Source organism: Triticum urartu, chromosome 3A, assembly GCF_056163025.1.
Source record: "Triticum urartu cultivar PI428250 chromosome 3A, HENAU_Tu73, whole genome shotgun sequence".
NCBI classification, from domain to species: Eukaryota; Viridiplantae; Streptophyta; class Magnoliopsida; order Poales; family Poaceae; genus Triticum; species Triticum urartu.
Genome location: NC_141875.1, coordinates 727,725,119 through 727,796,709, shown reverse-complemented (window position 1 = coordinate 727,796,709; position 71,591 = coordinate 727,725,119). Strand labels below are relative to the sequence as shown.

The following is a 71,591-nucleotide window of genomic DNA, read 5'->3' as shown; positions in this document are numbered from 1 at the left end:
TGGTTGAGTTTTTGGATAGTTACTATAAATCTATTAACCTAGTGGGCAAGTTTCCAACGAAGGATATTATCAAAGGGAAAATGCCTTCGGTGCCCCATGTGGCGTTGCGCCAAAAGGCTGTTGTGCCCCTGTTGCCCTGGCCGGCACCGGCGCAGGGTACGGTGGCCCTGTCCGTTGATGGTTCGTTCCACCCAGAGGATGACTCCGCGGCGGCCGGGATGGTTCTAAGGAATAGTGAGGGTGTGATCTTATTTGCGGCATATAGATATATTTTCCATTGCAATGAGCCACTTGAGGCAGAACTACACGCGATGATGCAAGGTATGGCCCTGGCCATCTAACACTCAGACTCCCCGGTGATGTTGCAATTGGATTCCTCGGAAGCATTATCTTGCCTGTCAACGGATGCCCTGCGGCGGTCAGCTTATGGTCAGTTAGTCTTGGAGATTAAACATTTAGCTGGTATTAGGGAGTTTGTTCCTCAGAAACTTAGTCGTTCTCAGAATAGAGTTGTCGATCGTTTGGCTAACTACAGCCGAACGGAGTGAGCCACTGGTGTCTGGCTTCGTTCTGTTCCACCTTGTATCGAGGACTTGTGGCCTCTCGACAGTAACTCTATGACTTTGCAATAAAACTCCCTTTACCCTCGCAAAAAAAACTTGAAGCAATTAAGATCCCCAAATCTTTGAAAAAAGCTTCAAGCGTCATTTGTGGGATCCAAAACTCCTCTGGATGGACTCCGATTTGCTTTCCAACTTCTTCTTTTTTGAACATGCTAAAATTGCATATGCCACATATATGCACAAATACTCGCCCCTATGAATGCAAGCACGCATGCCTTACCTGCATGAGTACCTCCGAGATACTGAGCCGGCATCACATCTTGAGATTGCGAAGTCACCATAGACGTCTCGTAATTGATGGAAATGGCTCATCCACTGAACGAACCTAACCATCTGACTTTGGCATGAAAATTAACAAAAACTGACAGAAATATGATATAGTGGAAGAATTTACAGTTCTTAAGTGCTAAACATGATTTAAGTGTGTTATCTAATATTTACAATGGAATCCAAGCCTGTGGAGGGGCATATGAGGGCATTTTTCATTGAGAATATGCAATAAAATGATGCCGTATTTTCAAGGCATCAGAGGAAAGCCGGTTGTTTAATCAAGACAAATCAAGACCCCTCACAAAAAAAAGACAAATCAAGACAACTGCAATTTAGGAGGGTCCTGACAAAGAAAGTTATTTTTACACCAGCGTGATAGCAGTTTCTAGGTTTTGTTTTTAGATTGTGATGTCCCACGGTGCAACGTTTGCCATAGAGGGGCGACGTGTCCCTCCCATTAACGGAAGGGCAGGTTCTCCCCTAAGAAACAGAAAAAACAAAAGGGCAGGTTGCTTGTATTTATTTATTTATTGACATGTGCTGCTTAATTTGTATTTATCCTGAGCAAGATGCATGGAGCCCTCAGCTTCTAGGGTCGTCATGGACCAAGGTGTATTTTAATTCAGTACATTATCCTATGGATAAATTATCATCAATAATGTTGATTTTTCTGGAGCACTCAGCTTCTACAGTTGTCAGATTTGGATCATATGACAGTTGAACAGTCGAACCCACGTCAGGAGGCGCGGTGCATCTCAGCCCTTGCCGTCGCGAGGCTCCGTTTCTGATGTATTTTTAGTTTTATTAGAGTTTGTGTCCCATTCAGAGATGTGAGGTGGAGGCGGCTCTCTGTAGATGGAATAAGGTCCTCCCCGCCTAGCCCCCATTCCGGTGGTGTTGCTAACATCGTCCGAGGGCGCGTGGAGGTTTGTCTCCGGGGGATCTCATAGGATTCGGTCGGTGCTTGTCTTCGGTGGATCCACATGGATCCGGTCTTCCTTCGTGTGTCTACATGTCGGATCCTTTTGATCTACATTTCTCTTCATTGGCGGCAGTTGTTGTTCTGGTACGCTAGTCGTATGGTGTCTTAGCACGACGATTTTCTGATTGTCTACTACAACATGGTTTGCCCATCTCCGATGAGGTAGGGGCAATGACGGCGGCGCGCCTTTGACCCGCTTCAGTGCATGTAGTCGTCGCTAGGTGGTCTATGAGTTTGGATGTATTTTTTTACTTCTGGTGTTTTTTGTACTACCTTGACAGTTTATGAATAAATCGGAAGTTTTCCTAAAAAACGTCTACACTCGTCATGGATCAAGATGTGATTTGTTGGTATAATATAGCACGCCACATCCTACCTGCCCTGCGCGCGCGCACACACACACATGTGGTTGGATGGTTAGAGAGACTGTGGTATCTCAAGCTCACCATGGTTCAAATTCTGATGCTCACATTTATTTCTTGATTTATTTCAGGATTTTCGGCGATGCGCATTCAGTGGAAGGGGACGTTCCCGCGACGACGAGGTGCCTACGTGACTTTGTAAATTTCAAGATGATATGTCGGCTCAGTCTTTCTGAGGTGCTCATAGGGATAGGGTGTGTGTGCATTTATAAGGATGAGTGTATGCGCGTATATATGAGCGCTTTTTTCTGTACTGTGTTAAAAAAATTTGCATTTGTTTTTTAATGACGGGTTCTCTACCTATTCAAACCATTTGCAGTATTCCCGGAAAAAAAAACCCATTCGCAGTATAAACACGAAAATGTTCTGAGGCAAATGTGTTGTTTTCAGGTTTGCTATCTAAATGTTTAAAATTTTTTACTCCCTCCATACTAAAGCGACGTCATATTAATATGGGTCGGAGGGACTATCTGTTGGTTGAATTATTGATGTTGATTTGTCTCGTAGCTTGATGATTGCCTGGAGTCCCGAAATATGAGTGATTAAATTATCTGCGACACTATTAGCTAGCGCTACACTACAGCCGACCATCTTTGTTTCCCGATTAAATTATCTGTGATTTCTGGGTATAAATGCCAGGCCGCATCCTACCTGCCGATGCACACAAATTAGACACTATATGTGGAAGATCAGTGGCACTTAAACTTCCCTGGGTTGTCTAAGTGCATCAGTGACACAATGAACACCTTCTTCGTTTTCGTCATCACTCTCCTGCTCCTCCTATTCACACTGGTAGTACAAGCCCTAAGGCGCAGGACTAACCAAAGCCAGCCGCAGCCGCCAGGGCCTCCCGCTCTCCCCATCATCGGCCACCTCTACCTCTTCAAGGGCCCCCTCCATCGCCGCCTCACACGCCTCGCCACCCGCTATGGCGCCGTCTTCCGCCTGCGGTTCGGCACCAAGAACGTCGTCGTCGTGTCCTCCGCCCAAGCCGCTGAGGAGTGTCTCGGCGTGCACGACATCGTGTTTGCCAACCGGCCGCAGCTGCCGACGGGCAAGATCCTCTCCTACGACTGGAGCACCATGGGCACCGCCAGCTACGGGGACTACTGGCGCCACATCCGCCGCATCGGCGTCACTGAGCTCCTATCGGCGCACCGGGTGCAGCAGTACGCCGACGTCCACACACGGATGGCGCGGTCCATGGCGCGGCGCCTCTACCGCTCGGCTGCCGGTGGTCGCGCGCGGGTTGAGCTCAAGTCACGGCTCTTCGAGATGCTCATGAACGTAATGACGAGCATGATTTGCGCGAGGACATTCTATGGGACGTACGTAAGATCACTCAATTTACATCACTACCAGAATAACTGGCTATGCCGGCGGATAATTCTATGTCGACAGATTTTTATCGGGGCCGTTGGCATAGATGGATGTATGCCGACGGCCTAGAAAAACCATCGGCAAAGAAAAGCCGTTGGCACACCATTATATATGCCGATGGCAACCGTAGGCATAGAAAGGCCGTCCGCACACCGTCATGGATGCATATACTCCACTATCTCCGAACCATGCATAGCATACAAAATAATGTGATGCACTGCTCACTACTATAAAATCTCAACAGAAATTGTTCGTAAAAACGGTTATACAATCTTTTCTAGTGTACCATCTTATATTTACTAAACGAAATCTAGTTTTGTAGTCCTCACGTTGATCCTGGTGAGATGCACTAAGAAAAAAGATAGATCACTTTTATTTAAAAAAAGATAGATTGCTACTGAAAAAGTGTCGATACCGAGTGCTTTATTCGACGCCGAGTTCCAGAGTACAGGATCTCAGTGACAAAAATTTATGTTGGGTTCTATTCTGCACCTTGGGTGACGAATAACATTAAGGAGTCTATATACTAATGTTCGTAACTTCACCCTCGAGGGTCCAAACACTATGGTTCTTTTTGCCTTAGAAACTAGACTAATTAATCAAACCATTTGCAGTAGGAACACAAAAACAATTCAGCATGGTACAAATTTAGCTCCAAATAAGATGATTTTGAATCACCACTCCTGTTATGTTCATGTTGTTGTCTAGACAGTAATAAAGTATTTAGGTAAATGTGCCCATGTTGTTTTCATGTTTACCATCAAAATACTTAAAAATTATGGACAGTAACTACACACTACATTTGGTTACAATAATTTTATATAAAGCGACTTGATTTTGTAACTGAATGGAGTTTTGTGTAGCGATGGCGAGGAGATATTGGAGGTGACAGAAGAGGTCCAGTGGTTTCGGACGATGGTGGAGGAGACGATGACACTAATTGGTGCATCGACGGTGTGGGACTACATACCAACACTGGTGCGGTGGCTGGACATCGGCGGGTTCGGGAGACGGTTGTGGCGGCTACGAGAGAGTAGAACAAAGTTCGTGCAGGGACTTATCCAGGATGAGAGAAATAAGATGGAGGAGGGCACGACAACAGGGAGGACGATGATTGGGGCACTGTTGGCCCTACAACTCAAGGACCCAGAGGATTGCCCAGACCAGCTTATCCGAGCTTTGTGCATCGTGAGTATTCACTTATAATTTGAGAAATATTTCAGTGGCATATTTGGACGAGGGTACTGCAAAGGGATCCATATAATTTAATTATGGCCTTAAGGTCTGGATCAAGTCCCCCTTAGGTGTCTAGTACTAGACATGACAAGTAGTAGGTATTTAACAGTGAAGGATGCAATTACAATGCCCGTTATGTGAGATCAGAACTTAGTTTCAATTGTTATTAGTACATGTTCCATGTGTAACTGTAAAATTCCCCGTAGGTGATAGTGCACAAAACCTCACGGGTTCAAGTAGAAGTTACAGTCATATTATATGGAAGAAAGTCTAAGCCTAGGCAGGTTTTATTACAAACCGCTATCTAAATTGAAACCAGTAAAAAGGTATTCGACCACCAGTTTACCCACAAAACGAGGTGTTTCTTGCAGAATCCCTGTAAACCTAGAAACGTACATAATTGACACCAACTTGTTTGGAATATTCCTGCCACTGATTGGAGTGGTGTAATAACCTCACAATTTGGTAGCCGGCTCCAGTATCGAAAACTAGGCATATTTTGCTTGTGTGCATAAATAGTAAAATCCAGAGAGCCACTTTTTGCTAAAAGATGATCTAAAATCTTAGATTTTTTTCTAGATACTGTGCCGCATAAAAACATTTGCAATGATGAAGGTATGTTTTGTTGTTGGATCTACATATGCTATACCAATGCATGTGGGGCTCACTTTCCATTTGCATCTTCTTACTCCCACTCCCCTTTTCTATATGTTGTTGTTCCTTTCCTAGCTCGTTGCCTATCTTGTGGATCCACACATCTCATTGTAAATCACATTCCAATAGTTGTTTTCCCCTGTTACAATGCGCGCATCTGGGGCATGGTTTTCATGTGGCTGGTGCTCTAAACCATATAGCGGAGGGTTGGGTACCTTCGATCAAGCAATGAAGCTTAATTATCAAGGGGACATTGGTCACAGCCTTATCAGTATCAGAAACAATTATCTTCATAGCAAACAATGGACTTGTGGCATGGGTTTTGTATATAAATATCGCAACCCGAATTTATTAGTCACATTCATGTTCTCTCAACAGAAATAGCAAACCTGATGGTGGATTTCCTTTCTCCCTAGTTAATCCAATGTATGGCGTAGCCATGTTTATTTTACTAGATTTTGTGCTTGTCATTGAACCTCTATAAAAATTATGTTTATAAAAAATTTCATCATTGGAATAGTACTTTTTTTCTCGAGTTTGTATAATATTTTACCTATGCCATGTCATTCTTTTGTCATTGAAGAGCGCCCTCGAAGCTGGATCATCTACTTCTGCAGATACAGTTGAGTGGGCAATGTCCCTCATGCTGAATAACCCTAAGGTGATGGTCAAAGTTCGTGATGAGATTGATTCCTACATAGGGAAACCAATACGCCTAATCGAGGCAGCCGATCTCCTAAAGTTACAATACCTTCGTTGCATAATCATGGAGACGCTTCGTCTGCATCCACCAACACCACTTCTTGTTCCTCATGAATCTTCTATTGACTGCATCGTCGGTGGATTTTATATTCCCAAGGGGACAATGCTTCTTGTCAACACATCTGCAATACACAGGGATCCCAAGATATGGGATAAACCAACAAACTTTATTCCAGAAAGGTACTGAGTATGAAACCATGCATTCACTGTTTATTTGGTTACCTGGAAATGCTTATCTGAGTAGCATAGACCTTACTGATTTGTACATTATTTTCATAGGTTTGAGGGTGAAAAGTGTGAAGGTAATATGGCTATGCCATTTGGAATGGGCAGGCGACGATGCCCAGCAGAGAATTTGGGTATGCAGATGGTAGGCCTTGCTCTGGGAACTATGATCCAATGTTTTGAATGGGAAAGAGTGGGGGAGGAGCTTGTGGACATGACAGACGGCTTTGGCCTAACTGCTCCGAGGGCAGTGCCCTTGGAGGCCTTCTATAAACCCCGTCAATCTATGATTACTCTTCTTTCGGAGATATAGTATTATTGTGGAACACATGGCTGTTCTTTTGTTGCTTTGTGTTGTATGGTCATCGTCAGCAAAATATTGTGTGGGCATGTGACAATATTATCCATGTCTCGATGTGTAAAAACTATGAGCTGCAGTTGCTAGCTATTCACCACCTGTGAGTGGAGCATCGACCATGCACTCCGTTGATGGTTGGATGCCACCATATAACTTAAATCTGTGTTCCATATAAAGTTGTGCTATATGTTTCACATTTTTAATTCAGAACAGCGGTGTGTTTGATGATTTGTTTATGTATCAAGTACTTCTACTTGTTTTATTTGATAACGGGCCCTTCGGCTTGTTACCATAAGCAATTTTTTTACATAAACACGATGAGTACACACCCGACCTCTGCATAATTAGGATGCACACATCCAACACCAACACAGACACCAAAAACATGCCAATAAATAGCAAAGTCAGGTTGCTGCCAATGCATCGGTGTTTAGATGACGTGCTAAGCACATTAAATAGCTTAGCAACTATACTCCCCAATGCATAGGTGCTTAGCTTATGGTAGCTAAGCTTGCTTCATTTAATGATTTAGCAACTAAAGCTCTTCATGTATTGGTGGGTTTCTTTCATTTAAATGTTTTGCCTAGGTTCACGTGCTTAGCATTGTTTTTTCCTGGGGTCACTACACTCATCTCTCTCTTCTTAAATAACTTACCACATCAGATTTTTTGCATATGTGGAAGGCTTAGCACCTGTACAAGGTGGAGCATTGGGAGGGGCCTCATACAAGACCAAAGCTATACCCATGCGAGGAAAAAAGCGATCAAATCAGCGAAGCAACAAACTACAACAATGACCATGTTCGCATCAATTATTTCATGACACCACACGGACGACGAGATCCTTCAACAGCAACACATCCACGAAGGGAGTGACGCTTAAGCATCGCCGTCGCCGGATCCAACCATCCGGGCCAAAATCTAGATTTTTCATCCTAAAGAACCAGCCCAAGAATATACGAGCAATGCCTTCAACAAGGTAATGACATAAAACCATCATCATTGCCAGGTATAACCAACTTAGGTTAGACCTAGGCGTACACCTATATAAGTTCTCGAGTCGGTACCTAACATGCGCCTCTCTCATATGAGACAACCACCATCAAAACAGATCAGACATGCAAATTACCTCGCCTCAAGGGCCTGAACCTGGAGTAAATCCTTCGTCTCGTGAGCCGAAAAACACACCTACAATTATTTCCTCTAGGGTTACGGATTTGCTTGTACAACTGTGTGAAAGGTTATGCCAACATGTGTTTTTATTACTATTGTTAATCATGCATTCTAAGCAGCTTATGATAGGGGGCATATTCAAACACTTATAGAGGCTTAGTTGTTGTTTTTACTTTTTTTTGTTTGATATTTACGTACTAAAGCTTGATACTTGAACCATATTTAATAAATGGTTGTGTGCTATCTAGAGGCCAGGGCTAAGAGCATCTACACCTGGGCGCCTCAAACACCTCTGAAATGACCGGGCGGTTGGCCTAGTCACTGACCGGTAAAAAAACTATTCAGACGGGCGCCTCAAACCGGCCTCAAACGCCCGGGCTGACCATCAGCCGTCATATCCAGCCCAAACCTTGGGCGGATATGGGGAGTCCCGGGCGCGATCGGGCACGTCCGCCACGTCCGACCTGACAACGCAACCGCACCAAAAAGTGCACCAAATCCCCATGCCCCGATCCACACGATTATAGTTGCTGCTCTCCTCTCTTCTCCCTCCTCCGCATCAGCAGTCTCCTAGCTCCACCGCCACCCTTGCGGTCCGCTGCCAATTTGAACCTCGGCGCCACCAGCACCGGCACAACACTCCTCCCATCTGTGTTCGCCGCCGCGGACATCATTGCCGGCCCGGATACCACTGCGGTACGTCCAACAACTCTCAGACTGCACCTTGCCCTCTATGTGTTTGACACATTGCCAGACTAGGTTTTTTGTGATTTTTTCTAAGGCAAAACAATGGATTCTGATGGTTCATCGAACAAGGAGTTGTTGGGGAACGTAGCAGAAATTCAAAATTTTCCTACGTATCACCAAGATCTATCTATGGAGAAACCAGCAACGAGGGGAAGGAGAGTGCATCTACATACCCTTGTAGATCGCTAAGCGGAAGCGTTCAAGTGAACGGGGTTGATGGAGTCGTACTCGTCGTGATCCAAATCACCGGTGATCCTAGTGCCGAACGGACGGCACCTCCGCGTTCAACACACGTACAGCCCGGTGACGTCTCCCATGCCTTGATCCAGCAAGGAGAGAGGGAGAGGTTGAGGAAGACTCCATCCAGCAGCAGCACAACGGCGTGGTGGTGATGGAGGAGCGTGGCAATCCTGCAGGGCTTCGCCAAGCACCGCAGAAGAGGAGAAGAACTTGGGAGAGAGGGAGGGGCTGCACCAAAGGCAAAAGGTGTGTTTGAGAGGCCCTCCTACCCCACTATATATAGGGATCCCAAGGGGGGGGGTGCGCCAGCCCCTAGGAGATCCAATCTCCAAGGGGGCGGCGGCCAGGGGAGGAGTCCCCCCCCCCCAAGGCACCTAGGAGGTGCCTTCCCCTGCTGGGACTCTTCCTTTAGGGTTTCCCCAGGCGCATGGGCCTCTTGGGGCTGGTGCCCTTGGCCCATGTAGGCCAAGGCGCACCCCCTACAGCCCATGTGGCCCCCGGGATAGGTGGCCCCACCCGGTGGGTCCCTGGGACCCTTCCGGTGGTCCCGGTACAATACCGATGACCCCGAAACTTGTCCCGATGGCCGAAATAGGACTTCCTATATATAAATCTTTACCTCCGGACCATTCCGGAACTCCTCGTGATGTCCGGGATCTCATCCGGGACTCCGAACAACATTCGGTAACCACATACAAACTTCCTTTATAACCCTAGCGTCATCGAACCTTAAGTGTGTAGACCCTACGGGTTCGGGAGACATGCAGACATGACTGAGACGTTCTCCGGTCAATAACCAACAGAGGGATCTGGATACCCATGATGGCTCCCACATGTTCCACGATGATCTCATCGGATGAACCACGATGTCAAGGACTTAATCAATCCCGTATACAATTCCCTTTGTCTAGCGGTATTGTACTTGCCCGAGATTCGATCATCGGTATCCCTATACCTTGTTCAATCTCGTTACCGGCAAGTCTCTTTACTCGTTCCGTAACACATCATCTCGTGATCAACTCCTTGGTCACATTGCGCATATGATGATGTCCTACCGAGTGGGCCCAGAGATACCTCTCCGCTTACACGGAGTGACAAATCCCAGTCTCGATTCGTGCCAACCCAACAGACACTTTCGGAGATACCTGTAGTGCACCTTTATAATCACCCAGTTACGTTGTGACGTTTGATACACCCAAAGCATTCCTACGGTATCCGGGAGTTGCACAATCTCATGGTCTAAGGAAATGATACTTGACATTAGAAAAGCTTTAGCGAACGAACTACACGATCTTTGTGCTAGGCTTAGGATTGGGTCTTGTCCATCACATCATTCTCCTAATGATGTGATCCCGTTATCAATGACATCCAATGTCCATGGTCAGGAAACTGTAACCATCTATTGATCAACGAGCTAGTCAATTAGAGGCTTACTAGGGACATGGTGTTGTCTATGTATCCACACATGTATCTGAGTTTCCTATCAATACAATTATAGCATGGATAATAAACGATTATCATGAACAAGGAAATATAATAATAACTAATTTATTATTGCCTCTAGGGCATATTTCCAACAGTCTCCCACTTGCACTAGAGTCAATAATCTAGTTCACATCGCCATGTGATTAACACTCACAGGTCACATCGCCATGTGACCAACATCCAAAGAGTTTACTAGAGTCAATAATCTAGTTCACATCACTATGTGATTAACACTCAATGAGTTCTGGGTTTGATCATGTTGCTTGTGAGAGAGGTTTTAGTCAACGGGTCTGAACCTTTCAGATCCGTGTGTGCTTTACAAATCTCTATGTCATCTCCTAGATGTAGCTACCACGTTCTATTTGGAGCCATTTCAAATAACTGTTCTACTTGGAGTTATTCTAAATTGTTGCTCCATTATACGTATCCGGTATATCTACTCAGAGCTATCCGTATAGGTGTTAAGCTTGCATCGTCGTAACTCTTTACGCCGAACTCTTCATCACCTCCATAACCGAGAAAATTCCTTAGTCCACTAGTTACTAAGGATAACTTTGACTGCTGTACTGTGATCCATTCTTGGATCACTCTTGTACCCCTTGACTGACTCATGGCAAGGCACACTTCAGGTGCGGTACACAGCTGTTGGAAATATGCCCTAGAGGCAATAATAAATTAGTTATTATTATATTTCCTTGTTCATGATAATCGTTTATTATCCATGCTATAATTGTATTGATAGGAAACTCAGATACATGTGTGGATACATAGACAACACCATGTCCCTAGTAAGCCTCTAGTTGACTAGCTCGTTGATCAATAGATGGTTACGGTTTCCTGACCATGGACATTGGATGTCATTGATAACGGGATCACATCATTAGGAGAATGATGTGATGGACAAGACCCAATTCTAAGCCTAGCACAAAGATCGTGTAGTTCGTATGCTAAAGCTTTTCTAATGTCAAGTATCATTTCCTTAGACCATGAGATTGTGCAACTCCCGGGTACCGTAGGAATGCTTTGGGTGTATCAAACGTCACAACGTAACTGGGTGACTATAAAGGTGCATTACGGGTATCTCCGAAAGTATCTGTTGGGTTGGCACGAATCGAGACTGGGATTTGTCACTCCGTGTAAACGGAGAGGTATCTCTGGGCCCACTCGGTAGGACATCATCATATGCGCAATGTGACCAAGGAGTTGATCACGGGATGATGTGTTACGGAACGAGTAAAGAGACTTGCCGGTAACGAGATTGAACAAGGTATCGGGATACCGACGATCGAATCTCGGGCAAGTACAATACCGCTAGACAAAGGGAATTGTATACGGGATTGATTAAGTCCTTGACATCGTGGTTCATCCGATGAGATCATCGTGGAACATGTGGGAGCCAACATGGGTATCCAGATCCCGCTGTTGGTTATTGACCGGAGAACGTCTCGGTCATGTCTGCATGTCTCCCGAACCCGTAGGGTCTACACACTTAAGGTTCGGTGACGCTAGGGTTGTAGAGATATTAGTATGCGGTAACCCGAATGTTGTTCGGAGTCCCGTATGAGATCCCGGACATCACGAGGAGTTCCGGAATGGTCCGGAGGTAAAGAATTATATATAGGAAGTGCTATTTCGGCCATCGGGACAAGTTTCGGGGTCACCGGTATTGTACCGGGACCACCGGAAGGGTCCCGGGGGTCCACCGGGTGGGGCCACCTGCCCGGGGGCCACATGGGCTGTAGGGGGTGCGCCTTGGCCTACATGGGCCAAGGGCACCAGCCCCAAGAGGCCCATGCGCCAAGAGAAGAGAAAAAGGGGAGAGTCCTAAAAGGGGAAGCCACCTCCGAGGTGCCTTGGGGAGGATGGACTCCTCCCCCCCTTGGCCGCACCCTTCCTTGGAGGAAGGGGCAAGGGCTGCGCCTCCCCCCTCTCCCTTGGCCCTATATATAGTGGGGAAAAGGAGGAGCAAACCAATCTAAGGCCTGGCGCCTCCCTCTCCCTCCCGTGACACATCTCCCTCCTCCCGCAGCGCTTCGCGAAGCCCTGTTGGAATCCCGCTACTTCCACCATGCCGTCGTGCTGCTGGATCTCCATCAACCTCTCCCTCCTCCTTGCTGGATCAAGGCGTGGGAGACGTCTCCGTTCCGTACGTGTGTTGAACGCGGAGGTGCCGTCCGTTCGGCGCTAGGATCATCGGTGATTTGAATCACGACGAGTACGACTCCATCAACCCCGTTCTCTTGAACGCTTCCGCGCGCGATCTACAAGGGTATGTAGATCCAATCCTCCCTCGTTGCTAGATAACTCCATAGATTGATCTTGGTGACACGTAGGAAAATTTTGAATTTATGCTACGTTCCCCAACAGTGGCATCATGAGCTAGGTCTATTGCGTAGATTCTATGCACGAGTAGAACACAAAGTAGTTGTGGGCGTTGATTTTGTTCAATATGCTTACCGTTACTAGTCTTATCTTGATTCGGCGGCATCGTGGGTTGAAGCGGCCCGGACCAACCTTACACGTACTCTTACGTGAGATCGGTTCCACCGACTGACATGCACTAGATGCATAAGGTGGCTAGCGGGTGTCTGTCTCTCCTACTTTAGTCGGATCGGATTCGATGAACAGGGTCCTTATGAAGGGTAAATAGCAATTGGCATATCACATTGTGGTCTTTGCGTAGGTAAGAAACGTTCTTGCTAGAAACCCATAGCAGCCACGTAAAACATGCAAACAACAATTAGAGGACGTCTAACTTGTTTTTGCAGGGTATGCTATGTGATGTGATATGGCCAAAAGGATGTGATGAATGATATATGTAATGTATGAGATTGGTCATGTTCTTGTAATAGATGATCATGGAGCCCCAAGATGAAGATCAAAGGAGCTATATGATATTGGCCATATCATGTCACTATTATTTGATTGCATGTGATGTTTATCATGTTTATACATCTTGTTTGCTTAGAACGACGGTAGTAAATAAGATGATCCCTCATTAAAATTTCAAGAAGTGTTCTCCCCTAACTGTGCACCGTTGCTACAGTTCGTCGTTTCGAAGCACGCCGTGATGATCGGGTGTGATAGATCCTTACGTTCACATACAACGGGTGTTGACGAGCCTAGCATGTACAGACATGGCCTCGGAACACAGCAAAAACACTTAGGGTTAACTTGACGAGCCTAGCATGTACAGACATGGCCTCGGAACACAGAGACCGAAAGGTCGAGCATGAGTCGTATAGAAGATACGATCAACATGAAGATGTTCACCGATGATGACTAGTCCGTCTCACGTGATGATCGGACACGGCCTAGTTGACTCGGATCATGTAATCACTTAGATGACTAGAGGGATGTCTATCTAAGTGGGAGTTCATAAGATGAACTTAATTATCCTGAACATAGTCAAAAGGATTTTGCAAATTATGTCGTAGCTCACGCTATAGTTCTACTGTTTAGATATGTTCCTAGAGAAAAATTAGTTGAAAGTTGATAGTAGCAATTATGCGGACTAGGTCCATAAACTGAGGATTGTCCTCATTGCTTCTTAGAAGGCTTATGTCCTTAATGCACCGCTCAGTGTGCTAAACCTCGAACGTTGTCTGTGGATGTTGCGAACATCTGACATACACGTTTTTGATAACTACATGATAGTTCAGTTAAACGTTTTAGAGTTGAGGCACCAAAGACGTTTTTGAAACGTCACGAAACATATGAGATGTTTTGAGGGCTGAAATTGGGATTTCAGGCTCGTGCCCACGTCAAGAGGTATAAGACCTCTGACGATTTTCTTAAGCTGCAAACTAAGGAGAAAAGCTCAATTGTTGAGCTTGTGCTCGGATTGTCTGAGTACAACAATCATTTGAATCAAGTGGGAGTTGATCTTCCAGATAAGATAGTGATGTTTCTCCGAAGTCATTACCACCAAGCTGCTAGAGCTTCGTGATGAACTATAATATATCAGGGACATATATGATGATCCTTGAGATATTCGCGATGTTTGACACCACGAAAGTAGAAATCAAGCAGGAGCATCAATTGTTGATGGTTGATGAAACCACTAGTTTCAAGAAGGGCAAGGGCACGAAGGGATACTTCATAAAACGGCAATTCAGCTGCTGCTCTAGTGAAGAAACCCAAGGTTGAACCCAAACCCGAGACTAAGTGCTTCTGTAATAAAGGGAACAGCCACTGGAGCAGAATTACCCTAGATACTTGGTAGATTAGAAGGCTGGCAAGGTCGATACAAGTATATTGGATATACATTATGTTAATGTGTACTTTACTAGTACTCCTAGTAGCACCAGGGTATTAGATACCGGTTCGGTTGCTAAGTGTTAGTAACTCGAAATAAAAGCTACGGAATAAACGGAGACTAGCTAAAGGTGAGCTGACGATATGTGTTGGAAGTGTTCTCAATGTTGATAGCATCGCACGCTCCCTCTACCATCGAGATTGGTGTTTGCGTTGAGCATAGACATGATTGGATTATGTCTATCGCAATACGGTTATTCATTTAAGGAGAATAATGGTTACTCTGTTTATTTGAATAATACCTTCAATGGTCTTACACCTAAAATGAATGGTTTATTGAATCTCGATCGTAGTGATACACATGTTCATGCCAAAAGATAGTAATGATAGTACCACCTACTTGTGGCACTGCCACGTAAGTCATATCAGTATAAAACGCATGAAGAAGCTCCATGTTGATGGATCTTTGGGCTCACTCGTTTTGAAAAGTTTGGGACATGCGAACCATGTCTATTGGTATATATGCATGAAGAAACTCCATGCAAATGGACCGTTTTGTACTCGCTTGATTTTGAATCACTTGAGACATGCAAATCATACCACATGGGCAAGATGACTGAAAGCCTCGTTTTCAGTAAAATGGAACAAGAAAGCAACTTGTTGGAAGTAATACATTTTTGATGTGTGCAGTCCAATGAGTGCTGAGGCATGTAGTGGATATCGTTATGTTCTTACTTCACAGATGATTTGAGTAGATGTTGAGTATATTTACTTGATGAATCACGAGTCCGAATTATTGAAAGGTTCAAGTAATTTCAGGGTGAAGTTGAAAGATCGTCGTGACAAGAGGATAAAATATCTATGATATGATCATAGAGATGAATATCTGAATTACGAGTTTGGCACAGAATTAAGACATTGTGGAAATTGTTTCACAACTGATACAGCCTGGAACACCATAGTATGATGGTGTGTCCGAACATCATAACTGCACCCTATTGGATATGATGCATACCATGATGTCTCTTATCGAATTACCACAATAGTTTATGGGTTAGGCATTAGAGACAACCACATTCACTTTAAAAGGGGCACCACGTAATTCCGATGAGATGACACCGTATGAACTATGGTTTAAAGAAACCCAAGCTGTCATTACTTAAAAGTTTGGGGCTGCAACGCTTATGTGAAAAAGTTTCAGGCTGATAAGCTCGAACCCAAAGCGGATAAATGCATCTTCATAGGACACCCAAAACAGTTGGGTATACCTCTTGTCTCAGATCCAAAAGCAATAAGGGATTGTTTCTAGAATCGGGTCCTTTCTCGAGGAAAAGTTTCTCTCGAAAGAATTGAGTGGGAGGATGGTGGAGACTTGATGAGGTTATTGAACCGTAACTTCAACTAGTGTATAGCAGGGCACAAAGAGTTGTTCCTGTGGCACCTACACCAATTGAAGTGGAAGCTTATGATATTGATCATGAGACTTCAGATCAAGTCACTACCAAACATCGTAGGATGACAAGGATGCGTACTACTTCAGAGTGGTACATAACCCTGTCTTGGAAGTCATGTTGCTAGACAACAATGAACCTACGAGCTATGGAGAAGCGATGGTGGGCCCGGATTCCGATAAATGGCTCGAGGCCATAAAATCCGAGAGAGGATCCATGTATGAAAACAAAGTGTAGACTTTGGCAGAACGGCTCGATGGTCGTAAGGCTGTTGAGTGTAGATGGATTTTAAAAGGAAGACGGACAATGATGGTAAATGTCACCATTAAGAAAGCTCGACTTGTCGTTAAGATGTTTTCTGACAAGTTCAAGGAGTTGACTACGGTGAGATTTTTCTCACTCGTAGCGATGCGAAGAGTCATGTTGGAATTATATTAGCAGTCACTGCATTATTTATGAAATCTTGCAGATAGGATGTCAAAACATTGTTTCCTCGACGATTTTCTTGAGGAAAGGTTGTATGTGATACAATCGAAAGGTTTTGTCAATCCTGAAAAGATGCTAATAAGGATGCAAAGCTCCAGCAATCCTTCTGAGGACTGGAGTGAGCATCTCGGAGTTGGAATGTACACTTTGATGAGATGATCAAAGATTTTGGGTTTATACAAAGTTTATGAGAAACTTGTATTTCCAAAGAAGTGAGTGGGAGCACTATAGAATTTCTGATGAGTATATGTTGTTGACATATTGTTGATCAGAAATGATGTAGAATTTCTGGAAAGCATATAGGGTTATTTGAAAGGTGTTTTTCAATGGAAAGCCTGGATTAAGCTACTTGAACATTGAGCATCAAGATCTATAAGGATAGATCAAAACGCTTAATGGAACTTTCAAATGAGCACATACCTTGACATGATCTTGAAGGTGTTCAAGATGGATCAGTCAAAGAAGGAGTTCTTGCCTGAGTTGTAAGGTATGAAGTTAAGACTTAAAGCTCGACCATGGCAGAATAGAGAGAAAGGACGAAGGTCGTCCCCTATGCTTAAGACATAGGCTCTACAGTATGCTATGCTGTGTACCGCACCTGAAGTGTGCCTTGCCATGAGTCAGTCAAGGGGTACAAGAGTGATCCATGAATGGATCATAGGACAGCAGTCAAAGTTATCCTTAGTAACTAGTGGACTAAGGAATTTTCTCGGTTATGGAGGTGGTAAAAGAGTTCGTCGTAAAGGGTTACGTCGATGCAAGCTTAACACCTATCCGGATAGCTCTGAGTAGAGATACCGGATACGTTTAATGGAGCAACAACTTAGAACAGCTCCAAGTAGAACAGTTATTTGGAATAGCTCCAAATAGAGCGTGGTAGCTACGTCTAGGAGATGACATAGAGATTTGTAAAGCACACACGGATCTGAAAGGTTCGGACCCGTTGACTAAAACCTCTCTCACAAGCAACATGATCAAACCTAAAACTCATTGAGTGTTAATCACATAGTGATGTGAACTAGACTACTGACTCTAGTAAACTCTTGGGTGTTAGTCACATGGCGATGTGACCTGTGAGTGTTAATCACATGGCGATGTGAACTAGATTATTGACTCTAGTGCAAGTGGGAGACTGTTGGAAATATGCCCTAGAGGCAATAATAAATTAGTTATTATTATATTTCCTTGTTCATGATAATCGTTTATTATCCATGCTATAATTGTATTGATAGGAAACTCAGATACATGTGTGGATACATAGACAACACCATGTCCCTAGTAAGCCTCTAGTTGACTAGCTCATTGATCAATAGATGGTTACGGTTTCCTGACCATGGACATTGGATGTCATTGATAATGGGATCACATCATTAGGAGAATGATGTGATGGACAAGACCCAATTCTAAGCCTAGCACAAAGATCGTGTAGTTCGTATGCTAAAGCTTTTCTAATGTCAAGTATCATTTCCTTAGACCATGAGATTGTGCAACTCCCGGGTACCGTAGGAATGCTTTGGGTGTATCAAACGTCACAACGTAACTGGGTGACTATAAAGGTGCATTACGGGTATCTCCGAAAGTATCTGTTGGGTTGGCACGAATCGGGACTGGGATTTGTCACTCCGTGTAAACGGAGAGGTATCTCTGGGCCCACTCGGTAGGACATCATCATATGCGCAATGTGACCAAGGAGTTGATCACGGGATGATGTGTTACGGAACGAGTAAAGAGACTTGCCGGTAACGAGATTGAACAAGGTATCGGGATACCGACGATCGAATCTCGGGCAAGTACAATACCGCTAGACAAAGGGAATTGTATACGGGATTGATTAAGTTCTTGACATCGTGGTTCATCCGATGAGATCATCGTGGAACATGTGGGAGCCAACATGGGTATCCAGATCCCGCTGTTGGTTATTGACCGGAGAACGTCTCGGTCATGTCTGCATGTCTCCCGAACCCGTAGGGTCTACACACTTAAGGTTCGGTGACGCTAGGGTTGTAGAGATATTAGTATGCGGTAACCCGAATGTTGTTCGGAGTCCCGTATGAGATCCCGGACATCACGAGGAGTTCCGGAATGGTCCGGAGGTAAAGAATTATATATAGGAAGTGCTATTTCGGCCATCGGGACAAGTTTCGGGGTCACCGGTATTGTACCGGGACCACCGGAAGGGTCCCGGGGGTCCACCGGGTGGGGCCACCTGCCCGGGGGGCCACATGGGCTGTAGGGGGTGCGCCTTGGCCTACATGGGCCAAGGGCACCAGCCCCAAGAGGCCCATGCACCAAGAGAAGAGAAAAAGGGGAGAGTCCTAAAAGGGGAAGGCACCTCCGAGGTGCCTTGGGGAGGATGGACTCCTCCCCCCCTTGGCCGCACCCTTCCTTGGAGGAAGGGGCAAGGGCTGCGCCTCCCCCCTCTCCCTTGGCCCTATATATAGTGGGGGAAAGGAGGAGCAAACCAATCTAAGGCCTGGCGCCTCCCTCTCCCTCCCGTGACACATCTCCCTCCTCCCGCAGCGCTTCGCGAAGCCCTGTTGGAATCCCGCTACTTCCACCATGCCGTCGTGCTGCTGGATCTCCATCAACCTCTCCCCCCTCCTTGCTAGATCAAGGCGTGGGAGACGTCTCCGTTCCGTACGTGTGTTGAACGCGGAGGTGCCATCCGTTCGGCGCTAGGATCATCGGTGATTTGAATCACGACGAGTACGACTCCATCAACCCCCTCTCTTGAACGCTTCCGCGCGCGATCTATAAGGGTATGTAGATCCAATCCTCCCTCGTTGCTAGATAACTCCATAGATTGATCTTGGTGACACGTAGGAAAATTTTGAATTTATGCTACGTTCCCCAACAACAGCATAGCATACTGTAGAGCCTATGTCTTGAGCATAGGGGACGACCTTCGTCCTTTCTCTCTATTCTGCCGTGGTCGAGCTTTAAGTCTTAACTTCATACCTTACAACTCAGGCAAGAACTCCTTCTTTGACTGATTCATCTTGAACACCTTCAAGATCATGTCAAGGTATGTGCTCATTTGAAAGTACTATTAAGCGTTTTGATCTATCCTTATAGATCTTGATGCTCAATGCTCAAGTAGCTTAATCTAGGTTTTCCATTGAAAACACTTTCCAAATAACCCTATATGCTTTCCAGAAATTCTACGTCATTTCCGATCAACAACATATATTCATCAGAAATTCTATAGTGCTCCCACTCACTTCTTTGGAAATACCAGTTTCTCATAAACTTTGTATGCACCCAAAATCTTTGATCATCTCATCAAAGCATACATTCCAACTCCGAGATGCTTACTCCAGTCCTTAGAAGGATTGCTGGAGCTTTGCATACTTATTAGCATCTTTCAGGATTGACAAAACCTTCCGGTTGTATCACATACAACCTTTCCTCAAGAAAATCGTCGAGGAAACAATGTTTTGACATCCTATCTGCAAGATTTCATAAATAATGCAGTAATCGCTAATATAATTCCAACAGACTCTTAGCATCGCTACGAGTGAGAAAGTCTCATCGTAGTCAACTCCTTGAACTTGTCGGAAAACATCTTAACGACAAGTCGAGCTTTCTTAATGGTGATACCTACCATCATTGTCCGTCTTCCTTTTAAAATCCATCTGTACTCAACAGCCTTACGACCATCAAGTAGTTCTTCCAAAGTCTATACTTTGTTTTCATATATGGATCCTCTCTCGGATTATATGGCCTCGAGCCATTTATCGGAATCCAGGCCCACCATCGCTTCTCCATAGCTCGTAGGTTCATTGTTGTCTAGCAACATGACTTCTAAAATAGGATTACGTACCACTCTGAAGTAGTACGCATCCTTGTCATCCCACGAGGTTTGGGAGTGACTTGATCTGAAGTCTCATGATCAATATCATAAGCTTCCACTTCAATTGGTGTAGGTGCCACAGGAACAACTCTTTGTGCCCTGCTATACACTATTTGAAGTGACGGTTCAATAACCTCATCAAGCCTCCACCATCCTCCCACTCAATTCTTTCGAGAAAACTTTTCCTCGAGAAAGAACCCGATTCTAGAAACAATCCCTTATTGCTTTCGGATCTGAGACAGGAGGTATACCTAACTGTTTTGGGTGTCCTATGAAGATGCATTTATCTGCTTTGGGTTCGAGCTTATCAGCTTGAAACTTTTTCACATAAGCGTCGCAGCCCCAAACTTTTAAGAAATGGCAGCTTAGGTTTCGCTAAACCATAGTTCATATGGTGTCATCTCATCGGAATTACGTGGTGCCCTATTTAAAGTGAATGTGGTTGTCTCTAATGCCTAACCCATAAACTATTGTGGTAATTTGATAATAGACATCATGGTATGCATCATATCCAATAGGGTGCAGTTATGATGTTCGGACACACCATCACACTATGGTGTTCCAGGCTGTATCAGTTGTGAAACAATTTCCACAATGTCTTAATTCTGTGCCAAACTCGTAATTCAGATATTCATCTCTATGATCATATCATAGATATTTTATCCTCTTGTCACGACGATCTTTCAACTTCACCCTGAAATTACTTGAACCTTTCAATAATTCAGACTCGTGATTCATCAAGTAAATATACTCAACATCTACTCAAATCATCTGTGAAGTAAGAACATAACGATATCCACCACATGCCTCAGCACTCATTGGACTGCACACATCAAAATGTATTTCTTCCAACAAGTTGCTTTCTAGTTCCATTTTACTGAAAAACGAGGCTTTCAGTCATCTTGCCCATGTGGTATAATTTGCATGTCTCAAGTGATTCAAAAATCAAGTGATTCCAAACGGTCCATTTGCATGGAGTTTCATCATGCATAAACACCAATAGACATGGTTCGCATGTCTCAAACTTTTCAAAAACGAGTGAGCCCAAAGATCCATCAACATGGAGCTTCTTCATGCGTTTTATACCGATATGACTTACGTGGCAGTGCCACAAGTAGGTGGTACTATCATTACTATCTTTTGGCATGAACATGTGTATCACTACGATCGAGATTCAATGAACTATTCATTTTAGGTGCAAGACCATTGAAGGTATTATTCAAATAAATAGAGTAACCATTATTCTCCTTAAATGAATAACCGTATTGTGATAGACATAATCCAGTCATGTCTATGCTCAACGCAAACACCAAATAACAATTATTTAGGTTTTAATACCAATCTCGACGGTAGAGGGAGCGTACGATATTTGATCAACCTTGGAAATACTTCCAACACATATCGTCATCTCACCTTTAGCTAGTCTCCGTTTATTCCGTAGCTTTTATTTCGAGTTACTAACACTTAGCAACCGAACCGGTATCTAATACCCTGGTGCTACTAGGAGTACTAGTAAAGTACACATTAACATAATGTATATCCAATATACTTCTATCGACCTTGCCAGCCTTCTCATCTACCAAGTATCTAGGGTAATTCTGCTCCAGTGGCTGTTCCCCTTATTACAGAAGCACTTAGTCTCGGGTTTGGGTTCAACCTTGGGTTTCTTCACTAGAGCAGCAGCTGAATTGCCGTGTCATGAAGTATCCCTTCTTGCCCTTGCCCTTCTTGAAACTAGTGGTTTCACTAACCATCAACAATTGATGCTCCTTCTTGATTTCTACTTTCGCGGTGTCAAACACCGCGAATATCTCAAGGATCATCATATATGTCCCTGATACATTATAGTTCATCACGAAGCTCTAGCAGCTTGGTGGTAATGACTTCGGAGAAACATCACTATCTTATCTGGAAGATCAACTCCCACTTGATTCAAATGATTGTTGTACTCAGACAATCTGAGCACAAGCTCAACAATTGAGCTTTTCTCCCTTAGTTTGCAGGCTAAGATAATCGTCGGAGGTCTTATACCTCTTGACGTGGGCACGAGCCTGAAATCCCAATTTCAGCCCTCAAAACATCTCATATGTTTCGTGACGTTTCAAAAACGTCTTCGGTGCCTCAACTCTAAACCGTTTAACCGAACTATCACGTAGTTATCAAAACGTGTATGTCAGATGTTCACAACATCCACAGACAACGTTCGAGGTTCAGCACACTGAGCGGTGCATTAAGGACATAAGCCTTCTAAGAAGCAATGAGGACAATCCTCAGTTTACGGACCTAGTCCGCATAATTGCTACTATCAACTTTCAACTAATTTTTCTCTAGGAACATATCTAAACAGTAGAACTGAAAACGCGAGCTACGACATAATTTGCAAAATCCTTTTTGACTATGTTCAGGATAATTAAGTTCATCTTATGAACTCCCACTTAGATAGACATCCCTCTAGTCATCTAAGTGACTACATGATCCGAGTCAACTAGGCCGTGTCCGATCATCACGTGAGACGGACTAGTCAACGTCGGTGAACATCTTTATGTTGATCGTATCTTCTATACGACTCATGCTCGACCTTTCGGTCTTCTGTGTTCCGAGGCCATGTCTGTACATGCTAGGCTCGTCAAGTTAACCCTAAGTGTTTTGCATGTGTAAAACTGTCTTACACCCGTTGTATGTGAACGTAAGGATCTATCACACCCGATCATCACGGCGTGCTTCGAAATGACGAACTGTAGCAACGGTGCACGGTTAGGGGAGAACACTTCTTGAAATTTTAATGAGGGATCATCTTATTTACTACCGTCGTTCTAAGCAAATAAGATGTATAAACATGATAAACATCACATGCAATCAAATAGTGACATGATATGGCCAATATCATATTGCTCCTTTTGATCTCCATCTTCGGGGCTCCATGATCATCATCGTCACCGGCATGACACCATGATCTCCATCATCATGATCTCCATCATCATGTCTTCTTGAAGTTGTCACGTCATCTATTACTTCTACTACTACAGCTAACGGTTAGCAATAAAGTAAAGTAATTACATGACGTTTATGTTGACACGCAGGTCATACATAAATTAAGACAACTCCTATGGCTCCTGCCGGTTGTCATACTTATCGACATGCAAGTCGTGATTCCTATTACAAGAACATGATCAATCTCATACATCACATATATCATTCATCACATCCTTTTGGTCATATCACATCACATAGCATACCCTGCAAAAACAAGTTAGATGTCCTCTAATTGTTGTTTGCATGTTTTACGTGGCTGCTATGGGTTTCTAACAAGAACATTTCTTACCTACGCAAAGACCACAACGTGATATGCCAATTGCTATTTACCCTTCATAAGGACCCTTTTCATCGAATCCGATCCGACTAAAGTGGGAGAGACAGGCACCCGCTAGCCACCTTATGCAACTAGTGCATGTCAGTCGGTGGAACCAGTCTCACGTAAGAGTACGTGTAAGGTCGGTCCGGGCCGCTTCATCCCACGATGCCGCCGAATCAAGATAAGACTAGTAACGGCAAGCATATTGAACAAAATCAACGCCCACAACTACTTTGTGTTCTACTCGTGCATAGAATCTACGCAATAGACCTAGCTCTGATACCACTGTTGGGGAACGTAGCAGAAATTCAAAATTTTCCTACGTATCACCAAGATCTATCTATGGAGAAACCAGCAACGAGGGGAAGGAGAATGCATCTACATACCCTTGTAGATCGCTAAGCGGAAGCGTTCAAGTGAATGGGGTTGATGGAGTCGTACTCGTCGTGATCCAAATCACCGATGATCCTAGTGCCGAACGGACGGCACCTCCGCGTTCAACACACGTACAGCGCGGTGACGTCTCCCATGCCTTGATCCATCAAGGAGAGAGGGAGAGGTTGAGGAAGACTCCATCCAGCAGCAGCACAATGGCGTGGTGGTGATGGAGGAGCGTGGCAATCCTGCAGGGCTTCGCCAAGCACCGCAGAAGAGGAGAAGAACTTGGGAGAGAGGGAGGGGCTGCACCAAAGGCAAAAGGTGTGTTTGAGAGGCCCTCCTACCCCACTATATATAGGGATCCCAAGGGGGGGGTGCGCCAGCCCCTAGGAGATCCAATCTCCAAGGGGGCGGCGGCCAGGGGAGGAGTCCCCCCCCCAAGGCACCTAGGAGGTGCCTTCCCCTGCTGGGACTCTTCCTTTAGGGTTTCCCCAGGCGCATGGGCCTCTTGGGGCTGGTGCCCTTGGCCCATGTAGGCCAAGGCGCACCCCCTACAGCCCATGTGGCCCCCGGGATAGGTGGCCCCACCCGGTGGGCCCCTGGGACCCTTCCGGTGGTCCCGGTACAATACCGATGACCCCGAAACTTGTCCCGATGGCCGAAATAGGACTTCCTATATATAAATCTTTACCTCCGGACCATTCCGGAACTCCTCGTGATGTCCGGGATCTCATCCGGGACTCCGAACAACATTCGGTAACCACATACAAACTTCCTTTATAACCCTAGCGTCATCGAACCTTAAGTGTGTAGACCCTACGGGTTCGGGAGACATGCAGACATGACCGAGACGTTCTCCGGTCAATAACCAACAGAGGGATCTGGATACCCATGATGGCTCCCACATGTTCCACGATGATCTCATCGGATGAACCACAATGTCAAGGACTTAATCAATCCCGTATACAATTCCCTTTGTCTAGCGGTATTGTACTTGCCCGAGATTCGATCGTCGGTATCCCTATACCTTGTTCAATCTCGTTACCGGCAAGTCTCTTTACTCGTTCCGTAACACATCATCTCGTGATCAACTCCTTGGTCACATTGCGCATATGATGATGTCCTACCGAGTGGGCCCAGAGATACCTCTCCGCTTACACGGAGTGACAAATCCCAGTCTCGATTCGTGCCAACCCAACAGACACTTTCGGAGATACCTGTAGTGCACCTTTATAATCACCCAGTTACGTTGTGACGTTTGATACACCCAAAACATTCCTACGGTATCCGGGAGTTGCACAATCTCATGGTCTAAGGAAATGATACTTGACATTAGAAAAGCTTTAGCGAACGAACTACACGATCTTTGTGCTAGGCTTAGGATTGGGTCTTGTCCATCACATCATTCTCCTAATGATGTGATCCCGTTATCAATGACATCCAATGTCCATGGTCAGGAAACCGTAACCATCTATTGATCAACGAGCTAGTCAACTAGAGGCTTACTAGGGACATGGTTTTGTCTATGTATCCACACATGTATCTGAGTTTCCTATCAATACAATTATAGCATGGATAATAAACGATTATCATGAACAAGGAAATATAATAATAACTAATTTATTATTGCCTCTAGGGCATATTTCCAACAGGAGTATGGACCCATGAAGCTTGCTGAAATGATTCAAAATGAGTTCTTCAATCCATCAGATTCAGATGAAGAAGTCGGAATGATCATGCTCATGAGCATCCAACTGGAAATGGACTGGGATGTGGAGCATATTCTCAACTTCAAGGGCTCGATCAAAGGGACAAGAGTTATTAACCAGGATAGGGTCTCAGGAGCATGACAGTTGTACAAGGACCACTTTGCTTCGGACCCAACTTTCCACGATGATCCATGGTTTTGTCATCGTTTCCGTATGCACAAACATTGTTTTTGCACGTTGTGTAGGGAATGGAGGAACACGATAACACCTTCAAGCTCACTAGGGGTTGTTGCGCCCAACTTTCATTCTCTGCTAAGCAGAAATGGACGGTTGCTCTGAGGATGCTTGCACTTGGTACTGTCGTCGATACCATTGGTGAGATGGTTCGGATGGCGGACAGTGCCTCAAGGCCACCGTGAGGTTTGCTCGCATCATAGTGCAGGTATTTGGAGCATAGTATCTGAGAGAACCAACTATACTACACACACAAAAGTTGTTGGTTGTTGATGACGCAGGAGGTTTTCCAGGTATGCTTGGTTCATTTTGGTCGCATGCATTGGCAATGGATGAACTGCCCCAAGGTTTTGCACGGAATGTAACAAGGTCACACCAAAGAGGCCACCATCATACTCGAAGTAGTAGCATCACATGACCTATGAATTTAGCATGCTTTCTTTGGAATGTCTGACAAGGACATTAATGTGCTTCAATGATCTCTCGCGTTCAGGAGACTTTATAATAGGGAATCGCAGCGGTGCAACTACACTTTCAACGGCCATGACTATAACATGGGGCACTGTGATATCTATCTGTAGCGGGCGATGTTTATGAAGACCATATCCGAACGCCAAGGCAACAAATAAAGCCACTTTGCAACAATGCAGGAAGCACCGTTGGAAAAATGTTTGTGGGCTGCAATGATGTGAAAATCGGAAACTTTGTGGCAGCTGATGACATGTTGTGGCATTTTGCACAATATGATTGTTGATGACGAGGGTGCTAGGGTTGCCCAAACGAATGATTTTGAAGCGCTTGGAGAACAAGTCTACATACGATCAAGATACAAATCAGCTCATGAACTTTCTGCAGATGCATCAAAAACTTGAAGATCATCAGGTGCACGTGTAGCTGCTCAGTGATCTTATGGAGTATATGTGGACTCATAATGAACACCAAAAAGGTAATGTTTGAGTTGTCTACTTTGTTGGAAATATGCCCTAGAGGCAATAATAAAATGATTATTATATTTCCTTGTTCATGATAATTGTCTATTATTCATGCTTTAATTGTATTATCCGGAAATCGTAATACATGTGTGAATACATAGACCACAATGTGTCCCTAGTGAGCCTCTAGTTGACTAGCTCGTTGATCAACAGATAGTCATGGTTTCCTGGCTATGGACATGGGGATGTCATTGATAACGGGATCACATCATTAGGAGAATGATGTGATGGACAAGACCCAATCCTAAACATAGCACAAGATCGTATAGTTCATTTGCTAGAGTCTTTCCAATGTCAAGTATCTTTTCCTTAGACCATGAGATCGTGTAACTCCCGGATACCGTAGGAGTGCTTTGGGTGTACCAAACGTCACAACGTAACTGGGTGACTATAAAGGTATACTACGGGTATCTCCGAAAGTGTCTGTTGGGTTGACACGAATCAAGACTGAGATTTTTCACTCCGTATGACGAAGAGGTATCTCTGGGGCCACTCGGTAATGCATCATCACAATGAGCTCAAAGTGACCAAGTGTCTGGTCACGAGATCATGCATTACGGTACGAGTAAAGTGACTTGCCGGTAATGAGATTGAACGAGGTATTGGGATACCGACGATCGAATCTCGGGCAAGTAACGTACCGATTGACAAAGGGAATTGTATACGGGGTTGCTTGAATCCTCGACATCGTGGTTCATCCGATGAGATCATCGAGGAGCATGTGGGAGCCAATATGGGTATCCAGTTCCCGCTGTTGGTTATTGACCGGTGACCAATCTCGGTCATGTCTACATGTCTCCCGAACCCGTAGGGTCTACACACTTAAGGTTCGGTGACGCTAGGGTTGTAGAGATATGAATATGCAGTAACCCGAAAGTTGTTCGGAGTCCCGGATGAGATCCTGGACGTCACGAGGAGTTCCGGAATGGTCCGGAGGTGAAGAATTATATATAGGAAGTGCAGTTTCGGCCATCGGGAGAGTTTCGGGGGTCACCGGTATTGTACCGGGACCACCGAAAGGATCCCGGGGGTCCACCGGGTGGGGCCACCCATCCCGGAGGGCCCCATGGGCCAAAGTGGGGAGGGGAACCAGCCCATAGTGGGCTGGTGCGCCCCCCTTGGCCCACCCCATGCGCCTAGGGTTGGGAATCCTAGGGTGGGGGCGCCCCACCTGGCTTGGGGGGCACTCCACCCCTTGGCCGCCCCCCCCCCCTAGGAGATCCCATCTCCTAGGGCTGGCGCACCCCCTAGGTGGGCCTATATAAAGGGGGGAGGGAGGGGGCAGCCGCACCCTTGAGTCTTGGCGCCTCCCTCTCCCCTGCAACACCTCTCCCTCTCGTAGTAGAACGGCGAAGCCCTGCTGCGGTGACCCCTGCATCCACCACCACGCCGTCGTGCTGCTGGATCTTCATCAACCTCTCCTTCTCCCTTGCTGGATCAAGAAGGAGGAGACGTCACGCTGACCGTACGTGTGTTGAACGCGGAGGTGCCGTCTGTTCGGCGCTAGGATCTCCGGTGATTTGGATCACGTCGAGTACGACTTCCTCATCCCCGTTCTTTGAACGCTTCCGCGCGTGATCTACAAAGGTATGTAGATGCAATCCGATCACTCGTTGCTAGATGAACTCATAGATGGATCTTGGTGAAACCGTAGGAAAATTTTTGTTTTCTGCAACGTTCCCCAACAGTGGCATCACGAGCTAGGTCTATGCGTAGTTCTCTTTGCACGAGTAGAACACAATTTGTTGTGGGCGTAGATGTTGTCAACTTTCTTGCCGCTACTAGTCTTATTTTGCTTCAGCGGTATTGTGGGATGAAGCGGCCCGGACCGACCTTACACGTACGCTTACGTGAGACTGGTTCCACCGACTGACATGCACTAGTTGCATAAGGTGGCTAGCGGGTGTCTGTCTCTCCCACTTTAGTTGGAGCGGATTCGATGAAAAGGGTCCTTATGAAGGGTAAATAGAAGTTGACAAATCACGTTGTGGCTATTACGTAGGTAAGAAAACGTTCTTGCTAGAACCCTATTGCAGCCACGTAAAACTTGCAACAACAATTAGAGGACGTCTAACTTGTTTTTGCAGCAAGTGCTTTGTGATGTGATATGGCCAAAGTTGTGATGAATGATGAATGACATATATGTGATGTATGAGATCATGTTCTTGTAATAGGAATCACGACTTGCATGTCGATGAGTATGACAACCGGCAGGAGCCATAGGAGTTGTCTTTATTTTTGTATGACCTGCGTGTCATTGAGAAACGCCATGTAAATTACTTTACTTTATTGCTAAACGTGTTAGCCATAGTAGTAGAAGTAATAGTTGGCGAGCAACTTCATGGAGACACGATGATGGAGATCATGATGATGGAGATCATGGTGTCATGCCGGTGACAAGATGATCATGGAGCCCCAAGATGGAGATCAAAGGAGCTATGTGATATTGGCCATATCATGTCACTATTATTATTTGATTGCATGTGATGTTTATCATGTTTTTCCATCTTGTTTACTTAGAACGGCGGTAGTAAATAAGATGATCCCTCATAATAATTTCAAGAAAGTGTTCCCCCCTAACTGTGCACCGTTGCGACAGTTCGTTGTTTCGAAGCACCACGTGATGATCGGGTGTGATAGATTCCAACGTTCACATACAACGGGTGTAAGACAGATTTACACATGCAAACACTTAGGTTGACTTGACGAGCCTAGCATGTACAGACATGGCCTCGGAACACAGAAGACAGAAAGGTCGAGCATGAGTCGTATAGAAGATATGATCAACATGAAGATGTTCACCGATGTTGACTAGTCCGTCTCATGTGATGATCGGACATGGCCTAGTTAACTCGGATCATGTTATACTTAGATGACTGGAGGGATTTCTATCTAAGTGGGAGTTCATTATATAATTTGATTAGATGAACTTAATTATCATGAACTTAGTCTAAAATCTTTACAATATGTCTTGTAGATCAAATGGCCCACGTTGTCCTCAACTTCAACGCGTTCCTAGAGAAAACCAAGCTGAAAGACGATGGCAGCAATTATACGGACTGGGTCCGGAACCTGAGGATCATCCTCATAGCTGCCAAGAAAGAATATGTTCTACAAGCACCGCTAGGTGACGCACCCGTCCCACAGAACCAAGACGTTATGAACGCTTGGCAGACACGTGCTGATGATTACTCCCTCGTTCAGTGCGGCATGCTTTACAGCTTAGAACCGGGGCTCCAAAAGCGTTTTGAGAAACATGGAGTATATGAGATGTTCGAAGAGCTGAAAATGATTTTCCAAGCTCATGCCCGGGTCGAGAGATATGAAGTCTCCGACAAGTTCTTCAGCTGTAAGATGGAGGAAAATAGTTCTGTCAGTGAGCACATACTCACTATGTCTGGAATAACCGCTTAACTCAGCTGGGAGTTAATCTCCCGGATGATGCGGTCATTGACAGAATCCTTCAGTCGCTTCCACCGAGCTACAAGAGCTTTGTGATGAACTTCAATATGCAGGGGATGGAAAAGACCATTCCTGAAGTATTTGCAATGCTGAAATCAGCAGAGGTAGAAGTCAAAAAGGAACATCAAGTGCTGATGGTGAATAAAACCACTAAGTTCAAGAAAGGCAAGGGTAAGAAGAACTTCAAAAAGGACGGCAAGGGAGTTGCCGCGCCCGGTAAGCAAGCTGCCGGGAAGAAGCCAAAGAATAGACCCAAGCCCGAGACTGAGTGTTTTTATTGCAAGGGAAGTGGTCACTGGAAGCGGAACTGCCCCAAATACTTAGCGGACAAGAAGGCCGGCAAAACGAAAGGTATATGTGATATACATGTAATTGATGTGTACCTTACCAGTACTCGTAGTAGCTCCTGGGTATTTGATACCGGTGCAGTTGCTCACATTTGTAACTCAAAGCAGGAGCTGCGGAATAAACGGAGACTAGCGAAGGACGAGGTGACGATGCGCGTCGGGAATGGTTCCAAGGTCGATGTGATCGCCGTCGGCACGCTACCTCTACATTTACCTACGGGGTTAGTTTTGAACCTCAATAATTGTTATTTAGTGCCAAGTTTGAGCATGAACATTGTATCAGGATCTCGTTTAATACGAGATGGCTACTCATTTAAATCCGAGAATAATGGTTGTTCCATTTATATGAGAGATATGTTTTATGGTCATGCTCCTATGGTGAATGGTTTATTCTTAATGAATCTCGAGCGTAATGCTACACATATTCATAGTGTGAATACCAAAAGATGTAAGGTTGATAATGATAGTCCCACATATTTGTGGCACTGCCGCCTTGGTCACATAGGTGTCAAACGCATGAAGAAGCTCCATGCAGATGGACTTTTAGAGTCTCTTGATTACGAATCATTTGACACGTGCGAACCATGCCTCATGGGTAAGATGACCAAGACTCTATTCTCAGGAACAATGGAGCGAGCAACCAACCTATTGGAAATCATACATACTGATGTGTGCGGTCCAATGAGTGTTGAGGCTCGTGGTGGCTATCGTTATGTTCTCACCCTCACTGATAACTTGAGTAGATATGGGTATATCTACTTAATGAAACACAAGTCTGAAACCTTTGAAAAGTTCAAGGAATTTTAGAGTGAGGTTGAGAATCAACGTGACAGAAAAATCAAGTTTTTGCGATCAGATCGTGGAGGAGAATACTTGAGTCACGAATTTGGTACACACTTAAGAAAATGTGGAATAGTTTCACAACTCACGCCGCCTGGAACACCTCAGCGTAATGGTGTGTCCGAACGTCGTAATCGCACTCTATTGGATATGGTGCGATCTATGATGTCTCTTACCGATTTACCGCTGTCATTTTGGGGCTATGCTTTAGAGACTGCCGCATTCACTTTAAATAGGGCTTCGTCGAAATCCGTTGAGACGACACCGTTTGAATTATGGTTTGGGAAGAAGCCTAAGCTGTCGTTTCTAAAAGTTTGGGGATGCGATGCTTATGTCAAGAAACTTCAACCTGAAAAGCTCGAACCCAAGTCGGAAAAATGCGTCTTCATAGGATACCCTAAAGAAACTATTGGGTATACCTTCTACCTCAGATCCGAAGACAAGATCTTTGTTGCCAAGAATGGATCCTTTCTAGAGAAGGAGTTTCTCTCGAAAGAAGTAAGTGGGAGGAAAGTAGAACTTGATGAAGTATTACCTCTTGAACCGGAAAGTGGCGCAACTCAGGAAAATGTTCCTGTGGTGCCTGCACCAATTAGAGAGGAAGTTAATGATGATGATCAAGATACTTCTGATCAAGCTCCTACTGAACTTCGAAGGTCCACAAGGACACGTTCCGCACCAGAGTGGTACGGCAACCCTGTCTTGGAAATCATGTTGTTAGACAACGGTGAACCTTCGAACTATGAAGAAGCGATGGCGGGCCCGGATTCCGACAAATGGCTTCCAGCCATGAAATCCGAGATAGGATCCATGTATGAAAACGAAGTATGGAATTTGACTGACTTACCCGATGATCGGCGAGCCATAGAAAATAAATGGATCTTTAAGAAGAAGACAGACGCGGATGGTAATGTGACCATCTATAAAGCTAGGCTTGTCGCTAAGGGTTATCGACAAGTTTAAGGGGTTGACTACGATGAGACATTCTCTCCCATAGCAAAGCTGAAGTCCGTCCGAATCATGTTAGCAATTGCCGCATACTATGATTATGAGATATGGCAGATGGACGTCAAAACGGCATTCCTTAACGGTTATCTTAAGGAAGAACTGTATATGATGCAGCCGGAAGGTTTTGTCGATCCTAAGAATGCTGACAAGGTGTGCAAGCTCCAACGCTCGATTTATGGGCTGGTGCAAGCATCTCGGAGTTGGAACATTCGCTTTGATGAGATGATCAAAGCGTTTGGGTTTATGCAGACTTATGGAGAAGCCTGCGTTTACAAGAAAGTGAGTGGGAGCTCTGTAGCATTTCTCATATTATATGTAGATGACATACTTTTGATGGGAAATGATATAGAGCTTTTGGACAGCATTAAGGCCTACTTGAATAAGAGTTTTTCAACGAAGGACCTTGGAGAAGCTGCTTATATATTAGGCATCAAGATCTATAGAGATAGATCAAGACGCCTCATAGGTCTTTCACAAAGCACATACCTTGATAAGATATTGAAGAAGTTCAATATGGATCAGTCTAAGAAGGGGTTCTTGCCTGTGTTGCAAGGTGTGAAATTGAGCTCAGCTCAATGTCCGACCACGACAGAAGATATAGAAGAGATGAGTGTCATCCCCTATGCCTCAGCCATAGGTTCTATTATGTATGCCATGCTGTGTACCAGACCTGATGTAAACCTTGCCGTAAGTTTGGTAGGTAGGTACCAAAGTAATCCCGGCAAGGAACACTGGACAGCGGTCAAGAATATCCTGAAGTACCTGAAAAGGACTAAGGAAATGTTTCTTGTTTATGGAGGTGACGAAGAGCTCGTCGTAAAGGGTTACGTCGACGCTAGCTTCGACACAGATCTGGATGACTCTAAGTCACAAACCGGATACGTGTATATTTTGAATGGTGGGGCAGTAAGCTGGTGCAGTTGCAAGCAAAGCGTTGTGGCGGGATCTACATGTGAAGCGGAGTACATGGCAGCCTCGGAGGCAGCACACGAAGCAGCCTGGGTGAAGGAGTTCATTACCGACCTAGGAGTCATACCCAATGCATCGGGCCCGATGACTCTCTTCTGTGACAACACTGGAGCTATTGCCCTTGCCAAGGAGCCCTGGTTTCACAGGAAGACCAGGCATATCAAGCGTCGCTTCAACTCCATTCGTGAAAGTGTTCAAAATGGAGACATAGAGATTTGTAAAGTACATATGGACCTGAATGTAGCAGATCCGTTGACTAAACCTCTCCCTAGAGCAAAACATGATCAACACCAGAATTCTATGGGTGTTCGATTCATCACAATGTAACTAGATGATTGACTCTAGTGCAAGTGGGAGACTGTTGGAAATATGCCCTAGAGGCAATAATAAAATAATTATTATATTTCCTTGTTCATGATAATTGTCTATTATTCATGCTTTAATTGTATTATCCGGAAATCGTAATACATGTGTGAATACATAGACCACAATGTGTCCCTAGTGAGCCTCTAGTTGACTAGCTCGTTGATCAACAGATAGTCATGGTTTCCTGGCTATGGACATGGGGATGTCATTGATAACGGGATCACATCATTAGGAGAATGATGTGATGGACAAGACCCAATCCTAAACATAGCACAAGATCGTATAGTTCATTTGCTAGAGTCTTTCCAATGTCAAGTATCTTTTCCTTAGACCATGAGATCGTGTAACTCCCGGATACCGTAGGAGTGCTTTGGGTGTACCAAACGTCACAACGTAACTGGGTGACTATAAAGGTATACTACGGGTATCTTCGAAAGTGTCTGTTGGGTTGACACGGATCAAGACTGAGATTTTTCACTCCGTATGACGAAGAGGTATCTCTGGGCCCACTCGGTAATGCATCATCACAATGAGCTCAAAGTGACCAAGTGTCTGGTCACGGGATCATGCATTATGGTACGAGTAAAGTGACTTGCCGGTAACGAGATTGAACGAGGTATTGGGATACCGACGATCGAATCTCGGGCAAGTAACGTACCGATTGACAAAGGGAATTGTATACGGGGTTGCTTGAATCCTCGACATCGTGGTTCATCCGATGAGATCATCGAGGAGCATGTGGGAGCCAATATGGGTATCCAGTTCCCGCTGTTGGTTATTGACCGGTGACCAATCTCGGTCATGTCTACATGTCTCCCGAACCCGTAGGGTCTACACACTTAAGGTTCGGTGACGCTAGGGTTGTAGAGATATGAATATGCAGTAACCCGAAAGTTGTTCGGAGTCCCGGATGAGATCCTGGACGTCACAAGGAGTTCCGGAATGGTCCGGAGGTGAAGAATTATATATAGGAAGTGCAGTTTCGGCCATCGGGAGAGTTTCGGGGGTCACCGGTATTGTACCGGGACCACCGAAAGGATCCCGGGGGTCCACCGGGTGGGGCCACCCATCCCGGAGGGCCCCATGGGCCAAAGTGGGGAGGGGAACCAGCCCATAGTGGGCTGGTGCGCCCCCCTTGGCCCACCCCATGCGCCTAGGGTTGGGAATCCTAGGGTGGGGGCGCCCCACCTGGCTTGGGGGGCACTCCACCCCTTGGCCGCCCCCCCCCCTAGGAGATCCCATCTCCTAGGGCTGGCGCACCCCCTAGGTGGGCCTATATAAAGGGGGGAGGGAGGGGGCAGCCGCACCCTTGAGTCTTGGCGCCTCCCTCTCCCCTGCAACACCTCTCCCTCTCGTAGTAGAACGGCGAAGCCCTGCTGCGGTGACCCCTGCATCCACCACCACGCCGTAGTGCCCCTGGATCTTCATCAGCCTCTCCTTCCCCCTTGCTGGATCAAGAAGGAGGAGACGTCATGCTGACCGTACGTGTGTTGAACGCGGAGGTGCCGTCCGTTCGGCGCTAGGATCTCCGGTGATTTGGATCACGTCGAGTACGACTTCCTCATCCCCGTTCTTTGAACGCTTCCGCGCATGATCTACAAAGGTATGTAGATGCAATCCGATCACTCGTTGCTAGATGAACTCATAGATGGATCTTAGTGAAACCGTAGAAAAATTTTTGTTTTCTGCAACGTTCCCCAACATACTTATCATAAATTTTATGTCCGAACTATGTATTTTCGCTACCAACATGTGTTGTTTACGTGTGATGTTGACGTGTATGATGGACATGCATGTATTGGCATGAATTTGAGGTTTCGGATTTGAGCCGTGTGTGGCTACCGGGCCCTACATATGAGGGGTTGTCCGACTCTGTCCGTGGGCGTGCCGGGCGCATCCACAGACATATAAGAGCTCGGATTTGCCAGGCCCGACTGTAGATGCTCTAAACCTCCTTTTCTAGAAAAGAAATGCAAACTTTGTTAACCTCCCACGGTCACAACTTTGTGATCTCAAACAGGAGGTAAACCATGTCAGCTAGTCTCTCTCGAAGGGTGGAAAGGAAAAGACCGCAGTTTAGGGAGGGATGGCAGAGCTGTGCAAAACGTGTGACCGATGATGCGCAGGAGACGGTCGAACAAATTAACCAAATGCATTCACGCGCGACGCATGTGAAGAGCAAATTAAGCATGGAGGCACGTACGTTCTGCACTTAATTCGCCGGACGTACGCGCGCCGGCCAACTGGTTCAGTTCGTACTGCCCCGTGCACTCCATCTGCGTGCATGACGACGACGTATGGTACCCGCGAAGAAGATGTACACGCGCGCTGTATATATACAACACCACCTTTGTTCTGCAGAGCCATCCACGCTCCATCGATCTCCGTCTCCGCACACGTACTTTTCGCCGGCGAAGCATACATGGTCACCATGGCGGCGGCCAAGCTCGCCGCCCTCCTGGCCGTGGCGGCACTCTCCGCCGTGGCGGGGGCAGCGGGTCCCCAGGAAGCCCACTGCTGGCAGTGCTACTCCTCCTGCATGCAGCAGAAGTGCGGCGGCTACCGCAACCCCGCCGCCCACACAGCCGTGGACGACAACGGTGCAGCGGCCGCCTCCGTCCCCGTCAACTCCATCGACGGTACCGCTGCCATCGTGCACCCCACCGATGGTGGTGCAGCCGTCCACGTCGCCGGCGGGTACGAGAGCTACTGCAAGTGCAACAAGGCGTGCATCGTGGACTGCTACAAGGCCCTGCCGCCGGTATGCTACCAGATGTGCGTCTCCGAGACCTGCGTCAAGCTGCCGCCATGTACGTAACCTATACACCGCCGTCAAATTGTGCTTCTCAACTACTTGCCCGTATATAAGCTATCATCTGTCTTTTGATTGGTTTTTGCAGGTAAGCAGGCGGAATGCTACAAAGCATGCGGGGACAAATGCTACCACAAGCAGCCGAGCCCGGGCCCGAAGCCACCAAGCCCGAAGCCGCCAGGCCCGAAGCCCACTCCGCCAAAGCCCGCACCTCCGAACCACGGTGGTTCACCGAAGCCCACACCTCCGAACCACGGTGGTTCACCGAAGCCCACACCTCCGAACCACGGTGGTTCACCGAAGCCCACACCTCCGAACCACGGTGGTTCACCGAAGCCCAAGCCGCCGAGGCCAACCCCGCCGAAGCGGCCGTGCCCTCCTCATGCGCCCAAGCCTAAGCCCAAGCCCAAGCCCAATCCGTGTCCGCCCAAGCCCAAGCCCAAGCCGCCATGCCCATGCCCGCCAGCGGCCGATGTATCCGCGTCGACCAACAACAGCAACAACTGATGGGTGTACACTCATCAAGCAGAGCTAGTGATTATGCTTGCTGGATATCGATATAGATTATTCTGTGAGGTTACTCTTCTATAGATAAGAAGTACATCCATCGGCTCTAACTAAGTTGGGTATACTATAGATCATGTGTACTCAATATCCGATCTACTATGTATGTACGTATTGTGTAATGAAATAAGTGTGAGAATATATTAATCTCCTATACGTTCAGCTTAGCTTATTTATTTATTGTTTTAGAGAATATCAAAAAAAATCGAGAGCACGTAGAGAATATCAAATTCAGAATACGTATTCCCTTCCTGCTTACACGCATGGTGATTGGTGCATTGTTCAGAAAAAAATCACAAGAAAGAGAGAAAATATATGAATTGTCCAGATGTACCAAAGGGCAACGCCGAACAACCAAATGCTCTGCACAACGGGTGGCCAAGGGCCACACTGCGCGATGAAAAAGTTAGTTTGTTATACTAGTCAACCCTGTGTTTGTCTCAAAAAAAAAACTAGTCAAACATGTGTTTGTCTAAAAAAACTAGTCAACTCTGTGTCCGCACGGGCTAGTGATTTTCAAAACATGGATGTTGAAAAGCATTGAAGAGATTTTTATGTTATTTTTTTGAATAGAAGAAATATGATGTTAATATATTAGGTGTTTGATATCTGTGAGAACTTGGGATGCAACTGTGCATATGACTATTATGAATTCAGAAAATGCTTGCCACTATTGGACAATAAAACTGGAACATATGGATTTTCAAGAAACGTTTAGATAGAACCACATGCCCAATTAATGGAGAAGAATGAGTAAAACACATTTGAAGTCATGAGAGACCAAGTTAGTTTGATTGTACCCAAGAAGCAGGGGAATCATGCACAGTTATTATAGATAAACAATGTAGTTGTTTCTCTTCAACATGAAGGACGTAGATCAGTGAAACATTGGTTATGAATCAAGATCATAACAACTCTAATTCCACTACAGAGGTAGATAATCAATCACCACTTTCTATTTGGACACTATGGAGAAAGATGGTAGAAAGTAGAATACACTTTATATTTGTAGTAAGGACATGTGATACTTAATACTACTAGTCAATGTGTATGTGCAATGCACGTTAATTTGAAAGTATATTAAATGCATGCGGATATTAAGTAGGATATTATTTGCGTGTTATTATGTGATTAGTATTATATTTGGCATGAAATTAACTTCACGCTAAACATGTTGAGTCTTCGACATTGAAACAGTCTAGGTCGTTCGATTGACATGATTTGATGGTCGAGATTAATTGAATCTGCCCTTTTGAGTCTTTTTATATTAGTATAGATATAGATATAGATATGTGAAATGTTTGCTTCCGGGGCGCCGAATGCATGCGGGCCTTGCGATCACTGGATCATGCAAGTACTAGGTGACGGGAGCACCACTAAAAAAAACAGGTGACGGAAGCACTCTTATCCAATCGTCTTTTACCCTCATCTTCTTCCGTACCACGCGGACTCCAGGGGAACCCGCACCACCAGGCACCAGCCACCACCCACACCACTGCATGCCGGTTGGACCGCTGCACACCAATTCGTCTCCGGCTGTGACCGTGGTACCCTCCGCCATGCACTTGATACCTCAGCCCCATTCGCAGCTCCCCGTTCGTCTCCCGCTGGAAGGACCTTATGTCCTTGACGGTTCAAGCCTTCTCCCACCAAGGTTGAAGCTTTTTTCCCGATGGGTGCAGTACCCGCACAATGGATCACGCCGGTTCCAATATCGGTCGTCGAGGTAGCAACTCCCTGTCGCCGCACTACTCATAGCACGCGATCAACGCGATGGTAGAAAAAAAGCGCACCGGTTATAGCAAACCCATGTCGCTGTGGTCATCCATGTCTCCGCTCGTCACACTACCGCATGTCGGCCGGACCACAGCACACCAGTTGCAGCAAATTTGGTCGCCAATGGTAGCTTTCCACTGCGGGTTGCAACAAATTCGCAACCGGTCGTCGTCGGGCACACTTTGTCGTCTTCCTGGTTGTAGCTTTCCTCGTTGCCTATTACAACAAAAAATCGTTGCCTCATTGCATGGAAAAAGCTTTCATAGATTTCACATAAGCATCGCAGCCCCAAACTTTAAGAAACGACAACTTAGGTTTTTTGCCAAACCACAGTTCATCTGGTGCCATCTCAACGGATTTAGATGGTGCCCTATTTAACGTGAATGCAGTTGTCTCTGATGCATAACCCCAAAACGATAGTGCTAAATCGGTAAGAGACATCATTGATCGCACCATATCTAATATAGTACGGTTACGACGTTTGGACACACCATTACACTATGGTGTTCCAGGTGGCGTGAGTTGTGAAACTATTGCACTTTATTTTAAATGAAGGTCAAACTTGTAACTCAAATATTCGCCTCCACGATCAGATCGTAGAAACTTTATTTTCTTGTTACACTAGTAGAAAATAGGGCTTTCGTTCGGGCCAGATAAGCCCATTAGTCCCGGTTCAGTCACGAACCGGGACTAATGTGAGCATTGGTCTCGGTTCGTGCGGCTAAAGGCATTAATCCCGGTTCAAATGAGCCCTTTAGTCCCGGTTTGAGACAGAACCGGGACTAAAGGGTGCGATGCCCTTTAGTCCCGGTTCGTATCTCAAACCGGGATTAAAGATTAGACCTTTAGTCCCGGTTTGAGACACGAACCGGGACTAAAAGGTGCAATGCCCTTTAGTCCCGGTTCGCGTCTCAAACCGGTATTAAAGGTCCCATTTTCAAACTCTACCCCCACCCCCCCGTGGATCGCCTTTTTAGTTTTGTAAAAAGTAAAAGAAAATGATAAAAACTTTAAAAATAAAATCCTTCGAGATGTAGTTATATTACTACATCTACTAGTTAGGAAAATTAAAAATTTTGGACATGCTTTGCAAAAAAGTGTCATGAAAAAGTAAAACGGCTAAACTTTTGCATATGATGTCGAAAAAACGTATAATATATCAAAATGTTCAGCACGAAAATCCGCATCCAATTTTGATAGCCTACGGCCTGTTTGCAAATTTTTAGAATCCTTAAATTCTAAAAGGAAAAAAAGTTATGCTCAAATTTTAGTTTTTTTTTTAATTTTGGTTAAATCAGGTCAAACTACTTATTCAAGAAGTATTAGTGTCACTAAATAATTATTCAAGAATATTAGTGTTACTAAATAATTATTACAGTTTTTTTGAATTTTGGTCAAATCTGGTCAAACTGTGGTCAAACTATGGTCAAACTACTTATTCAAAAAATATTAGTGTTACTACATAATTATTCAAAAATATTAGTGTTACAAAATAATTATTTCATTTTTTTGAATTTTGGTCAAATCTGGTCAAACTGTGGTCAAACAATGGTCAAACTACTTATTTAAGAAATATTAGTGTTACTAAATAATTATTGTTTTTTAGAATAATAGTTTCAAACTCAAACGGTGAAACGTGTGACTTCATGCTCAAGCTAAACTCCTGAGGGTTAATAGGATTGGCATCTTACTATTGTCAGGAAAACAACAAGTGCAAGCTTGGAAATGAGGGGGAATAGAACCCGGAAGTTAAGCGTGCTTAGGCTGGAGTAGTGAGAGGATGGGTGACCGACCCGAAAGTTAGATGATTTGGAATAATGAGGGGTGATTAGAGATTAGAGGTTAAATTGAGTAGTGATGAGGGTGATTAGAGATTAAATTGGAAAATAATTCAGAAATTTGAAAATTAAAAAAGATTAATTTTTTCGTAAAAATACCTTTAGTCCCAGTTGGTGTTACCAGACAGCGGCCATGTGGACGGCCTTTAGTCCCGATTCATGTAAGAACCGGGACTAAAGGGGGAGGCTTTAGTAACAACCCTTTAGTCCCGGTTCCAGAACCGGGACTAAAGGCCCTCTAGAACCGGGACAAATGGCCCTTTTTCTACTAGTGTTACGATGATTCTCCACTTCACTCCGAAAATTCTTTGAACTTTTTCAAATGTTTCAGACTTATGTTTCATTAAGTAGATATACCCATATCTGCTCAAATCATTTGTTAAGGTCAGAAAATAACGATACCCGCCGCGAGTCTCAACACTCATCGGACTACATACATCAGTATGTATTGTTTTCAATAAGTGAGTGGCTCGCTCCATTGTTCCAGAGAACGGAGTCTTAGTCATCTTGCCCATGAGGCATGGTTCGCAAGCATCAAGTGATTCCAAAAGTCCATCTGCGTGGAGTTTCTTCATGCGCTTTACACCAATATGACCTAAACGGCAATGCCACAAGTATGTTGCACTATCATTATCAACTTTGCATCTTTTAGCATCAATATTATGAATATGTGTATTACTACGATCGAGATTCAATAAACCATTTATATTGAGTGTATGACCATAGAAGATTTTATTCATGTAAACAGATAACAAATATTCTTTGATTTAAATGAATAATCGTATTGCAATAAACATGATCCAATCATATGCATGCTCAATGCCAAACACCAAATAACATTTATTTTAGGTTCAATACTAATCCCGAAGGTAAAAGGAGTGTGTGATGGTGATCTTATCAACCTTCAAATCATTTCCAACACACATTGTCACCTCGCCCTTAACTAGTCTCTGTTCATTTTGCAACTCCTGTTTTGAGTTACTAATCTTAGCAACTGAACCGGTATCAAATACCCTGGGGTTACTATGAACACTAGTAAAGTACAGATCAATAACATGTATATCAAATATATATTTCACTTTGTCATCCTTCTTATCCGTCAAGTATTTGGGGTAGTTCCACTTCCAGTGACCATTCCCTTTGCAGTAGAAGCACTCAGTTTCAGGCTTAGGTCTAGCTTTGGGTTTCTTCACGGGAGTGGCAACTTGCTTGCCATTCTTTCTTGAAGTTTCCTTTCTTTTCCTTTGGCCCTTTTTCTTGAAACTAGTGGTCTTGTTATCCATCAACACTTTATGCTCTTTCTTGATTTCTACCTTCGCTGATTTTAGCATCGTGAAGAGCTCGGGAATCATTTTCGTCATCCCTTGCATATTATAGTTCATCATGAAGTTCCAGTAACTTGGTGATAGTGACTAGAGAACTCTATAAATCATTATCCAGAAGATTAACCCCCACTTGATTCAAGTGATTGTAGTGCCCAGACATTCTGAGCACATGCTCACTGGTTGAGCCATTCTCCTCCATATTGTAGGCAAAGTACTTGTCAGAGGTCTCATACCTCTCAACACGGGCATGAGACCGAAATACCAATTTCATCTCTTGGAACATCTCATATGCTCCATGTCGTTCAAAATATTTTTGAAGTCACAGTTCTAAGCCGTAAAGCATGGTGCATTAAACTATCAAGTAGTCATCATACCGAGCTTGCCAAACGTTCATAACGTCCGCATCTGCTCCTGCAAAAGGTCCGTCACCTAGCGGTGCATCAAGGACATAATTCTTCTGTGCAGCAATGAGGATAATCCTCGGACCACAGATCCAGTCCGCATCGTTGCTACTATCATCTTTCAACTTATTTTTCTCTAGGAACATATCAAAAAAATAAAACGGGGAGCTATAACGCGAGCTATTGATCTACAACATAATTTGCAAATACTATCAAGACTAAGTTCATGATAAATTAAAGTTTAATTAATCATATTACTTAAGAACTCCCACTTAGATAGACATCCCTCTAGTCATCTAAATGATCACGTGATCCATATCAACTAAACCATGTCTGATCATCACGTGAGATGGAGTAGTTTTCAATGGTGAACATCACTATGTTGATCATATCTACTATATGATTCACGTTCGACCTTTTGGTCTTAGTGTTCCGAGGCCATATCTGCATATGCTAGGCTCGTCAAGTTTAACCCGAGTATTTCGCGTGTGCAAAACTGGCTTGCACCCGTTGTATGTGAACGTAGAGCTTATCACACCCGATCATCACATGGTGTCTCGGCACGACAAACTATCACAACGGTGCATACTCAGGGAGAACACTTATACCTTGAAATTTAGTGAGGGATCATCTTATAATGCTACCGTCGTACAAAGCAAAATAAGATGCATAAAAGATAAACATCACATGCAATCAAAATATGTGACATGATATGGCCATCATCATCTTGTGCCTTTGATCTCTATCTCCAAAGTACTGTCATGATCTCCATCGTCACTGGCATGACACCATGATGTCCATCTTCTTGATGTCTATAAACGTGTCGCCACATGGTCGTCTCGCCAACTATTGCTTTTGCAACTATTGCTATCACATAGCGATAAAGTAAAGCAATTATATAGCGCTTGCATCTTATGCAATAAAGAGACAACCATAAGGCTCCTGTCAGTTGCCGATAACTTTAACAAAACATGATCATCTCATACGACAAATTATATCACATCATGTCTTGACCATATCACATCACAACATGCCCTGCAAAAACAAGTTAGACGTCCTCTACTTTGTTGTTGCAAGTTTTACGTGGCTGCTACGGGCTTCTAGCAAGAACCGTTCTTACCTACGCATCAAAACCACAACATTTTTTTTCAAGTGTGTTGTTTTAACCTTCAACAAGGATCGGGCGTAGTCAAACTCGATTCAACTAAAGTTGGAGAAACAGACACCCGCCAGCCACCTATGTGCAAAGCACGTCGGTAGAACCAGTCTCATGAATGCGGTCATGTAATGTCGGTCCGGGCCGCTTCATCCAACAATACCGCCGAATCAAAGTAAGACGTTGCTGGTAAGCAGTATGACTATTATCGCACACAACTCTTTGTGTTCTACTCATGCATATAACATCTACCCATATACCTGGCTCGGATGCCACTGTTGGGGAACGCAGTATATCAAAAAATTTACCTACGATCACGCAAGATCTATCTAGGAGATGCATAGCAACGAGAGGGGAGAGCGTGTCTACGTACCCTCGTAGACCAAAAAGCGGAAGCGTTTAGTAACGCGGTTGATGTAGTCTAACTTCTTCGCGATCCAACCGATCCAAGTACCGAACGTATGGCACCTCCGCGACCAGCACACGTTCAGCTCGGTGACGTCCTCATACTCTTGATCCAGCTGAGGCCGAGGGAGAGTTCCGTCAGCACGACAGCGTGGCGACAATGATGATGAAGTTACCGGCGCAGGGCTTCGCCTAAGCACTACAATGATATGACCAAGGTGTGTAACTGTGGAGGGGGGCACCGCACACGGCTAAGATAATTGATCTTATGTGTTCTAGGGTGCCCCTGCCCCCGTATATAAAGGAAGGGAGGGGAGGCCGGCCGGCCCTCCAAGGGCGCGCCAGGAGAGGGGAATCCTACTAGGACTCCAAGTCCTAGTAGGTTTCCACCTAAGGAAGAGGGGGGAGGCAAGGAAAGGGGGCGCCACCCCCTTCCCCTAGTCCAATTCGGACCCAAGGGGGGAGGGCAGCCCCTCTTGTCCCTCCCTCTCTTCCCACTAAGGCCCATTGAGGCCCATTAGTTCCCTCGGGGGGGGGGGGGGTTCCGATAACCCTCTGGCACTCCGATAATTATTTGGTACCTCTCGGAACTCATCCGGTGTCTGAATAACATCGTCCAATATATCAATCTTTATGTCTCAACCATTTCGAGACTCCTTGTCATGTCCGTGATCTCATCCGGAACTCCGAACAAACTTCGGTCATCAAATCACATAACTCATAATACAAATCGTCATCGAACGTTAAGCGTGCGGACCCTACGGGTTCGAGAACTATGTAGACATGATCGAGACAGATCTCTGGTCAATAACCAATAGCGGAACCTGGATGCTCATATTGGCTCCTACATATTCTACGAAGATCTTTATCGGTCAAACCGCATAACAACATACATTGTTCCCGTTGTCATCGGTATGTTACTTGCCCGAGATTCGATCGTCGGTATCATCATACCTAGTTCAATCTCGTCACCGATAAGTCTCTTTACTCGTTCCGTAATGCATCATCCCGTGGCTAACTCATTAGACACATTGCTTGCAAGGCTCATAGTGATGTGCATTACCGAGAGGACCCGAAGATACCTCTCTGATACACGGAGTGACAAATCGTAATCTCGATCTATTCCAACTCAACAAACACCATCGGAGACACCTATAGAGCATCTTTATAATCACCCAGTTACGTTGTGACGTTTGATAGCACACAAAGTGTTGCTCCGATATTCGGGAGTTGCATAATCTCATAGTCTGAGGAACATGTATAAGTCATGAAGAAAGCAATAGCAGAAAAACTAAACGATCATTATGCTAAGCTAACGGATGGGTCTTGTCCATCACATCATTCTCTAATGATGTGATCCCGTTCATCAAATGACAACACATGTCTATGGCAAGGAAACTTAACCATCTTTGATTAACGTGCTAGTCAAGGAAAGGCATAGTAGGGACACTCAGTTTTGTCTATGTATTCACATATGTAGTAAGTTTCCGGTTAATACAATTCTAGTATGAATAATAAACATTTATGATGATATAAGGAAATATAAATAACAACTTTATTATTGTCTTTAGGACATATTTCCTTCAACTTTAGCCCAGCAAGACCGGCTTTCGGCCAGAGCGATCGCGCAAGACAAGTGTGCATCTTTTCCTTGTCAACCAATCGTTGGATGAAAGTGTACATACGTGTCGAGTGCTACCGGTGTAATTTACTCTTTTAGTTTGTTTGAATAATAACAAGTTTTAGAGAAGGGTATCGGTAAAAAAAAGTTTTAGAGTAGAGAATGGTCCAATTATGAGAAATTGATTCAGCAACTTTAGCAAAGCATAGGCACACCTCAAAAACAAAAGCAAAAGCGCGAATCAACCTGTGGTTGAGTTGGTTAGGTGGACAGTGGTATCCCCAACCCATCAGGGTTCAAATCCTGGTGCTCGCATTATTCCTGGATTTATTTCAGGATTTCCGGCGATGCGCTTTCAGTGGGAGGAAACGTTCCCGTCGACGACGAGGCGCCTACGATGACTTCGTAAATCTCAAGATGATATGCCGGCTCAGTCTATCGGAGGTGCTCATAGGGGTAGGGTGTGTGTGTATGCGTTTATAGGGGTGAGGGTATGCGCGTGTATATGAGCGCTTGTGTCTGTATTGATGCTAAAAAAAAACAAAAGCAAAAGCAAAGCATAAGCAGCACAAAATGAGCTGTGACATGAATTTTGTAGCATAAGACACACACACCTGTGTGCGGGGCCCACACTTCAGGCCCCCGACTGCCTGAGTTGCCTACCACTAGCGTCTCCCACCTGTCTACAGTCCACGCGAGAGTCCAGCCCCGCCTACCCCACCGATGGACGCGGCGGCGGCGGCCGGCGGCCACCGCTGGACGGAGGAGGTGGACGACCTGGTGGACGCCGGCGACGTCGACGGGGCCATCTCCCTCCTCGAGTCCGTCGTCTCCAGCCTCTCCACCGCCGCCCCCTCGCCTCCGCCGGGCGCCGATCTCCGCCTCGCCACGGCGCTCGGCGACCTCGCCGGCCTCCACGCCTCCCGCGGCAACACCCTCCAGGCCGACGCCATCCGCTCCCGCGCCATCGTCCTCCGCCTCCGCGCCGAGAAAGAAGCCCCCCAGCCCCAGTCCCTAGGGTTTGTTCCTCCTCCTCTCCCAAGCTCTGTTCTTGCTTCTGAACCGAATCTTGGCCTGCTCGACCTGGACTTGCCAATTTGCAAAAATTGTGATGTTTTCTCTGTAAATTCTAGCTTCTAGCTCAGGATCTCGTAGATGTCAGAGCACGAATCACGCAAATGTGGCACACGATCTGAACAAATTCAGCTGCAGTTGCTCCCTGCTTGGGCCACCTGACTAACTCCTGCTCTGCTTCTGATAATGTACATTGAAGGGATCATGCGACGGCGGAGAATTCTGCATCGCCAGAGGCTGCTACGGGATCTAAGGACTCGAAAGCCTCAGCTAGCATCGACGGGAAGGACGAAGATGAAGATGATGGTATTATTCTAGTAGCCTCTGTCTCTGTGCTTAAGCTGGAAACAGCTCGGAAAAACTGAGACTTTAACATTCTTCCTCTGACGCATATGCAGATTGGGAGGCTATTGCGGACCGTGGCGACGAGACACCGGTGCGCCCCCTCGTGCAAGAGGCGAGGGTGACAACACCTTGTAGTTCTTCAGAGAAAAGTAGCACTTCATCTTCAGGGACCAAGAGGAGGGGAAGGGGTTCCTTTCTTTATGATAAGAGTGTTCTGTACAGCGACCAGTGCGGTTCAGAGAGGGATCTGGATGACAAAGGGTCTGATCCAGCTCATGGTGGATCAAAGGATCATGCGGATGAGAAGGATAACAAGGATGGTAATTTATTCAGGATGACTAATCTTCTCTGTCTAGTTAGCTTGCTCATCGTGGGTAAACTAAACTCTTGCTCTGTGTTTGGTTTTGCAGCTGCAAAACGATTTGGGACAAGGCACGCCCTTGTTCTTTATGACTTCGCACCTAGCACACGCACAACAGATTTGGAAAGGATCTTTGAGAAGTTTGGAGACCATGGAGTTGCCATCCGCTGGGTCAATGATTCTGTTGCACTTGCAGTTTTCCGGACCCCATCATCTGGTAATTTGGTTGTTACACTTACTTGGAGTAGTCTTTCTGTATCTTTCTTTGTATACCTTGATCTAGAAACTGTTGCCACATTCTTGTGTAACCTAGACTTTTTTATTATCGAAATGTACAAGTACACGACTCCACCTGTGGAAGCAAAGCTCTGATGTCAAATATGGTGCATTGGACAAGCATTATTTTCATTTTCACAATTATTTCCTGCAGAAGGGCGGTTCTCCAGATTTTTGGCCAAACTGTTATGATAGCTCACCGTAAATCCATGGCTAAATTATTAGAGGAAACCATTACAATCCCCTTCTTCCAACTCGGCTGTGCGGGACTTTATTTGTTTCATGATATGTGTGTAATTTTGATATGTGCGCTCAGTCAAAACATGACAGTTATGAAGTCCAACCTAGACAGCAAGTGCATAATTGACTATTAGTCTTTGGTTTATTGCTCAAGCTATTCACTGTCGTGCTGGTTCAGTGTTCCTTCAGTCTTTTGAACCTTAGATTTTTGTGCTGATCATATGAACTTGCAAGCTTTTTATTACTTACGTTTTCTGGCTTTAATCGATGCATTCTGATTGCTTCATTCTGACTTATTGTACTGTAGCTAATGAGCCACAGGTTTCTGTGCCTCCAAGATACAATGTACAAAACATGATTAAAGAGAAAAAGTACAAATTGACACAGTTCCCTTATCCCAATTAGGTTGTGTTCCACCATTTAAATCATGATGTATGTGTAATGTTGATATGTGTGCATACAGAACATGGTATTTCTGAAGTCCGAACTACAGAGCAGAATGCATAATTTGGTAGGGAGCAGAATTCATGATTTAGTAGAAAGCAGAATGCATAATTTACTGTTAGTCTCGGTTCATTGTTGAAGCTTATACTTTCATGCTTGTTCAACCTTTTTTCCCATCCTGCTGAAACTTGAACTTCATGCTGATGATATGAACTTGCAAGGCCTCTGCACTTCTGTTTTCTGGCTTTATTGATTCTATTCTGGCCTATTGACATGTTGGCCTGTTGTCATGTACGACTGTAGCTAAGGAGGCACAAGCTTGCGTGCCTCCAAGATACAAAGTACGGTCACTAAAGGATAATGACGATCTCTTGGCAAAAATCGACGGTACAGGTAACAGCTTGTTCCTTGTGCTAATCCTTTTCAGTTTAATCTTCTTCTCCCTAGGGATCGTGTGTAGTGCATACCTCCTTACTTCCATCTTATGTTGCTTTTCATGTTGAACTGCAGACCTAGAACCACCGACACCAAGACCAAAGACATCCGCGAGAACGGCGCAGAGGCTGATCGCCCACGGGATGGGGCTAAAGCAGTTCACGACCATCGATGCAGGTGAGCGGAAGGAGCAGGAGGAGGCGAGGAGGAGCCGGATCACCGCCCGACAAGCTGCGCGCGATGATGCCTGGGGTGAGGACTGAGGACTGGCTGGCTGTCCGAGAACTGCTGTCGCTGGCTGGCGTGCGGCACCGCCTCCTGCCGGGCTGCTCCCAGGCCTTGCTTTCTTACACGAGTTAGCTCCAGTCAAACCTCTGTACTGGGTTTGTTTCACACGTATCACGGGGGTGCTTAAATTACATGTTGATGGTGTTGTTTGAGTGGCGATGATGGCATCCCTGGTTTCATTGGATTTTACTGTGGTTTCCCACTCCCAAGATTGTAATGTCAGAGGTGCAGAGGCTGGGTGATTGGTGTGGGAAAGAAAAATAAACCTTGTTTTTTTACCAGAAATTAATGTAAGTGCTATGTGCCTAAAGTGATTGAGCTCAAGGAACTTTTTGGCACGCCGCCGCCGAAGGAGCAACATGTCAAGGTTTGTCTCGTTGCTCGGCAAGTCCTTGCGGCCGCGCGAGGGTTGGCCGAGACAAATATGGAGGTCGTGAGACCATTGTTGTCAGGTGGTCCGTGTCCTACCTGTGTGTATGGAACCACAACCCGGAGGGGCTGTTTTGGAATGTTCAGGGTCTGAATAATCCAGCTAAACCTAAGAGCAGCCGTTGGCCCCCAGGGGGCGTGTAAAATCGCTGCCTAGGGACGAGCCGGCGCTAAAATCGGCATGGGGGTGAATGGGTTCCCAGCCGGGTCGTCCCCAGACGCGGTTTTTTATTAAAAAAAAGAATTGGACAAAGTTCGGCAAATTGGACAAAACGTTTGGCTAAAGTTCGACAAACTTGACATATATTCGACATGTTTGACGTTTACATAAGTTTAAAAAACCGAACTAAGGGGCGAAGAAGTCACTGAGCGCGGCGAAGTTGCCAACGTCGTCGGTGGCCTTCTCCTTCTTGACGCGGCTGCCCCTGTTGGACCCCTGCCCGGCATCGCCCTGGCAGACCGGTGGTGGCGGCGCATCGTCGTCGCCGTCGTCGAGGATGACGACGCCTGCCTCGTCCCGGCCACAGCGCCGAGCTTCAAACCGCTCGTAGGCGAGGCGCTGGCGTTCCAGCTCCGTGTGTGCCTAGTCTTCACGCGCCCACTTCAGGGCCGCTGCGTCGTCGAGCTCCTCCTTCACGCCGCTGGCGAGCCCGGGCTCCGCCTTCATGACGGGGAGCCCCGGCTTCGTCTTCATGGCGGCGAGGCCCGGCTCCGTCTTTGGCTTGACGTAATGCGGAGGGGGCGCGCCTGCCGCCCTTGTTGATGACGATGCCGGCGCTGCGGGTGCGCCGGCTGAGCGGCGTCTCCGCTGCGGGCTCGGCCTTAACGCCGAGCAGCGCCGGCGAGCCGGAGGAATGGGAGGAGGACTGAGAGGAGCAAGACGAGGAGGAGCCGAACCTTCTGGGTATCCATTGCCCGGCGCTCCGGCGGGGGGGGGGGGGGGGGGGCAGCCGCCACGGTAGGGTACGCCAGCGGCAGGTCATTGCCGTCCTCCAGGTATTGGAGTACCTCGTGGAGGGTGCGGCCGGGGGCGCCCACCATAGGCGGCGCCCCTCACTGTTCTTCGTGCCCCCCACCACCGGCGTCCCGTTGATGGACGCCAGCCACTGCGCCTGCTGGCGCTGTAAGTACGCCGCCCACGATGTGTGGTTGTCGGCGGCGTACTGGGGGAGGGTGTGCTGCTCCTCCGTCAGGGACGCCCGCACGCGGTCGACCTCGACGGCGAAGATGGCGGGGCGTGCGTCGACGTCAGGCATCGAGGGGATGGGGACGCCTCCGTTGCTGAGCCTCCACCGCGTCGGCCCGGTGCGCATGTCCGGCGGCGCCGGGATGTTGGCCTCGAAGAAGAGGTAGGCCTCCCACTCGTAGATCGAGCGGCGGCCGAAGCCGTTGGCCGCCGCCGCGTCGCCGGGGAAGCGTTCGGCCATCGCTGTGGGCTTGGGGAGAGAGCGAAGGGGAGGGACGGCGGCGGACGGGGAGAGAGGCAGAGCTCGGTGGCTGGTTTGGGCTCGGGCTGGTGTGGCTAGAGGCGAGGGGAGGCGCCGGTTTTATAGCTCGCGCCGTGTGTCTTCGTGGAGGGAGGAGAGGCGTCGCAGCGCCGCCCGTGAGGAATCAATGGCAAGGCTGCCGGCGGCAGCCTTGCCATTGATTCCCCGCGGGAAACCGAGGCGTCCTGAGGGAAGACAAGGCGCGCGTCGCTGACTCAGCGGGCCCGCGGCTCTTTTGCGCCAAAATCGCTCGCCGCAGCGCCCCCAGGCGCCCCCAGCGCGCCGGGTTCGGCCTGGGTCCGCTGGCGCCAGTGTCGTCCCAAACCGGCGAAAAACGGACTCCTCGGGACGCGACTAGGCCGATTTTTGGGCGCCAACGCAGAAAAATCGCTCGGGGAGGGCCTGTTGGGGGCGCGGCTGGAGATGCTCTAAGGACTCTTTGGCTAGGGTTTCTCGTGCCTCCCGTCAGTGTTGCTGCCGGTCTACCTCCCGTCCGTGTTACTGCCGGTCTACCTCGTCTGCTGTGGTCTTATGGACGTGGAGGCACGGTGGATCCTGGCCCTTGCTGGTGGGAGGCCTCTGTATTTTTATGCTCTTTTAAGTTTTGTTAGGATTTGTGCTCTACTCAGAGAGGCGAGCTGACGGCGTCTCTCTCGAGATGGAATAAGGTTCTCCCCATCTAGTCCCTGTCTCGGTGGTGTTTCTAGCATTGTCGTAGGGCGTGTGAAGATTTGACTTCGGCGGATCTCGATCATGTCTTCTTTCGTCTGTGTTCGTGTGTCTATAGGTTGGGTCCTTCTGATTTACGCTTCTCTTCATCGGCAGCGGTTGCTATTCTAGTACGCTCATCCTATGGGGGTCTTAGCATGATGACTTTCTCATTGTCTACTACAACAAGGTTTGCCCAACTCCGATGAGGGAGGGGCCAATATGGTAGCGTGCCTTCGGCTCACTCTAGTGGTAGTAGTCGTTGCTATATGGTCTACGGACCTAGATGTATTTTTTACTTCTGGTGTTCTTTGTACTACCTTGACAATTGATGAATAGATAGAAGTTATGCTCGAAAAAAAAATCCAAGTAAACATAAGGCCGTGAGGGAGTTCGTTGAATCGGTGTGTGTAAATTTGCGTACCTATCGCCCTACCAGGGAGCAACTAGTTAACGAGCGCTCCTTCGGGAGCCTCGCAACGATTAGCGCCACTTGGCGCGCTCTAGGAAAGTCACGGCCGTGCCTCTAGGAAAGGGAAAAAATACGTGTTTTCTGTTTTTTTTCTTTCGCGAGAGTTATGGTTTTGCTTTCACGAGAGGCATGGTTGTGCCTTCGCGAGAGTCACGGCCGTGCCTCTCGGAAACGAAAAAAAAACACGTTTTCTGTTTTTTCCTTCCACAAGAGTCACGATTTTGCTTCCACGAGAGGCACGGTTGTGATTTCGCGAGAGGCACGGACATGCCTCTTTCGGAAAGGAAAAAAAACCGTGCTCCCGGTTCGGTTTTTTCGCCTGGTTTTTTTCGTCCGGTTTTTTCGTGAAAAAAAGGTTCGTCAAAATCTATCAACATGTGATCTAGTTTTGAAGATCTCAATGCGAGGAATCCAATGGTGAAAACGGTTCGAGATTTGGACGCACGGTTTAAGAGATAAAACGTTTTAAATAGACGGATCTACGAAAAAGGGAACATTCTCAAGTTGCGACAAGTGGCGCGCTGGGAAAGTAGAGTATTCTTTGCAACGAGTACTCCTTAATTAGTGATTTCGGCCCTACCATCAGGCATTAGGGAAGCACCCTCGAGCCTACACGCCCATGCTGATGGGCCGGCCCAAGTAGATTTTGCTATTTTTTTCTAGTTCTCTTGATTGAATTTAGCAAAAACAAATTATTAAAAAAATGAAAAAAAACGTGAGCTCAAAAAAATCATGGATTTTGAAAACAAGTTCATCAATTTAAAAATAGTTCCACAAATGTATAAAAATTTCAACAAATTTCAGAAAAGTTCATCCAATCATTTGAAAAAGTATCGACACGTGGGGGAGGGGCGCCCAACGCCGGTGGGGGAGGAAGAACCAGCCGCCCGGCACGACATTCACCGAGGACGCCGTCCCAGTAGCAGCCCTTCCAAAACTGCCAGTGACCAAGCTGGTTTGACCGTCCGCCGGGGTGATGGACGACCTCGGCCCCGGTATTGCGTACCCGGCGACATTGATGTGACACGTACCCGACACACGCGAGGAGGGCGGCACGAGGATGGTGTACGGCCGCAGCTCCAACGCCTCGGGTATGCCGATGTTTGACGGCCACCAACCGGCGGGGGGCGCGCCACCTCCGCGAGAACAGGAAAGAGTCAGAGAGGTTGGAGATAGCCGCTACACAATGACCGAGCTCAAACCGATGCTGCAAATTGAGTGATGAAGTGTTCTAGACTCTCCTTGTTTCTACATTTGAGGAGCTCGAAGTCTTTCTTAAACCTCTCCCGCCAAGCACCGTGTGTGGGCATGAAACCTCTGAAATGTTTGTTGTTCCTCTTCTTCCAGATGCCCCAAGCTGCAACTATGAAAATTTCCATGAATAGAGGCCTGGTCCAAGCTCTTTCCAGAACTTTCTATTTCATTGTACACTTGGACTACGCGAGTTCATGGAAAAAAGACTAAGACGAATAAGTTGCAACACGCACAAAAGTGAGATGCCCAGTATCACAAACTGTAAGAAATCGTTTCCATGTCTCTATCAACGGAAAAAAAAATGTAAGACTACCATGAACTGTGCCAAAATCCCACGAAATTCATTTAGGGGAAACAACACCTAGAAAAAAGCTACACGGACTAACTATGAAAAGTCCTAATCACAACTAAACCAAGGGCCAAGGATACAAAACCCTAGCTAACAACGATGGTAAACAAATGGATCCACGAGCCGTAGATGCAAAAGCCTAGCTAAAATGATGCAAAACCATATAAACGCGCCATGAATTAGAAACCCTAGGTAAAACGATGTAAACCATATCATCTCACCATGAATACGAACTATAGCAAAAATCTATGGCGAAACCCTAGAAAAAACAATGTGTCTCTAATGGATCCCACAACCATGTGACATACGAAACATAAATCTAAGGCGAAACCCTAAAAAACCAACAAATCGCTGCCCATACGCACCTCGGAGTAGGGACGGAGCTAGCGAATTGCCAAAGCCTGGGCACGCTGCAAGCTAAAATTAAGCTTTATAAACGCCACAAGTATCATATATTTGGATAAACATCATGTGCACTATATACACTACTGTTTCATACATCATCAAAGTAAATAAAAACATGAGATGTAATACCAATTAACTTGCTAAAAAATAACCACACAACCAAACCTTTCAACGTCTCAACGACAAAAATTCAATCTCTGATGTTCATCCTTGTGCACGCATGAGAATCTACAAGATACAACACATTAACAAATTATATAGTTTCCATTGAAATTAAACACATTAGTGAGAATAAATCATCATACCAATAATGTGCTAATTGAACCTCTAGGCAAATGCTTTTTCCGAAAACTTCATGGCTTGAAAACCGTTTAATAGTAGCATCATCATCAAGTCCTTTGAAAAACCTTCCACTGAGTGTAGCAAATCATTGAGTCATTAAACAATGTATTATTCATCTTTCACTTATAAATTTCTTCTAGTGTCAAAAAAAAATCAGCTCAATTCTGTAATTAAACAAACAAATATGGAGCCAACACAATCATCGATCGATTGCACAATTTGCTAATATATTATAGATAAATAACCCACCTAGGTCTCACTTGCCGCCGGTAGCCCTAGTTGTTGGCAGTTTGCTCCACTTGCTGCCTCCTGACCGTGGCTTTGCACAGATTGGGCACTCGCCATCGCCAGTGCTGCACGCTTTGACTCCCGTGGTTACGCCTCTGATCCCGATCACCGCTAACGGGAGCGGGAGTAGTAGCCTGATTGGTGACCCGGCCGTGCACCATCTCCTGCGGTCTTGCCGGTCGTCGATGTTGCGAGCTTCCGCCAGTCTACCTCGCCTGCCGCCGCCTCCAACGTTGGAGTAGCTAGGAGAGACGCAGGCGGTACGATAGGCTTGGAAAGGCTGAGGGCCTATTCGACTCAAAAAAGGAACCCAGAAAAAAAGGAAGGTTGAAGATCTCGGAAACGCCCCAAACATATCATCGCCCCAAATAGATCTCTCCCACGCCAGCCAAACGGACGTCGTGATCGATGACCACCGCCGGCTACAGGGCGGCCCTTATTGCCGCGGCAGCGCTGCTGCTTATGGCTTGGCTGTCGTACAGGAGAGAGGAGGAGACGCACATAAAGAGGAGAGAGGTGGACACGGCGTACAGCGGAGGAGCGAGGAGCGAGGAGGACAAGAGGCGGATGTTCGCCCAGTTTATGGCCAAGCACGGCAGGGCGTACGACTCCATGACCGAGCAGGAGCTGGAGCGCCGGTACGCGGCCTTCAAGGAATCGGTCCGCGAGGCAGACTTACTAACCTTCAGTCGGTTCTATCCTGGAGAACGATCAGAACCCATGGTACGTTAGGTACGTACGTTTATCAACTATTACTAGTGTTGGCTGTGCAAGATGAGTCGGTAATTTTAGTTTCTCTCCATGCGTCGGTTGATGCGTATATAAATTCTCAATAGATGAGATGCAGGATATGTTGAGGGAACGCGAGGAGGTTCTGGCCATGTTCAAGGCTTGGATGGCCAAGCACGGCAAGACTTACGCCTCCTCGAACGAGTATGAGCGCCGCTTCTTCCGCTTCCTAATCAACGTCGATCGTGTCGACATGCACAACCACGCCGCCCTCTCGTCATATCGCCAGTCCCTTGACCGTTTTGCCGACCTCACCTATCACGAGTTTGTCACCAGGTGCCAGGTAGTATTAATTAACAAGAGCACTTCCCAACATGTATTGTTTGACTACTAGTTTTGTAATGGCCTCATATACAATTGCATTGTATGTAACCTACATATCTTACAAATATATAGCCACTTGGTAACAATATATAGCCACTTGGTAACATACTCTCTCCAATGTAAGACGTTTTTGCAAGTAAACATAGCCTGCAAAAACATCTTATATTGTCGGACACAGCGAGCACATCTTAAATCATGAGAATGTCTCGCATTCTTAAGCAGTTCCCCATCTCCATTGTCATTATTATATGCATGGAACTGATAGATCCATGGGATCGAGTAGGGTAGGATTTCTGGTAAACCTACCTTCTCTAGCGGTTGATGAACTCGAGCCGGAGGCCATCGTGGAGAGGGTAATGGTGGCGATGGCAGAGAGAGGTGAGGTGGATGCGGCGGCGATGTATGGGCAGTGGCGGCGGCGGAGCTTCCCATCGCTTCAGTGCCTCCCTCTGGATCGGATAGGGTTAGGAGTGGGGAACAGTGGCGGCGACGAACCTCGTACCCTGTGCCCCTGGTCCCCACCTCCTCTTTATAGCACTGCGCGATAGGGGCCCACCAGCCTTGCTTGGGCTGGACGCCCCCGATCAGGGCATGGGTCAAGGGCCCAATGTGCCGTTGGGCCCATTGGTGGAGAGATCAACCTAACATTCTCCCCCTTGATCTCATCATATACTTTTAACTTTTATACTTTGAAATAACTCTTTTCAAAGCACTCGTTCCATCACAGATTTGCATGTAGAGCATGTCTCATCATCACGGTTCATTTTCGATAAAATCAACACCTACAACACACTCCTCAATTTTGAAATAGATTCTTTAACCTTGGGCCCTTTTATTGTCCGGAAATGTTAGACTATACCATAAAACCCATGTCGACTGTGTGTTCTCCGAACGCACTGGGCGGTAAGCCTTTAATAAGCAGATCTGGAAATGCTTGTCTGTTGCTTTCATGCTCCAAGCATTTCACCATAATTCCGGACTTTCTCCTTAACAACGATAACTTTGTGTCAATGTGTTTGGCACCAACACTTGACTCGTTGTCATAGGAGCGAAAGACTTAAAATAGTTATCGATGTTGTCAACCATTATCAACTCCGGGTACAGGTCTCCTTAACCATTTTGCATGTCCCTCAGCCTCATATCAAGCTACAACATATCTTTGCATCACATTGATGACACTACAAGAGATCAGTCCTACTGTGACGTGCCAAAATATGTCATCGAATAGCTAATAACGTCACAAATTACCCTTGAGTGATGTTTCATGGGCGTCACAAGCATCGTCACGGAATCCCCGTCACAGATTACTCCTAGTGACGCCATGCACAAAAATGTGTCACTGAAATTGGGACCTTCGGTGACGTTTTCTAGAATGTCAACAACTTGCTATTTCTATGACAGTCGACTAATGTCACATGTAGGAGCAAAGATGCCATATTGTACTATATTCAGTGACGGAGCAACATCACCGACTTCATGCCACACCAACACTGAGCAGATTATACCACTACTAGCATCACTACTTTCATTATTAATGAAAAGGATATCATCAAAATATATTTATTTTATTTCAAATAATTTACAATGTATTATCAAATCTACTATATTGAAATGAAAAACAAATTATATTATACATCCAATGGTCTCCCCATATCATCTACTAAGTAGAAATGATAATAAAAATAACACCGACTCAAGTTTGACACGACAATAGACAAGATAAAAAGTAATATTTTGATAACTAAAAGATCACATGTGTTGTCCTAATTATTGCAATGTATGATTCAGCAAGGATGGCCTTCATGCACCATCAAGTTTCGTCTGATTTGCTTGCTGAGTTGCTTGAGCCCTTGAGAGAATACCAATCAGTTTATCTGTCTCATGTTGCTTCTTTTCCCAGGCTTCATTCTTCTCTTGTCAGCTCTTCTTCACAACTTCCAATTCTTCTTGATGCTTCCTCTACATCTTTCAAATGATCTGTCTTATGCTTTAAGTCTCACAGGTAACTCCTCCTTGTGCCTATAAGTTGACTAAACACAACGTGTTTCATCTTAATGAGATGAAAAGATAACAAGGACTAATAGTACCACTAAGAAGCTTACAAGTCATCAAATTATGAATCTGAGATCATTATTAAATGACATGCAATCAAGAATAACTCATGACGGTTCAAAAAACATTACTACTGCATAATATATGAAATCCTAACATTATTAAATGACAGGCAAGCAAGTCTTGTTTGCATGGGTGTCTTTGGAAAACTCAATGGGACTTGGGTCATGATTATTGTACTTGTCTTTTTTCTACACGATATATGAAATCCTAACATTACTACTCTATATATAATGTGGTAGACATAGGACTAGAAGTAAGGAATTTGGAATTCTTAAAAGTTTACCGAAATGGGCAACATAAGACCTAGATCCAATCCTTTGGTGATGCTTATAGTGCACAGTGACATACACATGATACGAGCAATGCAGAATTAAAGCCGCTTAATCCAGATTGAAGTGCATATTATTGAAGATGTATGTTCACACGATATATTACCATTGCTTTCGACATAGGAAGAGCGGCTTCCTCTTCATCTCCTTTCCTTCCTCCCCTTTCCTTCAAATACGCCTCACCCTTTATTTTCCGTTCCGCAAGATATGCTCTGCTTCCCCACCGGTGGCATGATTTTAGTAACTTAAGCTAGAAAAGATGACAGGGAGTGAACTAAATGAATTGCCAAAATACATAGATTGTGTAAAATAATTGTAAACATCTGACACTGCTAACAAGCAGTTCATGTCAGATTACATAAAGAGAAAATGAAGACTTCATGCGTTCTGATGTAACAAGTGAAGCAAGCAACATGTAAGATGCAACCGGGGCACAGTCAAGGAGAAGCAGCCAACAACCCTAGAAAAACAAGACCAGGAAGTTCAGAACAAAAAACAACAAAAAATAATATCATTACTGTAGCTTCTGTCATAGTTCAGAAAAGCAGAAAGTTTAATATACTGTTTCAAAACTAAGGCTCGATGGATGGTGCTCTATGTTTCTAAAGTAGGAGCAGCTTATTCAAGTAGTGGACACTCCACTTATAGCTAGACCTTTATGTAGCAAGTTAACAATCAGCTTTGATTTTACCAGTTTAGTAAAGGAAAATTGAGTGTTGGTCAAAGCTTATTTTTTCGAAACTTGCATCGTATCTCCCAATTTCAATTTAACTACCATTGAATCATTTTTCACAAAGAGACCATGATTCCTCAAGGGAAAAATAAAGGAAAACTCGTACCAGCTTGAAGTGTCGACATGTGAGGAACAGAACAACCCAAAAAGAACAAATAAAATTTAGAGTAACCATAGGCAGTCATGCAAATATTGTCTACGGAAAGGTATGTTGGTACTGACTAATTCCTGTGGCTCTGCACTGGAAATCATGCAAGTGTAATCGATGATAATGATCATAAGACCCTATGAAATGTACATCGACCATCCTATATAACATGCCATGGTGTCTGGCAAAAATTCAAATCTTCACAGTACCTGTGCCGACTCAAATATACCAATACCAAAATTCTAATCTGGGAAAGCCCATGAACATCATCTTCACACTAACATATAATTTTCTGTATGCAAGAGTATCCATACAAGCACATACCAAAGAAACAGCATATGTAATACAGCATCCAAGCTGCCATCATCTTTACATATATTTAATTTATATACACAGAATGTAAATAGTTAATGAAGCTGTGAAAGATATGAGAACCATCAAAAATCTTACTCGGCTATTCTCTATGAATAAGGTTGGAAGCGCTTTGGAGTAACCTTCTGAAAATCTAAAATAGAAAACAAAGCTCATGCCTTCCCCATCGGTTTTCATTCTCTAAGTGTGAAAGCAGGATATAGTGGAACCTGATAAAAATGCATAAAAGACGACATTGTCAAACCACTGATTACAAAAGGTAACAACGACAAAGAATGTGAGTACGAAAAGAACTGTAGTTAAGCAAAATTTCAAATTCATTAATCTTAATTACACAACTGATAATTCGCCGATTTACTGCAATAGAATTCAGGCACGTCATTCTCCTTAGTCACAGTTGATCAGGGGCTCTATCATGCCCCTTTGTATCAGGATTGGGCAATAGACGACTGGTTACTGGGAGCACTAGCGACTCCTTGGAGCCTAGTTCAAATCCCTATGGGGCGAAACTAAAGCTTGTTGATTTATTTTGTAGAATGAACTAGACATGCCGTAAAGAAATCTCTAAACTAAGGTCGTGCATCTGATAGTTAACTACATTTTGCGTAATGGCTAACTGACTGCAGTAGCATATCTTCAGATTCAGGCCTTTTTTTACCATAGCTGCTGTAGCAAACGTAAAACCAGGTTCACTACTGCAGTTTTGAACAGATCTATCAATAGGATATAAAGTAAAGTTATCTAGTAGGAGGCTCAGACTTTTTACCATAGCAGGCTGTGGAAAATCCTAATTACAGAGAAGGACGGGATGATGAGTATGCATGAACCCTAACCATTGAACATCAAGGGGTGGCGGGATGAGGAAGTCACAAAGAGACGCCGCCAATCGCAGGGGAGAAGAGAGCCGGGTGCTCGCAGGGCGGGTTGATACGGTGGATCTATGTTCGGCGGTGCCGCGGTGGGGCGGCCTCCTCCAATCTTCCATAGCCGGTCGCTGCAATTGGGGGGAGAAGAGGGCCGGGTCCTCGCAGGGCAGGATGTTGAGGTAGATACGAGCTCAGCCGGTGGGACGGCCTCCCTCGATCCGCCGTCGCTGATCGCTGTAATCGGGGCTGTAGTCATGGGGAGAAGAGAGAGCCGGTTAAATCGGGGGAGAAGATAAATGCGGGGTAGGCGGTGGCTCTTCGCGGGTGAAATAGAAGGGAGGAAAATTGGCTGTGTCTCTGACGGGTGGGGACACAGGGTCGATGCGGGAAAATTTAGAGAAGTGGAGGGTGGAGAGAGAAAGTTTTTTCGTTGGGGAGATGGTTTATTTTCAGAATTTCATTTCCACTTTAATTCGAAATAAATAGCAAATAATTATTAAAAAATGTAAATCTTACATAGTACACACTATGATGTGGTATTTTTCATGTTCTTTTTTTGGAAAACTGTAAATAAATATGTGGAAGGTTGTACACCAGGGCTCTTAACTACGAGTATGTGATTTGAAGAAAAAATACAAATGACTAAAGATTTCTTTTAACTCTTTTAATAAATAAAACCTTTTTTAATGTATAAAACTCCTTTTTGATCACGAGCTCTCACTGGCGGTGGCATGTGCAAATAGACAGGAGGTGGTTCGATCACTTTACCCAACACACTAATCAATTGACTTAAAATTGGACCTACTGTTCCTCTAAGTATCCACGATAGACATCTTTTTTGCCGGCCACTACCTACCATTTTTATTTTGAGATAGAACCAAGCAAATACAACGCCATATGCATCACCTCACGAATGCCTGTAATATCCTCTTTCTGCCACTGGCTATTTATATTAGATATTATAAAATAATTATCACTCGATAGCCTGTGAAGAAACAATGGTGCGCCCCACTATCAACATTGATGTGTGGGTCCTACCATTCAATAAGTTGTGAAGCAGTTGCGGTGGGTCCCGTTGCTAGATGTTACATGACAAAAAAATTAGCATCACACATTCTTAATATTCGATGACTCTAATAGGTTCGTCATCAAAATTACCAAATCGTCATAGAAATTGGCAGACAGGTGGCACTCAACTGTGGAGGCGATTTTGTGACGTTAACTGTCACCGATTAACAGAGATCAATGACTCCACCTATAAAACGTCACACATCAGGTATTTGTGTGACGTTGTCCACCATCGTCACGAGGATTTTCGTCACAGTATCTCAATTTTCTTGTAGTGTGATAATTGTTTCATTCTTTGGAGCTTTTCCACACAAAAACCTCCAAGTATGAAAGTTAGCCACAATTGTGGATTTCGCTATACATTTCACAAGTCATGTCTTTGTACTCACAATCTTTTGAGAGCACTTATTTCTTTCAGCTTGAGGCCGATATCTTTGACTCCATTCCAGTGATCTACATATGGACTGGACATTGCCAAAACAACCCGGATATGTGAACTGTGTCAGGGTAATGTATTGAGCTTCCAACAACTGAAGCATATGGTACCATATCCGTTTTCAATCTTTTCTCATCAACTCTTGGAACACCATAGTTTCCAGTTCCATTACCCTTGACTATAAGAACAGGCGTAGGTTTTCTCGCGTGCATACTTTAGAGACCTTTCTTAGTATGTCCATGCGACATTACTAATGCCCCTTTTATTCTTTTCTTGGTGAATCTCGATAATTATAACGAGAGACACTTTACTGAGAACATTCTTTTGAACTTTGAGAACAAAAACTTCTTTTCTTCTCCTGCAGTAGATTGACATGACCACTAGCAAGCAGGACGTCATCCACATGCACGGGATTATGAAATGAAATTCCCATTCTATAACTTTATAAAAACACAATTGTCCTCGCATTTCTTTAACCCAAAACAACATTTGATTTCTTTAGTCCATAAAAGACTTCTTCAGGCAGTATCCCCTGTGTTCTTTACTTTCATCTGATGTAACTCAGATCATAATATCTTTCATCTGATGTAACTCAGATCATCATGTGCTAACAACACTCATTGTAATCTATTCAGTGCAAAACGCGCAAAAACCTTTCAATTTAAGTCGTGTTTTACACCTTTATGTATTTCCTTTGGAGTCAGATTGAGCTTGTAGACTCTTTACAGCCTACTGTTTTGGCTCCATTGGAAATTACTTATCAGTCCCAAACATCGTCGGATTCACTAATTTCATTTCATCTCACATAGTCTCTTATCATTTAGATAAGCAGACACTTCTCAAAACTCGAATGAGCACTTTAAATGAGGTGGGATCAACCTCCATTTGAATTTCACTAACATAGACTTTATAGTAATCAAAAGTATCTGATTTTCCCATTCCTTGAGACCATCAGTGTCTCAGGTACTGGCACTTCTTTCATATGGGGTTGTTGTTGCTCTGTCATTGCCAAGAGGCAAATTAATTATATAGTCATTCATTTCCAAGAGGCAACAAGTTTTACAGGGACCTATGTCACAAGATCCATGTGTACTCATTCATCCTTTATAGAGCTAACATCAGGTGTTGTATAGGTCATACAACATGCTCCCCCAGATTACTCCATCTTCACTAAAAATGGCGTATCTTTAAACTTTATTGTTTGGGTTTATTCTGTTAAAAATTTCTTCTTTATTGCACTTTTAAGCACCATCTTAGTATTCCTTAGCCTGCTTTCGGAATTGTAAAAGATCCAGGAATACAACTATTTCTTTTCTTTAGGGGTATTAATATGACCGTCATACTCCCCCAGACGATCACATTCTTCATCACATTATCTAAAGTATAGGGGAGTTTCATCATTCTTAATTTATCTCATATATCTTTCTCCCCCTTGAAATGTGGCAAGAACTTTCTGCCACAATTTCGAAAAACCATTCATAACTCTTGTGAATGAGGAAACTTCGATTATCTACTTCATTTATCAGGAGTACCTTTTCATCATTCTATTTCAGAAACTCAACAGAGTTCTTTATCATTAGTACTTTTGCAAGTCACACTTGCATATCATTCTTATCTTTAGGTTCGTCTATAACTTTTATTCTCTTTGGATTTATTGAGTGCTTAATGACCATTACACATAAGATGTACGGTCGATACTAGGAAAGCATAATAGCTATTCCATACTTTTCTCCCAGAGTGGGACATATTAAAAGCACATGAGTCATCATGTCTTTCTCCTGTCATATAGGATAAGTCTGAGAAAATTTCTGCCGCCATATGGGTTACGCAGGGATTTTCCCACACTTTTCCTGCCATGCAGGCTTTATCATAATCATCTTTTCCCGCCATGCGGGTAATTCCAAGGGACATACATGCCAGAATTGGCTCTTTTGACTGCATATTCAATCATCAAATTCAGAAATAAATCCGAATGCTCTTTGACACACATGCTTGATCCGACGTTGGTCAAATTAAAACACGCATGTTGCTTGTTTCATTTCAAATCATGTTATCTGAAAAACCTTCTTCATAGAGAGTACATGAAAGACATTCGTCAACCAAGACTCTCAATGATCTATCTCTTTTCTTTTGAAGTCATTCTTTAGAGAGAACATACTCCCTCACGTTATGACCTTTTTTGGTCATCTTTCGGGTCACAAGTACCCAGCCATTCGCTTTCACGAATGAAAGCATGAAAAACTTTTAGTCTGAGAAAACTTAGCAAATAATCAACAATAATGAGCATAAAAATAACCCTACGTTGGTCTGGTTAAAAAAATATGCACATTAAACTTTTGCAAAACTTCCTTTTTATACTCTAAATCATCGTTGTGGTAGAATTAGAATAAAACTCATTCTTCTACATTAATTCCATATCACCGTTGGGCGGAAATGGAAATAATGCATATAACTCATAAACAATGTGATGATAGTATTTCTATTAAACTACTTTGCTGAGAAATAATAATCATCATCAATTTTATTGCAGCGGAAACAAGAAATATGCATTTCTCTAGTTCAAGAGCATTTCTTTATATTTAACTGTTCTCTGAAAATTGATCACTATGATACAAAATTTATCAGACCTTTAAGCTTTGAACATAAGACTCATAGAATTATAGTACTGTCATCAACGACGTTGGTCGGAAAATAACAATACCATATTTTAACTTAAAAACATATATTTCTTTTGTCATAGCAGAGACTATCTGCATCTGATTTCACCCATCGGGGAAAACAATGCTAAGATCAATTCTTCCAACTAAATTTTCCCGTTGGTTCCAATTTAATTGGAGGATAAAACTTTTACTTTGCAGCGGAAACATGAATGTAAAATTCATGAACTTTTTACTTTTCAGAAACTTTTCTTTGACAAAATCAAAATTCATGAACTTTATTATTTTCTTTGTAAAATTCATGAACATTTATTTTTCTGATTTTTTTAATTTTCATTTTCAGAAACTTTTTCTGTTTACTTTTCCATTTTCTAAACAAATTTTCGTTGGATTATTTGAATAGAAAAACTATATATAAAATCTGCCCAAAATCTGGACAGAAAACAGGAAAAAAAATGCCAGCCGCGCCGGCCACGGCCCAGCGCACGCGGCGGCACCAGCCGGCCCAAAAGACCCGTAGCGTGCGCCCACCGCTCTGGCCTGGTCAGGCGGCTGACGGCCCAAGGTTCTTTTGGCCCACTTGGCCCGGGGCAGGGCAAGGTCTTTGTTGCTGACCGTTGATCTGCATCCAACGGCCCAGCGCGATCATCGCTGGATCAAAACTTGGGAGAGAGCTCCCGATGGAACCCTAGCCCCATTCTCTCGTTCTCTTCGACCCCCTTCTGTCTCTCTCTCATGACGTCGGAAGCATGGGGCTGCGCCCCGGCCGCCCGGCCCAGCCGCCGGCGGCGGCGGTAGCGGCCATCGCGCCTCGTCTGATCTCTCCCTTCCCCTTCTCTTTCTCTCCTTCTTTTCCATTCAATGGTGACAGTAACGCAGCGGAACTCTTCTATGCTCCCCTTCGCTCCTGCCTCTGTCTCTCTGTGTTGCAGCGGCGGGGTTGGGGCTCCGCCGGCCGCCGGAGATGGAGACACCACCATCACCGCGCGAGCACCTTTCCCTCCCCCCATCTTTCTTTCCTCTTTCTCCAGCCACCACCAGTCACTATAAGAAGAGGCGGCGGCCGGACGGCGGTGCCCCCTTGGCCCCCTTGCCGGTGTGCGCGTCCACCCTCGTGTGAGCGCGTCGCCGTCAAGTGGCCCCAACGGCGGCACGATTTCCTCCCCGGTGAGATGTCTCTTTGCCCCGTGAGGGGTTGTTCTTCGTCCCGGCGCCTCGGCTTGCCGATGCACGTCGGGGTCGAGAGGAACGACGCGGCCATTGCGGCGGCGCAACTTTTCCGGTGAGGGTTCTGTTCTTTCCCCTGTTCTAGGGTTCCAGGGGAGGGGGAAATATCTTTTCCTTTGATTTCAACCGAAGAAACCCTATGCCCAAACCTGTCTGATACCATTGATAGATCCATGGGATCGAGTAGGGTAGGATTTTCGGTAAACCTACCTTCTCCAGCGGTTGATGAACTCGAGCCGGAGGCCATCGTGGAGAGGGTAATGGTGGCGATGGCAGAGAGAGGTGAGGTGGATGCGGCGGCGATGTATAGGCAGTGGCGGCGGCGGAGCTTCCCATCGCTTCAGTGCCTTCCTCTGAATCGGATAGGGTTAGGAGTGAGGAACAGTGGCGGCGACGAACCTCGTACCCTGTGCCCCTGGTCCCCACCTCCTCTTTATAGCACTGCGCGATAGGGGCCCACCAGCCTTGCTTGGGCTGGATGCCCTCGATCAGGGCATGGGTCAAGGGCCCAATGTGCCGTTGGGCCCATTGATGGAGAGATCAACCTAACAGGAACCTCCCTCGACGTTTCTTACTTACTAATAAATTACTTTGCGTGCGTACATTCTAGCTTTTTTTAGGGGTACGTACATTCTAGCTAATTCGTTACTTTTTACCACTTATAGGAGCCCACCATGGAGGAACTGGATGAGTGTTCAACAACAACCATGTGGGCCTGAATATGTTTGTTGCCCTATGACTTTTGGCTTTCACAATGTTAGCCCAACAACTAATATTTTAGTATTTAATAAACCTGAGATGAATAAAATATGTGCATTTCCTGACTGGGACCCTTGTTGTCCGATGGGTTGCAACACATTGCAACCATGCTCTAGCTTCAACAAAGATATACTTTTTCTTTGTGGGGGAACAAAGACATCTACTTGGATACAAAAATATAGAGTGGATGCTTGATGGCAGGTACCCATTCTATATTTTATTGTTTATTGATGATAGATTGACAAGGAAACAAAAGATGCATGGCACCACAGACATTAAGCCCTGTTTGGTTTATAAGTTTTAAGACTTTTTTTAGTCCCAACTTATTAGTCTCAAGTCTCTAAAAAGTCCCTACCTGTTTGGTTTCTGGGACTTATAAGTCTTTATAAGACCATATTACAACTATAAGTCCCTATAAGTCTCTTCTTGAGAGTTTTATTTCATAAGTCTCAAATGTCCACTTTAAGTCCCTATAAGTCCCTTCTGTTTGGTTTAGTTGGGACTTATAGGAACTTATTTAAATCTCTAGATCAATAAGTCCTTGGAAACAAACATCTTGTAATTTTTGATACTTTCTGATTATGCCTGGAGCATGTATGTACAAGGGAAAGGCGCGCCGGCCGAATCGTTTCGCCGGTCGCACTCGAGTCGTGCGATCCGCGTGGATCTGAAGCCCGCATCCCTCGCCACGTGCGACTCTGGCCCACAAGCCGCCTCACCGCTCCACCTTATCTTCTTCCAGCTTCTTTCACCAAATTCAGTCCTCTTTTTTCTTCCCCAACCATGCCGCACTCATCTCACGAGTGCCGCTGAGTTTTCCCCACGATAGCCGCCGTCATTTTTTCTCCGCCGTCATGGCCACGGTTGGTTGCAACCTGGGCGGCCATGGCTGTTCCTATTCTTGTTTTTCCTCCCACGCAGTCGTCAGCTACGCCTGGTAACTTCCTGGAACCAGTGTGTTTTCCTTGCTCACTCGAGTTTGCTGAACCACACGCGGAGATGCTGGAACCAACACTTGCTCGTGCTTTCGACAACACTCCGGCGATGCGGAGCTGCAATAAGACTACAATTAGTTGCAACCATCCATGCAAAGCTGCAACCAGCGGGAGACCATCCTTGCGGTGGTGACCATGCCCTGGCAGAGGTGTTTGCTACTAGCCATCATTTGTTTTTCTTTGCTGGAAACAAGCATTTGGTTTTGCTGGAACCAATACTTTTTTGTGCTACCACAGGTGTTTGGTTTCGCTGGAACCATTGCCAAATTTTCAAGTTTTGCTACCACTGGCTTCTTGGTTTGCTAGAACAAGCTTGATATTTTGCTACATCGGCATTTTTGACTTTTTTCTTGGTGACAACTTCCATTTTTTCTTTTGCAATTTTTGCTACCACCGTTTTCTTGGTTTGCTGGATCCAGTGCATTTTTTTGCTACAATGGGTGGATGGGAGCTGCATGACGGGGAGCTGCATCGCCAGTTTTTTGCTGGAACCGGCAATGCAGATAGCTGCTGCCGGCAATTTTTTTTTGGAACCCTTATCTTCATGAGGTGTGGCGATGAGGCACGTTTTTTATTATTTTTTTGCTGTAATTGTGTTTTTTGCTAGAATCATTAATTGATTTTGCTACAACTAGCATTTGATTTTGCTGGAACCGCATGAAGCCGAGATGGGACCATTTTTTTTAGCCACTATTTGTGCTGCAACGATCCAGTCGGCGAGCGGCGACGGCGAGCCGGTGAATGGCCCCGGCGAGCGGCGGCCACAAAGCTGCAAGCGTCGCGAGGGGGAGCTGCAGCCGTAGGCACACGTTGCTGGCGAGAAACACAGGAGTCCACGACAACGACCGATGACGACATCGGTGACCGGTGACGACGACCTGCGGCAAGGACAGCGACAAGGGAGAACCGCGGGGAGGTGCTTTGGGGCTGGCGCACCGTCGTCCATGGCGGCGCGGGGAGGAAGAAGAGTGGCTCCTTTTTTCTTTTCGAGACAAAAATCGTGTGGCTCTGATCGTTTAATCATGCGGTGCTGGTCCAACCGGCCTAAATTTGGGCCGGCGCACCGGCGCCAGCACTCGCCTATGTAAAACAGCTAGTAGAGGTGCTTGACAGTTTGAGTGCAAGGTTACTCAAGCGTGGAGACTTCTCAATGAACCAACAAGTTTGAGTGCAAGGTTACTCAAGGCGGCATATTACCCTGACAGGACAATCCTCACAGCTGAGTTGGGATCCAGGCCCTCTCAGATTTGGCGGGCTATCCTGGAGGGACGGGATCTGCTTAAACAAGGCATCATACGCCGGATTGGTAATGGCCAAACAACGGAAATTTGGAATGATAACTGGATACTGAAGGAAATGACCCCTCGCCCTATCACATCTTTGGTTGCAGACCCCCCTAGGCTCGTCTCGGAGCTGCTATCTCCAGTAACAGCTTCATGGGATGAGCCCCTGGTCCGGACAGTCTTCCTTCCTATCGAGGTGGAGGCGATTTTGAAGATCCTGGTATGCACATGCAATATACAAGAATTTTGGGCCTGGAACCCGAACATGAAGGGTCAGTTCAGTGTGAGCTCGGCTTATAAATTCTTGTTGAGGACGAAGCTACAGTGGGAGGAGTGGTTGAATGGCGGCAGCGGGTCGTCTCATTCTGAGAAGGACGAAAAAGCATGGAGAGCATTATGGAAACTAAAGGTCCCTTCGAAGGTGAGAATTTTTCTCTGGAGACTCGCTCACCATTCGCTCCCAACAACTGATGTGTTGAAACGAAGAAATATGTCAGTGCAAGATGTGTGCCCGCTGTGTGGGTGCGAGGATTCTTGGCGGCATGCCCTGGTTGCATGTACGATGTCACGCTGTGTATGGGCGTTGTCAGATGAAACGCTGGTTTCCCAAATGTTGGATAACCTGGAGGCCAATGCGAGAATCTGGCTGTTCGATTTGAATGAGAGTTTGGACCATGAAAACTTCACGAGGATGGTCATTTCACTTTGGTCCATATGGTATGCAAGGAGGAAGGCAATATACGAATCAATATTTCAGAGTGCATAACAGACGGCGTCCTTCATTAACAACTACATCGCAGAGTTGGGCAACTTGCATGCTGGGAGAGAACATGAAATCACAAGACCGATCCCGTCTCCACAACCGAAGAGGTGGCTACCTCCCCCCAGTGGCACCGTGAAGATCAACGTGGACGGAGCGGTTGGGCGAACCCGGCGAGGAGGAGCAGTAGCGGCGTTTTGTCGCGACCAGGAGGGTAATTACCTGGGCTCATCAGCGGTGGTTTACTACGGAATCACTGATCCGTTGTTGCTGAAGATGTTTGCTTGCCGTGAAGCGCTAGCATTGGCTGATGATCTTGTAGAGCAAAAGGTATGCATGGCCTCGGACTGCCAAGAGGCGGTGAACGACATAAACAAAGGGACGGGAGGCCCTAATGCGGCTTTGGTAGATGAAATAACGAATCATTGCATTAGTTTTATTTCTTGCTCTTTTATTTTTAAGCGTAGGAATTTCAATTTTGAGGCTCACAATCTTGCGAAGTTTGCTTGTAATCTAGACATAGGTAGACATGTTTGGTTGGGTAACCCCCGTGACCCCAACCTTGTACCTATGACAATTCCTTTGAATGAATAAAGCAGACGAGATTTCTCAAAAAAAAAAACTAGTAGAGGCGCTTGACAGTTGAGACTGATTTCTCATGAATCTTTTTTTTTTGCGGGTCTCGTGAAACTTGTTGTCTTTGAGCATCATATGCCCCCTACCTCAAATCAAATTGTGGTCTATCCAAGCCTCAAATATTATTAGGATATGGAGGCATCCACATCCTTATCTACATCCCTAGGTACCACCAGGCCACCGCACCGGCACAACAATTCCCCCTCACCACACGCTTCCTCAGGAATGATGTTGATTGATCCTCCATTTCCCCTCTCACTTTTGGTACCAGCTAGCTTTTCAGTTTCTCAGTTCATACGGAATTGGAACATATACAATTTGCTATCTAAAATAGGATGTTTACCTTGGAACAACATTTATTTGTTAATTATGCTCAATTATTCGAGGATGTCATTCTCGATTACTAGATATGGAGCGCGCCTTGGCGCACATTGCCTGATCCACACATTTGGTCTAGCACTATGGTCCAGCATTTCAAATCCAAAACAACAATGCGTTGAGTGTAGCCAAAGGAAAGCACAGTAGCTGGGCAAAAAAACCAATTTTAGGGCAAAGCATGCGCTCAGTGCCTATCGTAGGCAGTGATCAAGCGTCTGGTATTTCTCAGGCAGCGCTTCGTTTGAAGAAAACCAGGTTCTCCCTAATTATATGCAAAAGTCACCACGCATCCGGTAAACATTTTACAAGTAGCACTGATTGCATGCTCCGCAGCATTTGAGGGCGTTTCGGACAGCTGGGC

General features: G+C 45.4%; 4 protein-coding genes and 2 long non-coding RNA genes across 7 annotated transcripts; 4 read left to right on the top strand and 2 right to left on the bottom strand.

Moving 5' to 3' along the window:
- The first annotated feature begins 2,970 nt into the window (after positions 1-2,970).
- LOC125546247 (cytochrome P450 81Q32) lies at positions 2,971-7,148 on the top strand. The gene is made up of 4 exons (XM_048710458.2): positions 2,971-3,625; positions 4,541-4,865; positions 6,151-6,509; positions 6,609-7,148. The coding sequence occupies exons 1-4, from the start codon at positions 3,036-3,038 to the stop codon at positions 6,865-6,867; spliced, it is 1,533 nt and encodes a 510-aa protein (XP_048566415.1). The 5' UTR covers positions 2,971-3,035; the 3' UTR covers positions 6,868-7,148.
- Positions 7,149-36,642: 29,494 nt separating this feature from the next.
- On the top strand, positions 36,643-37,765 carry LOC125549445 (uncharacterized). Its single transcript, XM_048712856.2, has 2 exons — positions 36,643-37,070; positions 37,161-37,765. The coding sequence occupies exons 1-2, from the start codon at positions 36,683-36,685 to the stop codon at positions 37,577-37,579; spliced, it is 807 nt and encodes a 268-aa protein (XP_048568813.2). The 5' UTR covers positions 36,643-36,682; the 3' UTR covers positions 37,580-37,765.
- Positions 37,766-46,790: 9,025 nt separating this feature from the next.
- On the top strand, positions 46,791-49,931 carry LOC125546246 (coiled-coil protein). The gene is made up of 6 exons (XM_048710457.2): positions 46,791-47,177; positions 47,432-47,538; positions 47,631-47,897; positions 47,988-48,155; positions 49,202-49,291; positions 49,409-49,931. The coding sequence occupies exons 1-6, from the start codon at positions 46,882-46,884 to the stop codon at positions 49,594-49,596; spliced, it is 1,116 nt and encodes a 371-aa protein (XP_048566414.1). The 5' UTR covers positions 46,791-46,881; the 3' UTR covers positions 49,597-49,931.
- Positions 49,932-53,445: 3,514 nt separating this feature from the next.
- On the bottom strand, positions 53,446-55,764 carry LOC147982280 (uncharacterized). The gene is made up of 3 exons (XR_015600024.1): positions 55,317-55,764; positions 55,031-55,138; positions 53,446-54,953 (listed from the first exon to the last, which is right to left on the bottom strand). It is a non-coding gene; the product is annotated as an uncharacterized LOC147982280 (long non-coding RNA).
- LOC147982279 (uncharacterized) lies at positions 55,764-56,561 on the top strand. Its single transcript, XM_087516261.1, has 3 exons — positions 55,764-56,078; positions 56,203-56,427; positions 56,541-56,561. The coding sequence occupies exons 1-3, from the start codon at positions 55,764-55,766 to the stop codon at positions 56,559-56,561; spliced, it is 561 nt and encodes a 186-aa protein (XP_087372387.1).
- Positions 56,562-58,014: 1,453 nt separating this feature from the next.
- Positions 58,015-61,344, bottom strand: LOC125549444 (uncharacterized). 2 transcript variants are annotated; one of them, XR_015599145.1, is made up of 4 exons: positions 60,999-61,344; positions 60,244-60,374; positions 59,019-59,372; positions 58,015-58,498 (listed from the first exon to the last, which is right to left on the bottom strand). It is a non-coding gene; the product is annotated as an uncharacterized LOC125549444 (long non-coding RNA). The 2 variants fall into 2 exon arrangements; XR_007301340.2 differs by having other exon boundaries at positions 59,019-59,162; positions 60,999-61,342.
- Positions 61,345-71,591: the final 10,247 nt, after the last annotated feature.

Bases quoted from the DNA above. Each gene is read 5' to 3' on its own strand.
- LOC125546246 (XM_048710457.2), top strand. From the start codon at position 46,882: ATGGACGCGGCGGCGGCGGCCGGCGGCCACCGCTGGACGGAGGAGGTG. The intron at 47,898-47,987 runs GTAATTTATTCA...TTGGTTTTGCAG, and splicing joins TGAGAAGGATAACAAGGATG to CTGCAAAACGATTTGGGACA. The intron at 49,292-49,408 runs GTAACAGCTTGT...GTTGAACTGCAG, and splicing joins GGCAAAAATCGACGGTACAG to ACCTAGAACCACCGACACCA.
- LOC147982279 (XM_087516261.1), top strand. From the start codon at position 55,764: ATGACCACCGCCGGCTACAGGGCGGCCCTTATTGCCGCGGCAGCGCTG. The intron at 56,079-56,202 runs GTACGTTAGGTA...GATGAGATGCAG, and splicing joins GAGAACGATCAGAACCCATG to GATATGTTGAGGGAACGCGA. The intron at 56,428-56,540 runs GTAGTATTAATT...ACAAATATATAG, and splicing joins AGTTTGTCACCAGGTGCCAG to CCACTTGGTAACAATATATA.
- LOC125546247 (XM_048710458.2), top strand. From the start codon at position 3,036: ATGAACACCTTCTTCGTTTTCGTCATCACTCTCCTGCTCCTCCTATTC. The intron at 3,626-4,540 runs GTACGTAAGATC...AGTTTTGTGTAG, and splicing joins GCGAGGACATTCTATGGGAC to CGATGGCGAGGAGATATTGG. The intron at 4,866-6,150 runs GTGAGTATTCAC...TTGTCATTGAAG, and splicing joins TTATCCGAGCTTTGTGCATC to AGCGCCCTCGAAGCTGGATC.
- LOC125549445 (XM_048712856.2), top strand. From the start codon at position 36,683: ATGGTCACCATGGCGGCGGCCAAGCTCGCCGCCCTCCTGGCCGTGGCG. The intron at 37,071-37,160 runs GTACGTAACCTA...TGGTTTTTGCAG, and splicing joins CTGCGTCAAGCTGCCGCCAT to GTAAGCAGGCGGAATGCTAC.